The 72089-nt window shown below is 34.0% G+C and overlaps 2 pseudogenes; both read right to left on the bottom strand.

Annotated features, from left to right (window-relative positions):
• Window positions 1-19090: 19090 nt before the first annotated feature.
• On the bottom strand, window positions 19091-20891 carry LOC111188087 (phenylalanine--tRNA ligase alpha subunit pseudogene; annotated as a pseudogene).
• Window positions 20892-20999: 108 nt separating this feature from the next.
• Window positions 21000-21712, bottom strand: LOC111188100 (tubulin beta chain-like; annotated as a pseudogene).
• Window positions 21713-72089: the final 50377 nt, after the last annotated feature.

Here is a 72089-nt window from a genome sequence, read left to right as displayed (position 1 = left end):
TATAACAGAAGAATCTACTCTGTTTTTTCTCTCCAGTATCTCTCTCTTTTTTTTTTTTTTGCACTTTATTGAGGTAAAATTGACATACCAAAAGTTGTACGTATCTAATGTATACAACTTGATTACTTTGGAGATAAGTATATATCTGTGAAACTCTCAACCACAGGCTATGCCATAAACATATCCATCACATTTAAAGGTTTCCATCCACCTTCTTTATTATTATTAATTTGTGGTAAGAACACTTAACGTAAGAGCTATCCTCTTAGCAAATTTTTGAGTATACGACACAGTATTCTTAACTATAGGCAATAGATCTGTACAGTAGATCTCTAGGGTGTATTCATCTTGCATAACTGAAACTTTATCCCCATTGATTAATACCCCCTCATTTTCCTCTCCCCCCAGGCCCTGAAAACCACCATTACACCCTCTATTTCTATGAGTTTGACTAGTTTATATTCCTCATTTAAGTTGTATAGTCATGTAGTATTTGTCCTGTCTGGCTAATTTCATGTAGGATAATATCCTCCAGATCATCCATGTTGTCACAAGTGCCAGGATTTCCCACCTTGTTGCTGTTGTTTTTATTTAACATCTTTATTGGAGTATAATTGCTTAACAATGGTGTGTTAGTTTCTGCTTTATAACAAAGTGAATCAGTTATACATGTACATATGTCCCCATATCTCTTCATTCTTGCATCTCCTTCCCTCCCACCTTCCCTATCCCACCCCTCTAGGTGGTCACAAAGCACCGAGCTGATCTCCCTGTGCTATGTGGCTGCTTCCCAGAAGCTTGGTAGTTGGGTAGTGTATATATGTCCATGCCACTCTCTCACTTTGTCCCAGCTTACCCTTAATACATATATATGGAATCTAAAGAAAAAAAAATGGTCATGAAGAACCCACCTTGTTTTTTCCAGGCTGAACAAATATCCCACTGTATACATGTACCACATCTTCTTTATCCATTCATCCATTGGTGGATATTTAGCTTGCTTCCACGTATTGGCTACTGTGAAATATCCTGCAATGAACATGGGATTACAGAATATTTAAATTCTTGACTATATACCCAGAAGTGCGACTGATGGATCATAGGGCAGATCTATCTTTGATCTTTTTAGGAACCACCATGCTGCCCTCCACAGAAGATGCACCAATCCACACTCCCAAAAACGTGCACAAGGTTTCCCCTTCCTCCACATCCAGGTCAACAACTATCTTTTTTTTTTTTTTTGGATGACAGCCATCCTGAACAGGCACGAGGTGATAGCTCACTGCAGCCTTGATTTGCACTTCCTGGATGACCAGTGATGTTGAGCACCCCTTCATCTACCCGTTCCTCATTTACATGATTTTTGTTTTTATAGACCTTTACTGGAGTATAATTGCTTTGCAATACTGTGTTAGTTTCTGTTGTACAACAAAGTGAATCAGCCATGTGCATACATATATCACCATATCCCCTCCCTCTTGAGCCTCCCTCCCATTCTCCCTATCCCACTCTTCGAGGTTGTCACAAAGCACCGAGCTGGTCTCCCTGCGCTATGCGGCTGCTTCCCACTAGCTGTCTATTTTACATTTGGTAGTGTATATATGTCGATGACACTCTCACTTCACCCCAGCTTCCCCCTCCCCCTCCCCCTGGCCTCAAGTCCATTCTCTATGTCTATGTCTTTATTCCTACCCGCCACTAGGTTCATCCGTACCTTTTTTTTTTTTAAGATTCCATATATGTGCGTTAGCATACAATATTTGTTTTTCTCTTTCTGACTTACTTCATTATGTATAACAGACTCTAGGTCCATCCACCTCATACAAATAACTCAACTTCGTTTCCTTTTATGGCAGAGTAATGTTCCACTGTATATATGTGCCACATCTTCCTTATCCATTCATCTGTCGATGGACATTTAAGTTGTTTCCATGTCCTGGCTATTGTAAATAGCGCTTCAATGAACATTTTGGTACATGCGTCTTTTTGAATTATGGTTTTCTCAGGGTATATGCCCTGTAGTGGGATTGCTGGGTCATATGGTAGTTCTATTTTTAGTTTTTTAAGGGACCTCCATACTGTTCTCCATAATGGTTGTACCAATATATATTCCCACCAACAGTGAAGGAGGGTTCCCTTTTCACCACACCCTTTCCAACATTTATTGTTTCTAGATTATTTGATAATGGCCATTCTGACTGGTATGAGGTGATACCTCATTGTAGTTTTGATTTGCATTCCTCTAATAATTAGTGATGTTGAGCATGTTTTCTTGTGCCTCTTGGCCATCTATATGTCTTCTTTGGTGAAATGTCTAATTAGGTCTTCTGTCCATTTTTTAATTGGATTGTTTGATTTTTTGAAATTGAGCTGCATGAGCTGTTTGTATTTTTTGGAGTGTAATCCTTTGTCCGTTGTTTCATTTGCAGATATTTTCTCCCATTCTAAGCATTGTCTTTTCATGTTGTTTATGGTTTGCTTTGCTGTGCAAAAGCTTTTAAGTTTCATTAGGTCCCATTTGTTTAGTTTTGTTTTTGTTTTCATTATTCTAGGAGGTGGGTCAAAAAAGATCCTGCTGTGGTTTATGTCAGAGTGTTTTCCTATGTTTTCCTATAAGACTTTTATAGTGTCTGGCCTTGCATTTGGTCTTTAATCCATTTTGGGTTTATTTTTGTGTATGGTGTTAGGGAGTGTTGTAATTTCATTCTTTTACATATAGCGATCCTGTTTTCCCAGCACCACTTATTGAAGAGGTTGTCTTTTCTCCATTGTATATTCTTTCCTCCTTTGTCATAAATTAGGTGACCATATGCACGTGGGTTTATCTCTGGGTTTTCTATCCTGTACCATTGATCTATATTTCTGGTTTTGGGCCAGTACCATACTATCTTGATCACTGTAGCTTTGTAGTATAGTTTGAAGCCAGGGAGCCTGATTCCTCCAGCTGCGTTTTTCTTTCTCAAGATTGCTTTGGCTATTCGGGGTCTTTTGTGTTTCCATATGAATTGTAAAATTTTTTGTTCTAGTTCCGTAAAAAATGCCATTGGTAGTTTGATAAGGATTGCATTGAATCTGTAGATTGCTTTGGGGAGTATAATCATTTTCACAATATTGATTCTTCTAATCCAAGATCATGGTATGTTTCTCCATCTGTTTATGTCATCTTTGATTTCTTTCATCAGTTTTTTATAGTTTTCTGAGTACAAGTCTTTCACCTCCTTAGGTAGGTTTATTCCTAGGTATTTCATTCTTTTTGTTGCAATGGTAAATGGGATTGTTTTCTTAAGTTCTCTTTCTGATTTTTTGTTGTTAGTGTATAGTAATGCCAGAGATTTCTGTGCATTAATTTTGTATCCTGCAACCTTACCAAATTCATTGATTCATTCTAGTAGTTTTCTGGTGGCATCTTTAGGATTTTCTATGTATAGTATCATGTCATCTGCAAACAGTGACACTTTTACTTCATCTTTTCCAATTTGTATTCCTCTTATTTATTTTTCTTCTTTGATTTCTATGGCTAGGACTTCCAAAACTATGTTGAATAAGAGTGGCAAGAGTGGACATCCTTTTCTTGTTCCTGATCTTAGTGGAAATGCTTTCAGTTTTTCACCATTGAGTATGATGCTTGCTATGGGTTTCTCATATATGGCCTTTATTATGTTGAGGTAGTTTCCCTCTATGCCCATTTTCTGGAGAGTTTTTATCATAAATGGGTGTTGAATTTTGTCAGGAGCTTTTTCTGCATCTATTGAGATGATCATATGGTTTTTATTCCTTAATTTGTTAATATGGTGTATCACATTGATTGAATTGCATATATTGAATAATCCTTGCATCCCAGGGATAAATCACACTTGATCATGGTGTATGATCCTTTTAATATGTATCTCTTAACTATTACATAGAACATTTGTTACAATACTTTTTTCCATATTACATTGACACTTTTTGTTTGTTTTCCTCTTACTTGTATCCAAACATTGAGGTTATGAGTTGTTCATAAATAGCTGCATATTAACTGACCTAAAGCAATTAATAAAGTAGTTTGGAGAGACCATTTTGACTACCACTAACAAAATACGTCTAGTGTGGAACCATTTCAAAGTAAGAAACCAACTGAAGCCAAGTATTACTTCTATAGCATACGTGTAGAGAATTTGACATAATCATTACAGTATTGCTGCCAAATTTGGATTCATTGGATAATTATTACAAAACCATTTCTTTTCCATTAAGTACAAATGATTTCCCAAATGGAAAGAATCTGTTGAAAAGGCAACTGATATTCCAGAATGACATTCTATGACAATCAAAGTATTTTTACCTGCTTAAATAGTTTGCATTTGGAATGGGGAATGACAATTCCTTTAGTTTTTTTTCACTTAATACAGAGAGAAGAAGCTTGGAACAAAATAAAATAGCAAGTATAACAAAAAAGACAGTAATCTTACACCAGTTTATAATTTTTCTCAACATCTTATTTTATAGCTGCTTTGGCATTTTTCAGTATGCTGCATTTGCTGAGCAGTAAATTTAAGTCTCAAAAGGAATAAAAGTACTTTGCAAATTTAAATGCCTTTCTTCAGGGACTGCTCTAACCACCACAAAAATAGCTGTTGCGTTTCACCTCTAGGTAGTTACAAATGAAAATGCAAAATAATTTTAAAAGGTAGCTAAAAGATTGTGAAAAACACTAAAGGCAACAGTTGCTGCATAGAGAAGTTAAGTAGGCAAAATGTAGCCATCTGAGAATTAGGTAATTTGACCAGGACTCTAGGATGGAAATTCCTGTACTTCTTCATTAGTTGTAAAATATGTTACATTTTGTATGCTCAGTGGATTAGGCTTTTTGACTTCAGATGAAGCTTTCTTCTTGATTTAGCATCTTAGGCACAGATAACACAGAACAGCAAGTAAAAAGCAAACTGCTCACTACATTGTAGAGATGAAAATAATACATATTTCACAAAAAGATAAGTTACAATCTATGTTATGTTATGGAAGCCAGTTAGATGTTTTATTATTTACTTGTTCATCTATCAATCCATTCATTGTTTTGGCAAATAATATTAGGACCCCTTGTATATCCAAGTTAGGTGGTGTGAGAGGGGAATTCAGTGGTGGAAGTTGATATGGTCCCACTCTGTTTTTAAGGATCTTAGTTAGTTTATAAGGAAACTATAGGAAGCATTCTAGACTGTAGGAAATTTGATATAAGCATCTGAGGTTCTGGTCAGAGATGGTCAGTGATGGATGAGATGGCGTGAGACTATTAGATTTTATTTTGATCTGTGTTATGCCCCTAACATGGTTTCCCAGGAAAGGTTTGTTTCACCAGAAAGATACATATCTACCTATTTATTACTACTGTGAGGAAACAAACTTCTAACTCCATGAATAGTATTTTGTTTCACTAAATGTTTAGCATAAACACATGGAAAGTGAAAGACCTGGGAATAGCACCTGTTGTAAAGTAACACATCCTTAGGAGAACTTAGAGCAACATAGAATGTAGGCAGAAATAACAGACTAGTAACTCAAAGGTGGCATTAGAAAGCCTAGATTTCCCTCCCTGATAAATTCATTTTTAAGGAAAGTAACTATAGAAAATTAAAAATTGGGTAGTAACATTGTGCTCTTCTCTAAGTTTGCAGCTGAAAGAGAGGCATGAAGATAACAGCCCTGAAAACATTTGGCTCTGTTACTCTCTCATGAAAAATCATGCTTATAAATTTAGTGTATAAGTAGATTATTTTTTAAATTTAAGACCCCAAAGATGAGAATTTCTTGAGGATTCTTTATTCTTTCCAAATTGTTACCACCTTTGTATCTTATTGGACTCTAGCTTCTATGTTCAGATCTTTCAGGTTTTCATATATTGATAACATTTTTAAATCTCTTTTGGAATCTTATACATGCCACTTAGCTGAAAATCCTAGAAAGAAATAGTCATACATGCCCTTGACCATAGGATGCTGATGGAGCTGTAATTATGTTCACCTCTACTTTGTCATTCAATACTGTAGCCCCTCTGGTTCATCAGAGTTTATGGGGTCTCCAAGAGAAAGTTGCACTGAATCTTCTACAATTCAACATATATGAGCCGTTCTCATCCCACAGTACCAGCTGGGAAGAGAAAAGAATTAAGCATCTTCACTGACTTAAGATATAATCTGGTCTCCTCTCTCATTTCTTGAATGCTTTTCTATCTACTCTGTAAGTACTAATTGACTGGTTGTTTGATTAACAAATTGTATTTATTTCTTGATTATTCATACTGATGTACTTCCTCCTTCTCCTTCTTTTCCTTCTTCTCCTTTTCTGATCCTCGATATTCTCTACACTTCTGAGCAAGCTGGGAGTACATGTATAAAATTTGCATATATTGGTTTTCTCTCATAAAGGAAATAAGAGTTGCCAGGTTATAAGGAGAACTAATGAGTAATGCATAAGGTATTACAAAGGGAATTTTCTTCCTTTTATATAAATTTTAGTCACCCCCCCCAAAATTTCCTGTTGAAATTACTGGATCTTATAAAATAAAGGTGAAACCTTATTTAAAACAACAACACCAATGAAAACAACAATGAAAAAAAGATTTCTTAAAATGGTTGCCAAGTGAAGCCTAGGTGAGAAATATACTTTGTATTACACAACTTACTACTAAAACAAACAAAAGACATAATGGTTATCACATTATAAAATGGAAAATGGAAAAAAAAATACTGTTTAGTTTTGGATGTTCTTTAACTTCCTAAAACAATACAGATTGAAATACTAGACGCTTATTCTGTATTGCTATTTTTCAGCTTCCAATATCTGTAAAGGCAAAATTTGAAAACTGTAATGGTTTGCTTATTGTTGCTGTTGCTTCCACTGTTGTTATTCTGTTTACTGCCTTTATTTGACTAGGGTAACAGGCCTTATTAGACTCTCAGATTCTTAGCAGCTTTACTTGAAACTCTGTTTTACTCAGACTATACCCAGAGGGTGCTATTTATCCTTTCTGTACCTAAGTACCCTTACGGAGAAGATGAAAAGATCAGTTGCATATAAAATTCCATGGTGAAGTATAAGGTTCTATAAAGTGCATTTCAAGAGAATCATTGTAGAATGTTTAAAATAGAGGCTATTTTTTATTCTCTACATGGTATCTATATAATATTTTCTTATGACTGTCCTATATTTTTGAGCAAATTTATTTTATTCTTTAAAAAAACAATGTAATATAAATTACTTTATAAATTTAATTTACAAATTGGAACCAAAACTCAAAGTATTACAATATGTCAAAATTTTTCCTGTTAAAATGAATTTATTTCCTTTTTAATGGAGAAATAGCACCTTTAAAGGTTCAATAATTAATTTTAATTCAAGATAGTGGTCTGAAAATTTGTACTTAGAGTTGTTTCCTCCTGAAAATCCCACTGAAATTACAGTAAATATATACAAAATGGAATAAATCCAGAAAAGCATAGAGAAAATTGTAAAGCCACCTTGTCTTATTCTGTTCAGGCTCCTATAATAAAAATACCATAGACTGGTTGGTTTATAAACAATAAATATTTATTTCTCACAGTTCTGGAGGCTGGAAGTCCAAGATCCTGGCACTAGGAGTTTGGTGTCTAGTGAGGGCCCACTGCTTAGGATGGCTGACTTTTCACTGTAACCTCACAAAGTGAAGGGACAGGGCTCCCTCTAGATCTCTTTTATAAGGACACTAATCCCATTTATGAGGGCCCAGCCCTCATGACCTAATGACTCCCAAAGACCTCATCTTCTAATACTATAACTTGGGGGTTGGGTTTCAACATGAATTCTTAAGAGACACAAGCATTCAGACCACAGCATACCTGAACAAGTATTTTTTTGTCCCATAAATCTGTAGATACTTTAAAGCAGATGGAGTTGAGGAATAAACCAAACTGAAGAAAATCAGAGACCAAAATAGGCACAGAAAAATCTCCAATAGGTACAGAACACATTTTGCTCAATGAACCCAACTACATTTAGAATTAGCAGGTACAGAGGATTGTATCCTATAGAGTAGCTAGTGGAGTGTGATTTTTTCATTAAAATTAAAGTGGTATTCCTTCAAAAAAGTAAAGATCCACTAGGGAATAGAGGAGGGCTCTAAGTATATAGGTCAGTGCTTCAGAATAAATCTCATCTTAATTTGGCTATGGAGAAGGTGAAAGATTATTGCAACGACTCCATATTTGCACCAAAGTAAAACCTTTTCTGAAATATGTACAAAGGGGTCCTATGCAGATCTTATATTCCAAGGAAAAGACTGCTGGGGAAATAGACTAGAAGATGAGTCAATCAATTTCATTAATCATCCTAACCTCCATTCATAAAGAGATGGAAATTGAAAAATTAGCAGTAAAAAAAATAAAACAAAAAGATAGAAGGTGTAAAATGGATAAACTGAACAGATGACAGCAAAAAAAGAAGAAATAATTTTGGAAATATAGTATAATATTAAAATTCTCATAAATATTCTTAGATTAGAGAAGATAGCACATCCTTAAAGCATGATCAGGTTGTTATTTGAAGGCAGAAAAAAATAACCAAGAAAAAGGAAGGATTTCTGGAAATTAAAAGTATTTTAATATGACATTTGGCTTCCACTCTGGAAATTAAAAGTATTTTAATATGACATTTGGCTTCCACTCTGGAGTATAGAAGGTAAAAGGAGTGCCACTCTCATCCTTATAATGTAAAAGGCCCAGATTAGCTTTCAAATTAATGATTTCTTTTCAAACCCATTGGAGAGCTGAGGTCTCAGAGCAAAGAAGTGACCTCAAATCTAAGGAAAGGCAGGTATCTGCTGGGAGAGAGGAATATATATTCCTTGCCCAAGGAATGTAAACCAGATACCTGTAAAAGAATTCATCCAGAATAGTTGATGGGTTAATATAGGCCAAGTGTAGTGTGTTGGGCAGTGTGAAGCCCTTAGAGAATCACAGCTTGGGGAAATACCATTCTTTTGTAGGTTCTCAATGAACAAAACCTGTCAGATCTTCACAGAAAATATAAGGAAAATCACTAACAAAGTGTTCAGTATGGTATAGATCTGGGAGAGGAAAACAGCATCTATGCAGGCAGGACACGAGATTACACCCAGACCTTTCAACTCTACCTCTCTTGCATTTCTTCTATATAATTTGTGAAGAAAAGGGCAACAAACACTGTTACGCTCAGATTTAAAACTCATTGTAGCTGAGGAAGGGGAAGGGAACAGATAAAAATATTCCTGGATAAGTGGTGGGAATAGGCACTAGGCCCACAACTATAGCCAGGGCATCTAAGCAGCTGGCTAGTTGCCCTTTTGTTCTCTCTCTCAATTTTCTGTTTCCATGTAAAAGACAAATAAATGATTCCCCCTCCCCCCCCCAAAAAAAGAAAACAGTGAATGCCACACCCTGACACACAGGGATATGGAGCTTGTCTAAAAAGGAGGTTTAATCAGAACAACAAAGAATGTTCAATTCCCCACATTCCCTCCCACCACCAAGTTACCAAGCATTGAATGAGAAGTAACAGGAGAAAACTGTTGGAGAGGAATAAGAGAAGAACACAAAAAAACTCTCTGAGGCACAGGAGAAAGGGAAAACTTAAAACTCAGAGCCAAACAGGCAGTGCTCTGGAACACTAACCCAACCCTAAACACAGGTTATAACTACAGAAATTTAAAGAGTATGGTATACTGAGAATAATCATAACAGCAATAAATCTCAAACCCAGATGATCTCCCCAACCAGTAAGGCAATGATTGCAAGACTGAATGAAAATCTAAGAGCCAAAAGTATGCTGTCTATAAGAATCCCACTTCAAATATAAATACATAGATTAAAAGAAAAGGAGAAAGATGTACCAAGCAAACACTAACCAAAATAAAGATAATACTTTATTATAAAGCAACATATTTAAAGATGATTACTATACTAATATCAGACAAAGTAGCCTTCAGTTCAAAGAAAATTACACACGCAAAGAAAATCACAGGCGAAAGAGGACATAATATAATGATGAAGTGGTCAATTCTCCAAGAAATACAGTAATCTTAAATCTGAATGTACCTAAACAGGAAGCTTCAAAAAAAAAGGTAAAAGTGAAAAAAAGAAACAGAAAAATTTCAATAATAGTTAAAGAGTTCAATACTCCTTTCTAATTAATTCATAAGACAATTGCAGAGAAACTTCACTCGACAAAACCACAACAAGCTTTCTTTTCAAGTATATATGGAACATTCATCAATACCAACCTTATTCTGCATCATAAAACAGCTCAACAAATTGATAAGATTGGAAATCATATGAAGTATGTACTTGGAACACAAGAAAATTAAAAGTCAATAAAACCAAAATATATGGGAAATCCACAAAATTTTGAAATTAACTCGCTTCTAAATAACTTATGGTCAAAATACTCAACAGAAAAAATATTTTGAACTGAATGAAAAGTGTAACATACCAAAAAATTTGAGATGCATCAACAGCAGTACATAGAGTACAACTTATAGCATTAAATGCTTGTATCAGACAAGAAGAAACACCACAAATGAGTGATCTAAGTTTCAAACTTAAGAAACTTAAGAGGAGTAAACTAAACCAAACTGAGACATAAGGAAGGAGAGAATAGAGAAGATGATAATGATAATAAATACAGTAAAATAAGAGAAAAAAGCCAACAGTTTCAAAACTAGCTTTTGAATGTTTTAATAAAATTCATAAATGTTTACACCCTCTGACAAAAAACAAAACACAAACAAAAAAGCAAAAAGAGAGAAGACACAAATTACTGAAACAATGAAAGAAAAAAGATAATACTAGAGATCATACATGTGTTAAAACGACCATAATTAAATACTACTGATATGAACAACTTTATGCCCATAAATGTAACATTTTACATGAAATTGTCATAATTCTTATAAAAATACAAACTATCAAATCTCATTCAAGAAGAAATAGATAACCTAGATATCTTTTGAATATCTATGTCTTTTTAGGAAAGAATCTTATTTAAAAGCCTTTGAATAAGGAAAACCCCAACCCCAAATAATTTCACTGGTTACTTCTACCAAATATTAATCTTTTATATCCTCTTCTAGAAAATAGGAGAGGAGGAAATATTTCCCAATTATGAGGCCAGCACTGCCCTAATACCAATATTAGACAAAGATATTACAAGGAAAAAAATGTACAGATCAATAATCCTCATGAACATAACTCAAATGTCCTCCACAAAATGCATCTATTTATCAATCAAGGTTATTCATCATATTAACAGACTTAACAAGCTCAAGCTCCCATCAATAGCTACAGAGGAAGCATTTGAAACAACAACAACATCAATTTATGATAAACTTTCAGTAAATGTGGAATAAGAAGGGAATTCCTTCACGTGAGAAGGGTATCTAAAATAATCACTGTTAACATCATACTTTCTAGTGAAGGCCTGTATGACTTATCCCTAAAATCAGTAACAAGGGAAGAACAATCTCTCTCCTGATATATACTGAACATTATGCTGGATATGCTAGCCAATATAATAATAAAGTGAAATAAATACAAAGCACACACATTATTAAATTAGAGATAAACATTTTCTTTTGAATTTACTTATTTATTTTTAACATCTTTATTGGAGTATAATTGCTTTACAATGGTGGGTTAGTTTCTGCTGCATAACAAAGTGAATCAACTAAATATATACATATATCCCCATATCTCCTCCCTCTTGCATCTCCTTCCCACTCTCCCTATCCCACCCCGCTACGTGGACACAAAGAACCGAGCTGATCTCCTTGTGCTATGCGGCTGCTTCCCAAAAGCTATCTATTTTACAGTTGGTAGTGTATATATGTCCATGCCATTCTCTCACTTCATCCAGGCTTACCTTTTCCCCTCCCCGCATTCTCAAGTCCATTCCCTACATCAGTGTCTTTATTCTTGTTCTGCCCCTAGGTACTACAGAATCTTTTTTTTTTTTTTAGATTCCGTATATATGTGTTAGCATACGGTATTTGTTTTTCTATTTCTGACTTAACTTCACTCTGAATGACAGACTCTAGGTCCATCCACCTCACTACAAATAACTCAATTTCGTTTCTCTTTATGGCTGAGTAATATTCCATTGTATATATGTGCCACATCTTCTTTATCCATTCATCTGTCGATGGACACTTAGGTAGTTTCCATGTCCTGGCTATTGTAAAGAGAGCTGAAATGAACATTGTGGTACATGACTCTTTTTGAATTATGGTTTTCTCAGGGTATATGCCCAGTAGTGGGATTGTTGGGTCGTATGGTAGTTCTATTTTTCGTTTTTTAAGGAACCTCCATACTGTTCTTCATAGTGGCTGTATCAATTTACATTACCACCAGCAGTGCAAGAGGGTTCCTTTGCTCCACACCCTCTCCAGCATTTATTTTTTCTAGATTTTTTGTTGATGGCCATTCTGACAAGTGTGAGGTGATAGCTCATTGTAAATTTGACTTGCAGTTCTCTAATGATTAGTGATGTTGAGCATCCTTTCATGTGTTCATTGGCAATCTGTACATCTTCTTTGGAGAAATGTCTATTCAGGTATTCTGCCCATTTTTGGTTTGGGTTGTTTGTGTTTTTGATATTGAGCTCCATGAGCTGCTTGTATGTTTTGGAGATTAATCCTTTGTCAGCTGCTTCATTTGCAAATATTTTCTCCCATTTTGAGGATAGTCTTTTCATCTTGTTTATGGTTTCCTTTGCTGTGCCAAAGCTTTGAAGCTTCATTAGGTCCCATTTGTTTAGTTTTGTTTTTATTTCCATTTCTCTAGGAGGTGGGTCAAAAGGCATCTTGCTGTGATTTATGTGATAGAATGTTCTGCCTATGTTTTCCTCTAAGAGTTTTATAGTGTCTGGCCTTATATTTAGGGCTTTAATACATTTTGAGTTTATTTTTGTGTGTGGTGTTAGGGAGTGTTCTAATTTCATTCTTTTGCATGTAGCTGTCCAGTTTTCCAAGCACCACTTATTGAAGAGGCTGTCTTTTCTCCATTGTATATTCTTGCCTCCTTATCAAAGATAAGGTGACCACATGGGTGTGGGTTTAACTCTGGGCTTTCTATCTTGTTTCACTGTTATATATTTCTCTTTTTTTGTGCCAGTACCATACTGTCTTGATTACTGTAGCTTTGTAGTATATTCTGAAGTCAGGGAGCCTGATTCCTCTAGCTCCATTTTTTTTTCTCAAGGGTGTTTTGCTATTCTGGGTCCTTTGTGTTTCCATACAAACTGTGAAAATTTTTGTTCTAGTTCTGTGAAAAATGCCAGTGGTAGTTTGATAGGGATTGCATTGAATCTGTAGATTGCTTTGGGTAGTAGAGTCATGTTCATAATGTTGATTCTTCCAATCCACGAACATGGTATAGCTCTTCATCTGTTTGTATCATCTTTAATTTCTTTCATCAGTGTCTTATAGTTTTCTGCATACACGTCTGTTGTCTCCTTAGGTCATTTTTGTCCTAGGTATTTTATTCTTTTTGTTGCAATGGTAAATGGGAGTGTTTCCTTAATTTCTTTTTCAGATTTTTCATCATCAGTGTATAGGAATGCAAGATATTTCTGTGAATTAATTTTGTATTCTGCTACTTTCCCAAATTCATTGATTAGCTCTAGTAGTTTTCTGGTGGCATTTTTAGGATTCTCTATGTATAGTATCATGTCATCTACAAACAGTGAGAATTTTACTTCTTCTTTTCCAATTTGGATTCCTTTTATTTCTTTTTCTTCTCTGATAGCTGTGGCTAAAATTTCCAAACCTATGTTTAATAATAGTGGTGAGAGTGGGCAACCTTGTCTTTTTCCTGATCTTAGTGGAAATGATTTCAGTTTTTCACCCCTGACAACAATGTTGGCTGTGGGTTTGTCATATATAGCTCTTATTATATTGAGGTAAGTTCCCTCTTTGCCCACATTCTGAAGGGTTTTTATCATGAATGTGTATTGAATTTTGTGGAAAGCTTTTTCTGCATGTATTGGGATGATCATATAGTTTTTCTCCTTCAGTTTGTTAATATGTTGTATCACATTGATTGATTTGTGTATATTGAAGGATCCTTGCATTCCTGGGATAAACTCCACTTGATCATGGTGTATCATCCTTTTAATGTGCTGTTGGATTCTGTTTTCTAGTGTTTCATTGAGGATATTTGCATCTCCTTTCATCAGTAATATTGGTCTGTAGTTTTCTTTTTTGTGACATCTTTGTCTGGTCTTGGTATCATGGTGATGGTGGCCTCATAGAATGAGTTTGGGAGTGTTCCTCCCTCTGCTCTATTTTGGAAGAGTTTGAGAAGGATAGATGTTAGCTCTTCTCTAAATGTTGGATAGAATTTGCTAGTGAAGCCATGTGGTCCTGGGCTTTTGTTTGTTGGAAGATTTTCAATCACAGTGTCAATTTCAGTGCTTGTGACTGGTCAGTTTATGTTTTCTATTTCTTCCTGGTTCAGTCTCATAAGGTTTACTTTTCTTGAATTTTTCCGTTTCTTCCAGGTTGTTCATTTCATTGGCATATAGTTTCTTGTAGTAATCTCTCATGATCCTTTGCATTTCTCCAGTTTCAGTTATTACTTCTTTTTCATTTCTCATTCTGTTGATTTGAGTCTTCTCCTTTTTTTTCTTGATGAGTCTGGTTAGTGGTTTCTCAATTTTGTTTATCTTCTCAGAGAACCAGCTTTTAGTTTTATTGATATTTGCTATCGTTTCCTTTATTTCTTTTTCCTTTATTTCTGATCTGATCTTTATGATTTCTTTCCTTCTGCTAACTATTTTTTTTGTTGTTATTCTTCTTTCTCTAATTGCTTTCATTGTAAGGTTAGGCTGTTTTTTTTGAGATATTTCTTGTTTCTTGAGGTAAGATTGTATTGCTATAAACTTCCTTCTTAGAACAGTTTTGCTGCATCCCATAGGTTTTGGGTCATCGTGTTTCATTGTCATTTGTTTCTAGGTATTTTTTTTTCCTCTTTAATTTCTTCCATGATCTCTTGGTTATTTAGTAGTGTATTGTTTAGCTTCCATGTATTTGTATTTTTTACAGATTTTTTCCTGTAACTGATATCTAGTCTCATAGCATTGTGTTTGGAAAAGATGCTTGATACGATTTCAATTTTCTTAAATTTACCAAGGCTTGACTTGTGACCCAAGATAAGATCTATCTATCATAACATATTATAAGATATGTTCCATGTGCACTTGAGAAGAAAGTGTATTCTGTTGTTTTTGGATGAAATGTCCTATTAAATATCAGTTAAATCATTCTTCTTTAATGTATCACTTAACGCTTCTGTTTCCTTATTTATTTTCATTTTCGATGATCTGTCCATTGGTGAAAGGGGGTTGTTAAAGTCCCCTACTATGATTGTGTTACTGTCATTTATCCCTTTTCTGGCTGTTAACATTTGCCTTATGTATTGAGGTGCTCCTATGTTGAGTGCATAAATATTTAGAATTGTTATATCTTCTTGGATTGATCCCTTGATCATTATGAAGTGTCCTTCTTTGTCTCTTGTAATAGTCTTTATTTTAAAGTCTATTTTTTCTGATATGAGAATTGCTGCTCCAGCTTTCTTTTGATTTCCATTTGCATGGAATATCTTTTTCCATCTCCTTACTTTCACTCTGTATGTGTCCCTAGGTCTGAAGTTGGCCTCTTGTAGACAGCATATATATGGGTCTCATTTTTGTATCCATTCAGGCAGTCTATGTCTTTAGGTTGGAGCATTTAATCCATTCACATTTAGGGTAATTATCGATATGTATGTTCCAATTACCATTTTCTTAATTGTTTTGGGTTTGTTTTTCTAGGTCTGTTCCTTCTCTTGTGTTCCCTGCCTAGAGATGTTCCTTTAGCATTTGTTGTAAAGCTGGTTTGGTGGTGCTGAATTCTTTTAGCTTTTGCTTGTCTGTAAAGGTTTTAATTTCTCCATTGAATCTGAATGAGATCCTGGCTGGGTAGAGTTATCTTGGTTGTAGTTTCTTCCCATTCATCACTTTAAATATGTCCTGCCACTTCCTTCTGGCTTTCAGTGTTTCTGCTGACAGATTAGCTGTTAACCTTATGGGGATTCCCCTGTATGTTATTTGTCGTTTTTCCCTTGCTGTTTTTAATATTTTTTCTTTGTATTTAATTTTTGCTAGTTTGATTAATATGTGTCTTGGCGTGTTTCTCCTTGGATTTATCCTGTTTGGGACTCTCTGCACTTACTGGACTTGATTGACTATTTCCTTTCCATATTATGAAAGTTTTCAACTATAATCTCTTCAAATATTTTTTCAGTCCCTTTCTATTTCTCTTCTTCTTCTGGGACCCCTATAATTCAAATGTTGGTGCATTTAATGTTGTCCCAGAGTTCTCTGAGACTGTCCTCAGTTCTTTTCATTCTTTTTCTTTATTCTACTCTGTGGTAGTTATTTCCACTATTTTATCTTCCAGGTCACTTATCCATTCTTCTGCCTCAGTTGTTCTGCTATTGATTCCTTCTAGAGAATTTTTAATTTCATTTGTTGTGTTGTTCATCATTGTTTGTATGCTCTTTAGTGCTTCTAGGTTCTTGTTAATCATTTTTTTATATTTTTTCTATTCTATTTGCAAGATTTGGGATCATCTTTACTATCATTACTCTGAATTCTTTTCCAGGTAGACTACCTATTTCCTCTTCATTTGTTTGATCTGGTGTATTTTTACCTTGCTCCTTCATCTGCTGTGTATTTATCTGTCTTTCCATTTTGGTTAACTTACTGTGTTTGGGGTCTCCTTTTCTCAGGCCTGAAGTTTGTAGTTCTCATTCTTTTTGTGTCTGCCACCAGTAGGTAAGGTTGGTTCAGTGGCTTGTGTAGGTTTCCTCTTGGAGTGGACTGGTGCCTGTGTTCTCGTGGGTGGGGCTGGATCTTGTTTTTCTGGTGGGAAGGACCGCATCCATTTTGTTTTGGGGTGTCTGTGAACTTATTATGGCTTTAGGCAGCCTCTCTGCTAATGGGTGGTGGTGTGTTCCTGTCTTGTTAGTTGTTTGGCATGGGGTGTCCAGAAGTGTAGCTTGCTGGTTGTTGAGTGGATTGGGGTCTTAGCATTGAGATGGAGATTTCTGGGAGGGCTTTTCCCATTTGCTATCACTTGGAGCCGGGAGGTCTCTGGTGGACCAATGTCCTGAACTCAGCTGTCCCACCTAGGAAGCTCAGGCCTAAGTTCCGAGCAGAGCACCACAATCCTTTCACCCACATGGCTCAGAGAAAAGGGAGAAAATAAATAAATTAAATAAAATATAGTTACTAAAATAATAATTTAAAAATATTAAAAATAAAAAAAGAGAAAAGTAAAAAAAGAAAATGAAAGAAAGAAGAGAGTAACCATATCAATAAACAAATCCACCAATGATAATAAGTATTAAAAACTTTATTAAAAAAAATCAGACTGACAGAACTTTAGGATAAATGGTAAAAGGAAACCTATTCAGAGAAAATCACACAAAGAAGCATATACATACACACTCACAAAAAGAAAAAAAGGAAAAAAATATATAAATATAAAAAAGCAAGAGAGCAACCAAATCAATAAACAAATCTACCGATGATAATAAGCTCTAATACTAAAAGAAACATAAAACCAGAAACAAATTAGATGCAGAAAGCAAACCCCAAGTCTACAGTTGCTCCCAAAGTCCACCGCCTCAATTTTGGGATGATTTGTTGTCTATTCAGGTATTCCACAGATGCACGGTACATCAAGCTGATTGTGGAGATTTTATTCACTGCTCCTGAGGCTGCTGGGAGAAATTTCCCTTTCCCTCTTTGTTTGCACAGAATCTGGTGTTCAGCTTTGGATTTGGCCCCACCTCTGCATGTAGGTCACCTGAAGTCGTCTCTTCCCCACCCAGACAGGACAGGGTTAAAGTAACAGCTGATTAGGAGGCTCTGGCTCACTCAGGCCAGGGGGTAATGCAGGGTGAGCCTGTGGTGGCAGAGGCTGGTGTGATGTTGCAACAGCCTTAGGTGTGCTGTATATTCTCCTGGGGAAGTTGTCCCTGGATCACGGGACCCTGGAAGAGGCAGGGTGCACTGACTCCCAGGAAGGGAGGTGTGGATAGTGACCTGTGTTTGCACACAGGCTTCTTGGTGGCTGCAGCAGCAGCCTTAGTGTTTCATGCCTGTATCTGGTGTCTGTGCCGATAGCCACAGCTCATGCCCATCTATGAAGCTCATTTAGGTGGTGTTCTGAATCTCCTCTTCTTGCGCACCCCAAAACAATGGTCCCTTGCCTCTTAGGCAGGTCCAGACTTTTTCCCGGACTCCCTCCAGTTAGCTGTGGCAAACTAGCCCCCTTCAAGATGTGGTCACGCAGCCAACCCCAGTCCTCCCCCTGGGATCTGACTTCCAAAGTCAGAGCTTCAGCTCCCAGCCCCCAGACCCCCCTGGCGGGTGAGCAGACAAGCCTCTCAGCCTGCTGAGTGCTGGTCAGCACCAATCTTCTGTGCAGGAATCTCTGTGCTTTGCCCTGTGCACCCCTGTTGCTGTGCTCTCTTCTGTGGCTCCGAAGCTTCCCCCCAGCCCACCCCCTTCTCTGCCAGTGAAGATGCTTCCTAGTGTGTGGAAACTTTTCCTCCTTCACAACTCCCTCCCTGAGGTGCTGGTCCCATCCCTATTCTTTTGTCTCTGTTTTTTCTTTTGCCCTACCCAGGTAATTGGGGAGTTTCTTACCTTTTGGGAGGTCTGAGGTCTTCTGCCAGCGTTCAGTAGTTGTTCTGTAGGAGTTGTTCCACATGTAGATGTATTTTTGATGTATTTGTGGGGAGGAAGGTGATCTTCATGTCTTACTCCTCCGCCATATTGAAGGTCCCTCCAAGATAATCATTTTCTATTCACAGATGAAATAATTTTCTATGTGGAAAATCTGAAAAACTCAGATATTTTTCTAGAATTAATAGAGTTTATCAAGTTTTAGTAAATAAAGTCAGCCTAAAAATATAAATTTTATTCCTACCGACTGGCAAGAAACAATTGGAATTTTAAAAATTTAATTTACTGTACCACTAAATAAAATTGAAAGATTAGGTAGAAACCTAACAAAAATATATTCAGGTTCTCTGTGTTGAAAACTATAAAGCACAAATGAAAATAATTAAACAACAAATAAGAGATATACCATTTTCTTAGACAGGAAAACTCAATATTTTTAGGAAATAAATTATCCACAATTTGATCTGCAGATTCAGTGCAACCCTAATTAAAATTCCAGCATGATTTTTGTAGATATCTTATGGGTGAGTGTAAAATTTATATGGAAAGACAAAGAAACTTGAATTGACAAAAATGATTTTAAAACTGAAGAACAAATTTGGAAGATTCACACATTTCAATTTAAATATTTACTTGAAAGCTACACTAATCAAGACAGTATGGTATTGGAAAGAAGATATATCCACAGATTGATGGAACAGAATTAGACTAGAAAATAGATTTCCCCAAATTTATTCAATAGAATTTTTTTAAACAAAGTTAGAAAGCCATCCACTGGATGCCTTCTTCTCCCCTTTTTCCTCTTCCATTTTTCTTCTACCCCACCACCTGCCCCCACCCACCCCCCCAACAAATTATATTATCTATACCTGAATCCCAGTTTGGCCGCTCAGGTGGCACAAGGGACTACTACCACCATCTGCAGGTTCATCTTAGGCTCACCAGCTCCCAGACACTGCTAATGCCACATTTGATCATAGTCAGGTACTCCAGGGAGAGGTCCCTGACAGGCAACACCTGACAGGTTCTCAGGGAGCCCCATGGGCAGCAACATCTCAGGGCAGAAGAGTCCAGAGCTCCGGACCTCCACCCACTTCTTTAGGCCTTGGTGGTAACTGAACGCCTCCTCGCTGGGCTCTGTGTAGGGATTGTAGGCTGTCTCGAAATGAATGATACCAGCTTGGTGAAGAACTCCCTCATGATGTCCACAAAATGGTCTGGGATGAGGTGGTGGTCAGCCACAATGTCTAACATCTGGTGGAATTCAGCCAGGTGCGAGTCCTCCAGGTCTCGTTCCAGAACACACCGTTGGTGGTTAGGTTCTTGGCGGGGCACAATGGACTTGCCCAGGGCGGAAGCGGCAGAGCGCACTGAGCTGACGGTCGTGGTGTGTGTGCTCGTGCAGCAGGCTTTTCCCATCTCGTCCTGCTCCCTGCAGTCCCGGTTGTTCCCCCATGAGTGGCAGCTGACCTAGGGCCAGGCCTGCTTGACCTGCTGGACATAGTCCACTGGCAGCTGCAGGGCCTCTGCTGGGTATCCCAGGAAGAAGGTGTCATGCTAGTCGTGTGCTAAGTGCTTCTGGGGCTGGAAAAGGGCATCAAAAAAAAAATCCAGAAGGGTTGCTTGAGGAGATGGTCTGTTGGCAACCCTGTGAACCTCAACTCCAGAAAGATCAGCCGGAGAGCTGGGTGCAGACTTGAGTAGGGTGTGCAGGTGTCCACTGTTGTGGAGGATCCTGGGGGCTGAGAAGTTGTAGGGCTTAAAGGGCGGTCCCACTCAGAACTGCTGGAAATCATCTCTGGGGCCAGTTCCACCTCCTGCTTGGAGATGCTGGTGCTGAAGATGTTGCCTTTTCTTACCCAGCAGGTTACTTCAGGGTTACTTCAGTCAGCAGCTTCCTGTTTCTGAGCTCACTTCTCTCCTCCTTGCCTGCCCTCCCGGGACCAGGTGGAGCCACCACTGCATCTCATCCTCCACGCTGTCCACCACTCTGAACAACCGGGGCTTATTGGGCACACCTTTGTCCACTCAGAGTCACTTGTTGGACAAGGCTTTGCTGAAGCCTGTTTTGTCGCTGGGCAGTCACAGGAGTTGCCTCTGGCTAGGCCTTGGGGCAGAAGGGGCAAGACATGTTAAGAAACACCCAGGGTTCCTGGCTGCCCTCTCTGGGCGTCGTCCTTACCCTCGGCTGTAGGCTCCCGCCATCCGATTAGAATATTTTAAGAAATATTATGTATTGTGCTGTTGCCAGTGAAGGTGGCAGACATTTTTATGCCCCTGGGGCGGAATGTCACAGACCACTGTTTTCACAATGTTGGCCATCCACTGGACAGAATAGCTGCTCTTCTTGTTTTGGATGTTAAGCATCTGTTCGTCCACCACCTTCATGGACATGCAGCTTCTGAACACGATGGCCACAGTCAGATAGCAGCCATGGCAGAGGCCACAGGTGGCCATCATATTCTTGGTGTCTGACATCTGCTGGGTAAGCTCTGGCACTGTCAGGGCCCAGTGCTGCTGGTTTCCCTGGCTGCTTAACACAGCAAAGCCGACATGAAGAAGTGCAGGCGGGGGAAGGGGACCTTGTTCATGCCAGCTTGCGCAGGTCAGTATTGAGCTGGTTGGGGAAGGACAGGCAGGTAATGACCCCACTCGTGGTGGCCAACTCCAGGTGGTCCAGGTCATTGTAGGTGGGCGTGGTCAGCTTTATGGTTCTGAATCAGACGTAATGGAGAGCATCATTATCAATGCAGTAGGTCTCATCTGTGTTTTCTACCAGCTGGTGGACCGAGTAGGTGGTATTGTAGGGCTCCACCATCCTATCTGACACCTCAGGCAAGGGCGCCATGCTGAAAATGTTCATGTTCCTATCTAGATATGCCTCCTGGATCTTGGTGATGAGGAGAGTATGCATCCCAGATCCAGTCCCTCCACCCAGGGAGTGGGTCATCTGGAAGCCATGCAGGCAGTCACAGCTCTCAGCCTCCTTCTTCAGGACATCTTAATAATGAAAAATTACTTGTAGTTCTAAATGAAAAATATAAAACTCTAAAACATCTACAAAATGTTCTTTTTAGAAGAAATTACAGGAGAAAACTTACCTGACTGTGGTTTAGGCAGAGAGATATTAGATACAACACCAAAAGCATGATCTATTTAGGAAAAGAGAAGATAAATTGAACTTTTTATAAATATAAATTGAATTTTTTTAAAATAAAAATTACTATTCTGCAAATGATACTACTAAGTAAATAGGATGACAAGAGACACACTCATAGAAAATATTTACAAATCAAATTTCCATTTCAGGACTTGTTTCCAGAATATAAAAATAAATCTAAATCTCAAAACTCAGCAATAAAAATCAATAAACAATATGTGGGAAAGATCTGAAGATAGGTGTCACCAAAGAAGATGGAGATATGGCAAATAAGCCCATGAAAAGGTGCTCGACATTTTTAATCTTTAGGGAGTTGCAACTTAAAACTTCAGTGAGGTAACTATACACCTATCAAAATGCCAAAACAAGCAAAGTAACAATAACAACACTGGCAATACCAAGTGGTGCCAACGATGCAATCCCCTAGAAGTCTCATACATTTTTATTAGAAATGCAAAACTCTACAGCCACATTAGAAAACATTTTGGGAGTATTTTATAAAGTTGAATGTGCTTCTGTTTACCATAGGACCCAGCAGTATTACTCCAAGGCAAATGAAAACATATGTTCACGCACACACATACACACACACACACACACACACTAAATATTTATAACAGCTTTATTCACAGTCACCAAATATTGGAAACAAAACAAATGTTTCTCAACCAGTGAATGGATAAACAAACTTTTGTATATTCTAACAAATAGATGACTCCCAAATCTTCAATGTAACTGGCTAAGTGAATGAAGTTAGACACCAATACTATATATTGTATGATTCCATTAATATATGCTATTTTGGAAAAGGCAATACCATAAGTATAGAAAATTAGATCAGTTGGTGCCACACATTGGGTTTTGAGAGGGAGAGGATGAATATAAAGAGACTGTATTTGGGATGGAACTGTTCTTCGTGAAACTGTAGTGGTGAATATACAGTTCTACGAATTTGTCAAAACCTGTGGAACCATACATCAAAGAGTAATTTTTATATACAATTTTAAATTTAAAAAATCAGGATTGTGAGATAGAAGGAGTGTGACAAAATAACTGAACTACAATTGAGTCAAATAACCATACTGAAGGGGAGGGACTAAAAAGAATCTCATTTTAAATAATTTTGGAAAGTAGTGTTTTGACCAGATATTGTAAGGGTAAATGTATAAAGAAAGGTATCCAAACACTCTAGTTAGTAAATGTGTTTCTCCCTTGGATATGGCTGAACAAATCTAAAACTATTGTTATAAGAGGGTTGAACAAATAAGTAATTTTTTTTTACATGATGAGAGCCATGTTTCTGACTTTTTTTTTGGAGGGGGGAGTTATAAATACCTAAATGGGGAAAATTAGAATAAACCTTACAGTGCTGGATCGGAGTAATTATCAGTACAGACATATAGATGATAAGTGACAGATTACACACATACATGCATACATAATTATTGATGTGTATTTATGCAGGAATTGGTAAATATATATTCCTAGATCTTTTCACTAAGAAGAAATAGAAGCAATAACAATAAGTACACCGAATGTCCAGATCTCGGTTTCTAAATATAATTTTCCAATAAAAAGATTCAAGGGTCCTTGGTGAAACTATTGATTTCAGGGCTGGGAAGAAAACTACAAGATGAGCCTAGAGCATCTAGCAGTATCAGAGATGAATACATTTAATGAAACACAGATGGAGGCATGTTAAAAGGGCACAGGAGTCAACCTGAAAGAGCTCTCAATGGACAAAGCTGCTGGAACAACTTGAGCAACAAAATATCGAATGCCAGAATAGGATTATAACCCCCAAATAAAATAAATATGCATGAGTCCATATGTATAAATAACTAACTGAACAAATAAATGGGGAGAAAGCACATCTCTTCCTTATAGAAGAATAGATGTAGGAGGAGTGAGGGATAGAGAAAATCATCATTAGAACACTACAGTAATAACTGCTACGGGCAAGATCCTCAGTGAGTGATAAAATTAGTGAACATTTAAGCAGAAGTTGTTATATTTGTCAAAATATTTCCCCCCAATTATTTAGTAATTAAAAAAGGAATAATAGTGACTTTATAATGTAGAATCCTTAAATATACATACTTCACCAAAGTAAGGTAGTATCAGTAATATTTGTCAACATAATGTATACCCTAATATGGTGCACTGAGAGCCATCACTTCTGTGATAGCCTTCCCCAAAATGCATTATAGCATACAAAGAAAAGCAACAGCAAAAATAGGCAAAGCCAGACTTCTCTTTGAATTTATTCCATGGTATGCAACAAAGGAGAAATTTCCCCAGAATTTTGATGGAAATTAATTTTGAACTCAGAATTATATAACTAGCAAAAATTAAGATGGAAAGGACAAAAAAGATATTTGTAGACATGCAGTGTCTTGGAGTGTTCTGTGATGAGAAAATACTAGACAAACTCAAATTGAGGGACATTACAAAAATAAAGTGGCCATTGCTGTTCAGAATGTTCAAGGTCTTGAACTATATGAAAAGACCAGGGAACTTTCACAGATAAGTAATATAACAACTAAATGCAAGGTGAGATCCTGGATTGTATCCTGGAAGAGTAAAAGTCTATTAGTTGGGGGGGGGGAAAGGTAAACTGCACAAATTCTACTGTTTAATAGTACTGAACCAAAGTTAGTTTCTTAGTTTCATTAATAGTACTGTACCAAAGTTACTTTCTTAGTTTATTAATAGTACTGTACTAAAGTTACTTTCTTAGTTTTGATAATTGTCCTATATTATGTAAGATAAATATTCACAAAGGACAACTTAGAGGATACAATGGGACTGTCTGTAGTATTTTTGCAACTCTCTAAGTCTAAAATCATAAGATTGATCTTTTTTAAGTTTTAAAGTTTTGTAGGATAACATTGAGAAAATTTTCCTAAACCAAGAGCAAAAGTCAATGATGTGAAAAATATCACAGAAAATTCACGAATATAAAATATCAATCCAAGTAGGTCCAACAATCAGAAAGAAAATCATAAAGGAAATATTAGAAACATATTATCAGAATTTAGAAACAATATGAGCCATTCGATTAAATGTATCCACTAAATGACTCAAAAATAAATGTTAAAATCCCTTTTCCTAAAGGCACAACAGATTTTCAAATCCCATGGACAAAGAGAAGTTTGCATAAGTTTTGAGAAATAATAGCACACAAAGACAAGCAACAATAAAAATAGGCAATGCCAGACTTCTCTTTGAAGTTATTCCATGGTATGCAACAAAGGAGAAATTTCCCCAGAATTTTGATGGGAATTAATTTTGAACTTAGAATTATATATCTAGCAAAAATTAAGACAGAAAGGACAAAAAAAGATATTTGTAGACTTGCAGGGCCTTGGAGTGTCTGTTATCATATTTGTCATTTCCAGAAAAAGATATCCCTTGAACATATGCTCCAGCAAAATGTAAGGGGAGTCAAGAACATGGAAAATGAAGAACAGCAATTCCCACTGAAAAACATTCTAGGAACAAATGGGCAATCCCTTTAGAAAGCAGTCAGTGTTATGTAGAACAGTATCAAAGTACTATGATAAAGAATCTGGAAAATGTCTTGGGTGTTATGAGGATATTTTATGATTCTTTTGCCAACTCTAAAAAATCAAAAGTAATTAGACTCCAAGAAAAACAAAAGCTGCACAAAATTATAATCCAAATTGAAGCAAAATGAAAATGCAACTTGAGTTTTAGTAAAGAAAATTTAATACTTTTATTTTTATTTATTATTAATATAAATAAAGAGGGAGAGGAAACTTCGGGAGGTGATGGGTATGTTTATGGCATTGATTGTGGTGATGACTTGACAAGTATATAATTACCTGCAAACTCATCAAGATGTATACACTACATATGTACAACTTTTTTGTGTCAGTAGTATGTCAATAAACTGGTTAAAAGATGTGATAAATTTAATTTAAAGATAAATTGCTCTTTTTAAAAAAAATTTGCAGTTTTTGTACCATTTTGCTTATGTTTCTTTATACTTGTTCTTTCTTCTCGATGCGCTTTGTAACAAACAATATTTACATGAAAATGTAAATGCTCTTTATTTGTTTCAATGTTAGAATCAAATTGTAACAAAACAAGGGTATTTTAATTTTTATAAGAGGACAAACTGTAAATTTGATAAACCATATCAATGGAATTTTAATGGTCTGAGTATCTTAAGCTAGAATATAGAGTTAGGGAGAATTTGAGTAGGTAAATGTAAGGATACTAGCTTTTTTAAAAATCTTACATGGAGGTATCTGTCTTCATTTAGAGAGATAAGAAACAGATTTACATGTATTATATAAAATTAAATTATATATATATATGAAAAACTAATTTAGTAACAATAGGATAGAAAAGGTAAAAAAAAATGCCCTAAGGCAAAATCCATCCTATTTCAGTAGAGGAAATACATACAAATAGTTTAAAATTGATAAATCAAGAAGGAAAACTAAAATGATATCCTTTAGAATTTCATTAAAAATTACCAGACCTAAAATAGAAACTTCTAAATGCTGTTAAATCAAGGAGTGTTACAAGAAACGGGTCAGAATAATTTAAATTTTCAGTTAATATTCTAATGTAATGGTTTGAATTTTCTTTTTTTGCTTTTTTTTACCATACATATGAATTATTTTATTAATAATATTTTACTATATCACTTTATAAAATAAATTCAAATTTTCTTAAGATTAGTTTTTATTGGAAAAATATAATTTCTATTAAGTCTGCTATTTATTTTAAACTTGCTTGACCTATGGTTTTCTTTGGAAAAAAGCACAATTGAGAGGAATTGCTATAGAACATATGAAAATAGTGGTATAAAATAAAAGAAAATATATATAGAAAAACTAAATGGGACTTACCATACAATTTTATATATATTCTGTGGCAAAAATCTTGTAGTCTTCAGAGTGAGTTATTCTACAGCATTAAAAATATTTCCTCAATTATTTTGCTATTAACTTAGTTATTGTAACAAAAATAATTTAATTTATAATGCTAAGAGACAGTGATGTGAATTCTGATATTTCACAGTAACATAAATGAAATGTAACACATCAGATTTGGTGATCTTTTCATTAATTACTTAAAATTGAATATCTTTTCCAACTGAAGAAATTAAATAACTAAAATTCAGCACAGAGTAAAGAAAATCTATTGAGAAAAAATAAATCAGTTTAAAATGTTACAGATTTCTTTATCATACTTGTAAAACTCAATAAAACAAAGATTTTTGATCTAATTTTTATAAACTTGAGTAGACATATAAACATATGATTTTACAAACTTGTTTATGCTATTGGGAAATGTATTTCATTTTCATCTCTTCTCAGTTCTCTGCATGAGGCCTAAAGAGTGAACTAAGGCCAAGCAAACCATACTGAACAGAACAAGGACAAGACACAAACGAACGTTTAATGAGGGTATTTTGTTTCCAAATAATCCGTAGTGAGTAGTCCTATGAAAGTAGATGGCAAAGTGTACTCACAAAGAACTAGTGATTTTTTGAGTAAAGTATATTAAAAAGAGTCAAATTGTTATTCATCCTATAAATGAAAGAGATTAGTTCACATCTCTGATGAGTAATATAGAATACCATATAAAATTAGATTAACTTTTTTGTTTATTCAGTTAATGCTATTCAAAGCCTACTAGATGAGTAGCTTCATTTCTGAATGCTGAGTATATTATTAGTGAACAAACTCTGACAAGAGTCTATAACCTGGTATGAGTAACACAAAATAAACAGTTAAACAGATAAATCATTTAATTAGAGGTGAAGAGACAAAGGCATGATGCTATATTTCCTAAATATTATGAATAAACAGTAGTATGAAGAAATAGTGAATAATAAGGACAAGTGTCTATACTGGTGGTCAGGTAAGGCTTTTCTGAGGAGATGATATTTAATTTGAGGCATGAAAAATGGAGGCAAGCTAGTTTTATAAGAAATGAGGGGACTGAGGTGAGTAGGAAATGAATTTTAGAAGGAGGGACATCATATGCAAAAACTCAGCAGTGGGAGAAATACACTGACCTTTTCTGGTGTTAGTAAAGAAAGAAAAAGAAATTGAGAGTGAGAAAATAACAGTTCTGTAAATTTAAACAAAATATGTGAATAGTATAGACTGTGTGTATGCACATCTGTGTATGTGTCTGCATTGTAAACACTGAGACAAGTTATAATTAGTGTTTTTATTAAGATTTTTCTCAACTTTGAAATTCCTAGTTTATTTATCCTGACTTTGGATATACCCTATCACACCACCATTTCTCTTTCTTATCCTTTCTTCTTTTTTTTTTTAACATCTTTATTAGAGTATAATTTCTTTACAATGGTGTGTTAGTTTCTGCTTTATAACAAAGTGAATCATCTATACATATACATATATCCCCATATCTCTTCCCTCTTGCGACTCCCTCCCTCCCACCCTCCCTATCCCACCCCTCTAGGTGGTCACAAAGCACCGAGCTGATCTCCCTGTGCTACGCAACTGCTTCCCACTAGCTATCTATTTTACATTTGGTAGTGTATATATGTCCATGCCACTCTCTCACTTTGTCACAGCTTAACCTTCCCCCTCCCCATATCCTCAAGTCCATTGTCTAGTAGGTCTGTGTCTTTATTCCCATCTTGCCTCTAGGTTCTTCATGACCTTTTTCTTTTTTTTTCTTTTTCTTTCTTAAATTCCATATATATGTGTTAGCATACGGTATTTCTTTTTCTCTCTCTGACTTACTTCACTCTGTATGACACACTCTAGGTCCATCCACCTCACAACAAATAACTAAATTTCGTTTCTTTTTATAGCTGAGTAATATTCCATTGTATATATGTGCCACAACTTTTTATCCATTCATCTGTTGATGGACACTTAGGCTGCTTCCATGTCCTGGCTACTGTAAATAGAGCTGCAATGAACATTTTGTACATGACTCTTTTTGAATTATGGTTTTCTCAGGGTATATGCCCAGTAGTGGGTTTGCTGGGTTGTATGGTAGTTCTATTTGTAGTTTTTTAAGGAACCTCCATACTGTTCTCCATAGTGGCTGTATCAATTTACATTCCCGCCAACAGTACAAGAGTGTTCCCTTTTCTCCACATCCTCTCCAGCATTTATGGTTTCTAGATTTTTTGATGATGGCCATTCTGACCGGTGTGAGATGATATCTCATTGTAGTTTTGATTTGCATTTCTTTAATGATTAATGATGTTGAGCATTCTTTTATGTGTTTGTTGGCAATCTGTATATCTTCTTTGGACAAATGTCTATTTAGGTCTTCTGCCCTTTTTGGATTGGGTTTTTTGTTTTTTGATATTGAACTGCATGAGCTGCTTGTAAATTTTGGAGATTAATCCTTTGTCAGTTGCTTCATTTGTAAATATATTCTCCCATTCGGAGGGTTGTCTTTTGGTCTTGTTTATGGTTTCCTTTGCTGTGCAAAAGCTTTGAAGTTTCATTAGGTCCCATTTGTTTATTTTTGTTTTTATTTCCATTTCTCTAGGAGGTGGGTCAAAAAGGATCTTGCTGTGATTTATGTCATAGAGTGTTCTGCCTATGTTTTCCTCTAAGAGTTTGATAGTGTCTGGCCTTATATTTAGGTCTTTAATCCATTTTCAGTTTGTTTTTGTGTATGGTGTTAGGGAGTGTTCTAATTTCATACTGTTATATGTAGCTGTCCAGTTTTCCCAGCACCACTTATTGAAGAGGCTGTCTTTTCTCCACTGTATATTCTTGCCTCCTTTATCAAAGATAAGGTGACCATATGTGTGTGGGTTTTTCTCTGGGCCTTATCCTCTCTTATTCATGGAATATATCTGATTCTTGTAACTGCCATTTATTTTATAACAATGGAAATAAAAGGAAGATTGTGTTTTAATCAGACATTTTAAAGTTTGCTGTACATGACATTGTCAGCATATAGCTGCATTTCCAGAGCAATTACCTGGTGCTTTGTGAAATGTCATTGATGTAAGTGTAGTGCAGAAGTATGTTTAAGGGCTAGAGTGAATGGGAGAGCCAAATAACAAAAATGGTGGATTGACTACTGCTTTAGTTGTTATTATTTTGAAACTTGATAGAGGCCAGTCATTCATAATGGTATCAGGAGATCTTCCTTGTGCTTTGTTCAAAGGAGTTAGAGAATAAGGATGGAATATAAGAGGTAAAAATTAGTGAACACTTCTATGTCAAGCAATATGGCAGATTAGGTGTTTTGAAAATTTTAGCATTGAAAACAGAGATAAAGGATGAATAATTATAATTTTGTTTAACTTCTTAAGAAATTAAGCAAGAAGCAGAAAGACAAAAATCTAAGTTGACTCTGCAAACACATGTGATAAACTCTCCTTTAAAGCTTCATATACCTTGGGAGGGATCTGCTGGTGTCAATAACCACAAGCCACTTGAAGAGCAAATGGACAAGGCTTAAACTTATAAGAGGTCTCCAGATGGAACTGAGAACTTTATAAGAAATGAGAGGGATCAAAGATTATACCCTTAGTAGATGGGAAAGTTATTTGGGAGAAGCCTGGGCAGTGGATAGAAGATGGAAAAACCACTAAAAGGATGTCTGGTTTTGTAAAGAACTGTGGTCTTTCTGAATCTTAGAGCCTGGGAACTTTGTAAGTAGTGAAGGTCATAGTTTCTCCTGCTTAAGTAAAGGGAGATTGTTCCTTTGAATTCATATATTGTCCTACCTTTTATGACTAGGGGTCATTGCTATATACAAAAATAAATTAATTAAACACCAAACTGGAAAATGGTAGCCTTTATCTCTGGCTATGGTAATTTTAGTGATTTGGCCTAGCTAAGAAGCAGTAGTATCCTTTGCTGCCTTAACTGTTTATTTGCTGATATGAAGGAAGTTCATGCTCACTCAAAATGTTTCAAAGAGTAAAAATTTAATTTTACATAGTCTTGCAAAGCAAAATTTGGTGCTGGTACTGGAAAAAAAGATAGACTGAAGGCATGGAAATGAAATGACAAATTTGCATAATGTCCATAAAATAGGATAATTTATTTCACAGACATGGATTTTTGCAATACATATTTAGGCATTATTGACAGCATTCCCTGGGAACATGAACTATCACAAACGTCTAGACATGTATACATATGGGTCTAGAAGTATATGCAAGCAAAGAAAGTAATTAAAATATTTTTAAATCATATATTTCAGAAAGAAATGTTTTTTATTAAATAAAATATATAATCTAACTTTGTTAGCTTTTTCCATTTTGGTTTATCCTCATAACTTTTTTTTTTTTTTTTTTTTTTGTGGTATGCGGGCCTCTCACTGTTGTGGCCTCCCCCACTGTGGAGCACAGGCTCCGGACACACAGGCTCATGGGCCCAGCCACTCCACGGCATGTGAGATCCTCCTGGAGTGGGGCACGAACCCGTGTCCCCTGCATTGGCAGGCGGATTCTCAACCACTGTGCCACCAGGGAAGCCCCATATCCTCATAACTTTTGAATAAGATCCTAATAAAACAAATATGCCTATAGAGAAATAATCAAGAAAAATATTTTTGATGAATAACTTTTACATTTTTAATGTTTCAGTGTGTTAAAAATCGAAATTCAACTGAGTAAATTTTAAAGATCTTATTGGCTCTATTCAATGGTTCATGAATTGGGCATCATCCAGTCTATCAGGTAGAAAGTAGTTCTGAGGAGCTGTACAAAATTAGAGACTTTTATAGGCAGAAAGGAGCAGAAACAAGGAAGTTATACTTACAAAAAAGTGGGCTTGTTATTGCATGGTAACTTTCCTTTAGGGGAAGGCTATCAGACAGAATACCTAACTGGTGCTGATCGGGTGATTCCTGATTGGTTTAAGATTCCATTTTGGGGAGAACTGAAACTCTAAGTCAAGTCTCAGTTTGGTGACTGAAGTTTTGCATAAGTGACTATGTTTGGGGCCTTTTGTCTTGTTTTTAACAATTGTTTTACTACGAAAGATACTTTATTGAATTATTCCATTGTATTGATACCCCAAAACAGCAATATACCCTACAAATGAAATGAATTTGAAAGACCAAAGTTGAAAAGTGAGATGAGACGTCTGTGAATTATCACATGATCTATGTTTTGTTATTACTGTTTTGAAAGCCATTGAGTAATAACTGTGTTGAGTAATCTGTATTTGATATTGGTTACAATTTTGTATAGAGTCCACTTCCTCTCACGAATTGTAATGTGTGCTTTTCAGAAGGTCGAATATTATCCATTCTAGATTATACAGTTTTGAATGTAGCCTAAGAGGAGAATGTGGAGGGTCAAATTTTCGTTTTGATCCTCTAGGATCCGAAGTGCAGACAAAACTATGCTTTGTGTGAAAAATTAAAAAGTAATTTCTCTCTGAAATCTGTCATTGTTCTCTGTCATCTGAAAAATTACTAGTTTAACAGCTGGGAAAGTATTGACATGATAGAGGCTCAGAACAGGAACTATCTTAAACTCTATATTTTATAATTCATTCATTCTTCAATTAGAGAAATAGAACCAAAGAACTGAAGAGTTCTCTTAATGCTATAAATTGGTTACTTAAGGCAGATTCAATCCAGGGACTTTGCTACCTTGTTATAATTCTTTCCAGACTCCAATCCTTGCCCAGAACAAAGTTTGGTCATTTCTGACAGCTCATCAAGACTAGCCACATTGAAATGTGTGTGTATCAGCAAAGTAATTTTTTCATAAAATGGTTCCAAGAAACTTTAATAACCTAGCATAAAATAGTTTAATGGCAACTATAGCTAATATCCTTTTCTGTTACTTAAATGATATTTAGCCCTGTGGAAAAATGTTTTCAGGCTAGATAAAGATTTACTGCAGGGTGTCCAAGAAATCTAAACCTGCCCCAGTCATCAATTCTGACTTCTAAAGCACTTATGTGTGTCACAAGGAGCCTTGATTTGTACTGGCCTCAAAAAGAAACCTTGTTAATAAGGAACCAGCTAGCCCTCTAGAAAGCATATTTACTCAAGTGCACTTCACATCCTTGTGTATGTGTGGAAAATGGATTGTAACATTACACTTAAATATCTATTGGTTACTACAGAGTAAGCAGAGCAAGGACAGATTAGAAACTTGCTATGAAACACATTGAGGCACTATGGTACATAGTATAAAATATACTGGGAAATTATAACTGCAGATGAAACCATTTAGCCTACTGCAGTTGGATTCAGAGTGAAGTGTTTTTAGGGAAAAACAATACCTGTTAGCATGTAATGTAGAAGCAGAGATTCAGAGTATAAAAGGTTTTTGTGATGAAGTTATCAACATAAAATGGAAGAATATCCTTAAAGATCAGTAAAATGTGAGTACAGTGCCCAGGTGGAGGTGTTACCATCAAAGGAAAGGTGGCTCAAATCTTCCACTGAGTTTAGAAAAAAAGTTATTATAATAACATTCACATAAAGATCTGTTTTGATAAAGCCAGTGGCAGCCCAGGAATTTATCATATAAGATCTTATGGAAAAACCCAGATGAACTTTTTGGCCAGCCCAATACATGCTAACCTTGAATTGGTTACTGAAATAAAAGGAAGTAGACCCAGTGTTGTATCAAGTAGAAAGGGTCTGTGGTCAGTGCTGTCCCCTGAAAACCATGATAATTTTGCAAAAATTGTATAAAAAATTACATTACAGAAAGTAAAGAAGTGCTAGAGATATGTTAAAGAAAATTTGATAGCAATTGCTGACTAATGTACTATTAGAGAATGGAGAAACTCTTTAAAGCTCCCAGATATTTTTACTCATCAAGAAGTTGTTCTTTACTACTATGAGGCTATCAACATTTTTGCCCTTTTTTCCCCCAATGAATCGATCCACTCCTGATTTTAGGTCCTTCCCAGTACATCTATGATCACTCTTATCATTAATCAAGCCTATCTCCATACTCTATGCTTGCAATATTCCCAACTTCAAACCACCCGCCTGGATAAATTTAACTTTCTGCTTTCTCTGCCTCAACACTAAACCCCTGAACACTGCTGAAGGAAAACAACAATTGTTCAAATAAGCACCAGTACTTATTTGCAGTTTCAGTGGTCATTCACTACTACCTCCCAGTCATTCCTAGGAGTCTTGATCAGCAACCATTCTCATCCAGCCAACTTCTCATGCTCACATCAAGCTCACTTTCGGCAGGCCTCTTTAGTTTCTTCACACACACAAAAACACAAACACTAACAAACTGAGACCATCATTCAGGAATTCCCTCCATTTTTCTGATCAAACCAAATTTTCTGCGCTTAAACTCCTGCCTTTCTCTTCTTTTCTAGTGTAATTGTTTAAAACAGATAGCCACAACTGTGTAGGCCTTATAACTTTCTTCTTTCCATGGCTTGGGGTTGTCAGTAATCACTATGATTTCTACTAACCTTCACAATATGATTTTGCTCTCTGTCTCCTTAAATATGTATGTTATGCATATATTGCATGTAGATAATTTGTTTTCAATTATTCCTTAACTTTACTAGCTCAATTTTTATCTTTATGTATCAGAGAGGTTTTTTTTGTTTTGTTTTGTTTTTAATTAGACATCTTCTTTCTGGTCTCTGATTCTGTTTTTCTGTGACATCCAATTTTACATAACAAGCTCCCTATTAGACATTGATTTTATTTTCTGTATCCTATACTTGTCTGAACTCACAAACCATACCTCAGTTACTTTTTATTCTCAAAGTCTGGTATATTTATGGTATGTTATTTGCACCCAGTAAGGTTTAGTAAAATGAATGAATGACAGAAAAGATTTAGGGAAGTAACAGAAGGGTAGCACCATTGAAAAGACAGAAAGAAAAAACAAGTGGTTTGAAAGCAAGAAAAATGTAACTAAGAGAACAGCCTCCATATACCCTTAATTGCAAAATTTACAAGCAGAAAACTTAAAGAATAAAAAAGAAATTTTATGGTTACCAATCCTACTGGGTATTTTTAATGCAAATTTCCACTTGAGTGACAAAGCAGTGAAAACTAGTGGTTTTTATAAAGCATAACCTAATGGATCTTTTTTTTATGTGATAAATTCCTTTGGATATTTAAGAGATTGTCATTTAGTGAAACAAAGGTCTAAAATTATTATTTTCCTTTACTCCTTTTATATTAATTTATACAGCTCTTATAAATCTATTTTGTTGTTGGAAATGAGTAACGTCTGCTTTCTTAGTTCATTAAAAAAGTATTATTTCTGAAATTGCTCACATTCAAATTGCCTAATAAGAGAAAATTGAAAATGAAAGTAATTACTGTTAACTGGTTGAATCAATTCACCGAAGGCTAATTTGACTATTGTCTAGAGTTTAGCAATCCCTAGTGTATATTTTTCCAAAACTGAAAATAACTGAAATTAATCCTTGTTCATACAGAATCTTAGATATAAGCTTATTCATATAGTATTTTTTGGATTATTTGTTTCATGCTATAAAATATAACTGAGTAGAAAACCATAGGAGGTTTTATTTGGAAGACATTTTTAAGATCATCCATTTATTCTGTCAGCATAAATTGAATATATAATGCATAAGAACAGTGTAAGTTCCAAAAATAATTTAATTCAAACTACTTCCTGTCTCACTCACTCATTCATGTATTCTTTTAATCAATATTTATCAAGCTCTTGCTTTGTTTCAGATATTACTTTAGAGATGAGAGATTCAAGAGTAAGAAAAAGGGAAACAAAAAAACAAGTAAACAAAACCCAAAGTGGTTTCTTTTTTAATGGAGCTGTGCAATTTAGTATCTGTATAGATTAATTTCCTTACATAATGTTAACCACATAAATTCTAGAAAAAGGTATCTGTCTATGTGCAGATGACAGTGGAAAGTTCACTATTTAATTTTATTACTGTATGATTTTGATAAAAAGTTATAGAGAGCCATAACCTGATTCTCTACCGTTATAGTAAGTGCCTTTATTTTCAACCTTTAGAAGACATAAAACATGAACACATTCCTATTATGCATGACTGTCCTTTAAGTATTTGAATACAAAACCAATATTCCTCCATTTATATCTATAACCAGTGGTGGAGAATCAGGTTTTGTGTCACTTTAACTTTTTTTTTTTTTTTTGCGGTACGCGGGTCTCTCACTGTTGTGGCCTCTTCCGTTGCGGAGAACAGGCTCCGGACGCGCAGGCCCAGCGGCCATGGCTCACGGGCCCAGCCGCTCCGCGGCATGTGGGATCTTCCCGTACCGGGGCATGAACCCGTGTCCCCTGCATCGGCAGGCGGACTCTCAACCACTGCGCCACCAGGGAAGCCCTTAACTTTTTATTAAAGTAGTACAATAATAAAATTAAATAGTGAGTTTTCTATCAGCGCTACTGTAATTTAAATGTAAAGCTTAAATGTATTTCTCTATCATCCTATCATTCATCTTATGTTGTATGCCAACCTGCCAAAAGTATTTTGAATCATGGCTGTAAAGTTATCAAATTAGTTATTCTTTTCTTCTGTATTCCTATAAACTTGAATAACTGTCTTTTTTATGTTTTAAGATATTACTCTAGAGAACAAAAGGCATGATTATGGACTCTTTTCCCACCAAAAAAAATCCCTCCAGATAGCCATTTAGAATCCTTACACTGGTTGGGCATTACTGTTTCCCATAATCTGTCCTGAAAAGCCCTGCTGTCTCAGCTGTTGTTTGGAACCTTCTCCTGGATGGGAAGATGGGCATGGAATATATCCTACTTCTGCTACAGTAAAAGAAATCTTTTAGACATCTCTAATTGTAGCATATTTCAAAAAGAAGTACTATGAAAATAATCTTTCTAACTTATATTTAAAACCTAAACATTTGCATTATATTAGCTGATTTCAGAACCTATGTACTTTTTACAACATTACATTAATAGAAAATTTTACTCCAATTTCTAAACATCAGATTTGCAAACTCTTCCAGCACAATTCATTCATTAATTGAGAATATTTTGCAATGTAATTGATCAGCCTATATATAAAATTAAAATTTATGAAAAAATATGAATTTTAATATTGGGGTAATTAGCACAATGCTTCATGGAAGAATAAATATTCAGGTTTAAAACACTTTGAGAGTGGAAAATGATGTATGTAAAATGACCAGTTTATTTAAAATCATAAATATCATTCAGGCGTGTAATCCTATTTTTTGTAGAAAAATATAATGCTTTTCTCACGTCTATTCAAACTGAGTTGAGGTTTCAAGAATATCAGAATACAAGTTTTGGCTTGCTCAGTTATTTTATAATATATAAACTTTGAAGTATCTACTAAGATATAACTTCAGTTATTAATACTAAAAATTGAAAATCTTAACCTAACCTCTCTCTGATATGTCTGTAAGATATATTAGAAGTGAGATTAAAAGGCATGCATTTCCAAAAATATTTTGTAAAATGAAAAACAGAGAGTTACCTTTTAAAGCAGTGCTCATTTATTAGATTTTGTCTCATTAAAATGTGTTTTCTCATTTTATGTCTGTGTTATAGATTAGTCCAGTTTTCATGTGGATTTTAATTGCATACATTGTAAAAAAAAAAAAAAATTCACAGGACATGATTTTGTGATAGAACATTTTAGTTTCTCACTGCTGTCTCAATAGACATGCAAAACAATAGGGATTAGCATAGTTCCCTTTGACTGATGGATTCAAGGCTTTCAATTTCCCTGAAAAGCAGCTGTAACATTCAGATGAGCTGATCCAGGAAGCTTGTCATTTCAGTGATCCTCTGGAGACTGTCACAGACAGCAGAATCAATTTACAATTAATGAAGCAAATGTATGTTGTGAAGAAGAACCTGATGAGTTCCTTCAGCAACTGTCATGAACAAAGATTTCATATCAAACTGGTTAGCCTGGCCCTCATTCAGCTAGGTGAGGTCTATATAAGTGAGATTGTGAGAGAGTATTTGAAATGCTACTGTCTATAAACAACAGAAGAACTCTACAAGCTCCATTCATTTAAACTAGTCTCTACAGAGTGGGAAGTCACCTTAATGTCATATCTCATTACTTTGATTTAGTCCCCGATTTCATTAGAAAAAAATGATGATAGTATATCATTCAAGGCTTTTTTATTCACAGACTTATATTCTCTAGGCAATTTTTCTACCATTTAGCTATTTGAGAAAATATTTGAAAGAGAAAATTAACATACTCTTTCTGTCACTAACTCAAAGGGGTCTTGAATCAAACTGATCCAATGATAATATCAGTACTTGTTTTCTTTCACCACATGCAAAAGTATAAATAGTAAATCCGGAAGATCCCACATGCTGCAGAGCAGCTGCGCCCATGAGCCATGGCCGCTGAGCCTGCGCGTCTGGAGCCTGTGCTCCGCGACGGGAGAGGCCACAACAGTGAGAGGCCCGTGTACTGCAAAAAAAAAAAAAAAAATAGTAAATATAAACTGAAAATTCTTCCAGGATTAAAGTATCATGTATTAATTTATTTATCAAAATGAAGCAGCCAAAACGGGGAGATTCCTCGCTATTTGACATGAAAGGATGAATTCATATATTAGTGAATGAATGTTTTTGCCCTAATAGTATTTATTCTTCTAATGATGTAATTATGTGATAAATAATACTTTTTCTTTGGTCTTTACTCTCCAAAAGTACAGCCAAATTAGTTGTGGCTGAATTAATAGATGTGAAGCAAGTTCACACTGACAGACAAAAAATATATTTTATGTGTGCATATATATATATATATATATACACACATATATACATGCACACACACACATATATAGTGAAACTTCTACAGTGTCTGAGTTTAAAATCATATTTGTTTCTGAAAAGAAAATTGTTCTTACTCTTTTAGAAGTTGTAAAATCCTATATTTTCCTTTTCTTAAAAAAACGAATCCTCTTCTTTTTTCCCTCTCTGCAAAGTTGTTTGACATTTAGAGCATCATAGTTGTGAATTACAATTAATTTGAATTTCGGAAATGTCATTTTACTTCTTGAAATAAACGGAGGTACTTGATTTCTGGATTATTGCTGTGAACTTCTTTATAATTATAATGTGTCTTTTAAAAAATATTTATTTAGTTAGTTTGAGCTGGGTCTTAGTTGCGGCACACGGGATCTTCATTGAGGCGTGCAAGATCTTTTAGTTGTGGTGTGCGAACATCTTAGTTGCGACATATGGACTCAGTTGTGGCATGCGAACTTCTTCTTAGTTGCAGCATGCAGACTCTCAGTTGCTGCATGCTAAATCTTAGTTGTGGCATTCTTGCGAGATCTAGTTCCCTGACCAGGGATGGAACCTGGGCCCCCAGCATTGGGATCACGGAGTCTTACCCACTGGACCACCAGGGAAGTCCCTGTGTCCCTTTTTACTTGGAATATTCTGGCATTATGAAGTCTGATATTCAAGGAACAGAGTAGAGTGGTGAGAAAATCTTGAGGTTTTAAATCAGATAAAACTGAGCTTGAATTCTGGCTGTAGTTGTTTTTAGTTAAATTCTCCATTTGCAAATTGCCTAAACTCTCAGCCTCACTGTTCTTATCATCAATCTACCTTTAATTTCAAGGATTAAAACAGATGATTTTCAAATTACTTAGAATAGTTCCCGTCACATAGTAGCTTCCGTCTCAAGTATATATTACTCCATAAGAAATTAATCTTTAAAAGAAAAAGAAAAACTTTCAAAAGATGCCTCATTTTTCTTTTATGTCTAATATCTGGTTTCTATTATTCCCATGAGTATGTGTTTTTGAGTAAATTATGAATACAAATTTTATTTTTTTAATTTTTAATTTTATTATATTTTCATTTTATTTTTCAGTATTAATTCATGGTAATAATAAAAAATTACCAGGTCTAAATATTCTCTGTTCAAATCTATATGATAATCTCTCATGCAGTCTTCTTTTTCATCTTTTATCAATTTTTATCTCCTATGTGCTACTTATTGTCATTCATACATTATAGAGATAGGTTATTCTAAATGAGGTTTAAGACACTCAATATAACACATCATTTGATTTCTCCTCATTTTCTGAGTCAGAAATTTTTCTTGGCTTTCTAGTTATTCTAACTAGATGTTGAAACCAGTTAACAACTTTTTCTCAAACAAATGCAAATAGTAGGAACATAGCCTGAGTCCAACCAGACAAATAAGCAGATAGTCTCTCTACCTGGTGAATTTGGCAAAATAAACTCAATTCTATACAAGTAAATCCAAATGTCAAACACACCAATGTCACATTTAGCTAAGTGTGCTAGGCAACTGTAGAAAACATAACAGGGTTTTAATGAGAATGCAATGGAAAAAGCTAAGAGAACAAATGTTGCTTAAAGCAGACTTTATGTTCGCAAACAGAAATTTTCATTTCATATGCAGAACCATTTTAACAACCTCTGCAAGTGTCCACCATTGAGATTGTCTTCATAAAACAACATGCTTCTTGTTATCAAAAGGCCTTCAGTTTACTGAAACATTTAGCCCAGTGTTTATGGACATGGAGTCTGAACCAGACTGCCTAGTCACACACCCTGACTTCACTTACTACTGGGGACCTTGGGCTAATTACTCAACATCCCTCCAAGCATTAGTTTAAAAAAAATCATAGTATGAGCATCTGGAATAGAGTAAATGTTCAGCATATATTGTCTTTTATTATATTTTTCAGGAGTAATATATCATCTTGCTTATCATGTCAAATATTAAGCAGACTAATTTTTAAATTTCTTGTTTAATGTCCTGACAAATAAACATAAAATCAACTTGCTTTTAACTTTGGAATTAAATCTTGGTTTAACATTTCTTAATTTTTACTTGCCAAGTGTCAAATATAATTTTGCCCTTTAAAAACTATTCTCTGAATTTTTGTATTTATGTTAAGGACACCTGTTTCAGCTTTTGATGGAATAGTGATTAGTTTTTTAGCAAAAGTTTATATATAGTTGCAAAAACATAAATAACATATACATTAGAAAATTCAATTTTTCTTGAAAAACTGGACTTGCAGTTCTTTAATTATATTTTTCAATTGCATTTGTATTCAGAATAAAGTACAGAGACCTTAAAAATTCTGAAATAAGAGGAATATTGTATGCAATTTTTTTTTAGCAGATATGTATTTTGCATAGCACATTTTACTGTGAAAGAGACTTTGCCTCACATTTTTTATTCCTAATTGTAAATTGCTGATAGTGTTATGCCAACTTTGCAATGTGTGAATATTTCTACACCATGGCAGGAAATGTTTGTAATGTGTAGCTGTATTCCTGAAAATAATCCTCAGGATAAAGTGAGAGTCACAGACTTACACAGTAGGGTACATCACTAGAACCATGCAATCTAGTAATGCATGTCACACTGGCCATATGCTCTGATAAATTTTTCTTGTATTATTAAACATGAAACACACTTTTTCTTTCTTTCAGTGTTTTCCTCTCATGTCTTCTTTATAGTTTCTTTATCCCCCATCCTTCTGTTTTCATTCTCCCACCTTAGGTCTAGGATAGTGCTTCCTTTTTATAGGGAAGTGATTTCATTGGAAAGTAAAAAAGAAATAACATGGTGACTCCTAAAAGACTTTTCATATTATATAAATAGCCATATTGTCTATCCCTTGAGTAATCAAGGATTTCACCTTGAATAGTCTTAGAAGGGTAAGGGAACTCCAAAGTGAAACCCTGTATTTTGTCAAATAAGACACTCTGTCCCCTTAAATGTGATCAAGTATTTGGAATTTGCAGTTAATACTACCGAAAAAAGGTATAGTGGAAAATTGAATCTGTGAGTTATTTTTACTAGATATAAAATAATGAAAACATACCTTGGTACAGAATAATTATTTAGTCTCATAATGAAACCATTAAAATTAATAAACACTAAAATGTTATTTATTATGTAATTGTATGTAAATATAAAAGTATGTGGTGCACTTAGGTTGCCTTCAGCTAGTTGTATTTACATACTAAATGAAATATGGATTTTTAATAATTAAAATAAATACTCATTTATCTTTTAATTATTGCAGATTATCTCAGTTACCAGGCAAATTCACTATTACCTGATAAACAACTATCAGCTTCTTTAATTTTCTTCAATAAAAAAAGGATTTTTTCCCCATTACAACTGATTTAGATTGGTGAGAGTGAACCATACCCTTGAAAACTCTAACTTTTTTGTAGCGATACTTGGAAATATTTACAATTATCTTTAAAAATATTTTGCTATGTCCAAAGATTTGCATGAATTTAACTGTCAAGGTCAGAAATAGCTTCCATCCGAGTTAAAGATTCTATCCCCTGAGGACACCAACTAATATGTCAAAGGTCATCAGTTTTATACCTGATTATAATTAAGTACATGTTGACATAGATCTGATTTATTGCTCTACCAGGACTGTCAACTTCAGGGTAGACTATTTGTTTTAATGGGAATGTATTTTTGTTTCTTGCTTATCAGAGGAATTCTGTTAACTTTAAAAGGGTTAGCAGAAGATGATTGGAAAACAAAATACCAATTAACTCACAATTATATAATTTTATTTAAAATTTTTATTTTATTATGGTATGCTATTCTATATAAAAGTAATAGATGATAACAGTACTTTCTAGTTATTGATATATAAAGATATATTTAAATGCATTTCATGATAATTGAGGGGAAAAAACAGTTCTAATGTCACTTGAAAGTTTAAGATTTGTTTCCTCCTCATGGAGATTATATTGTATCAGTGCTGGGGACGTGGTCTGGAAAGCAGAGAGAAAAGAAATAAAAATAGGTTTTAACTGTAATATTCTTTGTGATATTGAATCAGAGTCTATATTTATTTGCAAAGTAACATAGGAAATTGAGTTAATTATAAGTAGATTTAGAAAGGAAACAAAATATATTTTCTGTTACAACTATCTAAATGTTTATTTTTGAATGTGTGTGTGGGGCGGTGCTAAAATCTGCCACTTAAATTTACAAAAGAAATGCATAAAATTGTTATGTGACCTATGTGATACAGTCAAATTGTTCTATTCACTTTATAAACATCATATATGTGAGCATATGTGTGTATTATTGCACTCAAGCATGGGAATAAAAAGAGATTGGAATTTTAACATCTACCATTTTATAGATTATGAATATATAGCATGCCTACTCACCCTATACTTGTAAATGTATTTTAATATTTTATAAAACACATTTGATCTTTTAAAAGCTTCTTTACTAATTTCTTTTATTCTTTCCATATTCTTTATGAAAACTTAACAGGAACACTTTATCCCCCTTGAAATATATTACTTGTTTGAAACAAATAGTGTTATCTGTTCTAATTTACTTTGTACGAATTGCCAGAGCTTCATATCTTGGAAGTTTCCATATTTATACTCTACCAATAACTTTACTAATGACTTCCAATCTTATGTTTGAGACAGATATTTTATGCTTGTTTTTGGAATAAGTATAAATATACAGGGCATACTATTCATAGTGTTTATGAGTACTTCATTTTGATAATACTTAAAGATACAGTGAGTAATATTCATAGTGTTTATGTTTATCAGTACTACAATCTGACAATATTTGATTAATTTCCTAGATTTTCAGACTCATTTAATAAAGTGATTACTAGAGGAATAAATATACTTCTAATAATTTCGTGAAGAAAGCATTAAGCTAACGATAAACAACCACTTAGCAACTTGAATTTTGAATAAAATGCATCAATCAAATATGTGTTTCCAGAATGAGATAGGAACTTGTACAAAGTATGTTAGTTGAAGCTCTCTGACACCAAAACCTTTTCTCAATGTGCTAGATAAAGTTTCTATTCATTGATGGGTATTGGAAAGTTATGGCTTCTTCATGAATATTCTAAATTATTCTTAATGTACATGTCCATATATAAATTCTATAGCATATTATAAAATATCTTGTATATTTGTTAGGTTTTATAAGCAGTATAAATAACATTGTTTCAAACACTGGAAATTGATATGTAACTATTTGCTTAGCAAGAATTTTAATTCTACCTAATAAACCTTTAGATAATATTTAAAATTCATTAAATAATTTGTAATACACCTGGTAATGAGAGAAAAATTTGAATCATAGTCCAGAACCACATTTAGTTATGATGTGGGCAAGGGAGAAAGAAAAGTTATTTATGTCTGTGTGGAAAGAAATAGTGATTAAATAGGTAAACCTGCTATACTACATAAAATTCAATATCATTCCCTATTACAACATTCTTTGAGCACTTATTTTGCAGAGGCAGTGTGCTAAATATTGCTGGTAAAACTGTTAATCAAATAGGGCCATCACATTTATTGTTTTTTTCTATAAAATCAGAGAAATAAACATCTGAACAAGTAGTAATTCATAATAATAAATTATTTAATGCATATGTACAATATGTATAAAGTGCTACAGAAACACAAAATGAGCAATGCATGATTTTTTCAGTGATAGGGCAATGGAGACTTTAAGGGAAGTTACAAATTGGAAGACATGTTTCTTTTAGACCTTAAATAATAAAGGTAATTTTTATGGTGATGAAAACAGTGATGCCAATAATACTGTCAAGGCTGGTGGATGGAATTACACAAGAAGAAATGATCATGAGATAAAAAGTGTGTTGTGGTGTAAAAAGTTTTCAAGTATGGGAAGGATAAGGTAAAAACTTTACAGAAGGAGAATCTTTTGACATTGGAAAGGATGTAAGGGAGTGGGAAGGCAGGGGGATAATCTAAGAGGCTATTATTGTAAGAACTACCCCCATAAATAAAATATAATGAAACATTTTTAGAAGGTAATCATAGTTCTATATCTACTAATAGGGCTGAGGAACATAGTCTAAAATTTTTTTTTTTTACAAAATATACTAATCTAAAATTAATCTGACATTGTTATTTGTGTTCTAACATAAAATTGTTAACTAATAACAATTTTTATAAGTATTCCTTCATTGATTATTTCTGGAAAAATTATCTATATAAATTAAGAGTATTTTAAAGTATACTCATAATTCACATGAATAATTTATATAGATAATTGATTTTTATATATAATGTGGTTATGTATTTAAGCACTAACGACTTTGCTGCTCAAAATATTAGAGCACATTAAGAAAACTCTTCCCCAGATCTTATGGTTCTGCACTGTGTTTGGGAATTACAGAATGAAAGATATGTTTTAAAAAATATCTAAATCCTAATAATTCAAATTCATTGATAAATGCATTTGGTACACAAAGACATTTTTTTCTTAAAGGTATTAGGTAATAATACCCTTCTACCTGAAGGAAAGGATTGAACTAATATTCATCTAAAAGAACATTTAAATATTTAAGTTTATTTTTCCAATGTTAACCTTTTATATTGTTTCCTGAGAGAGTTATATATAAAGTTATAGACATCACATTTGGATACATTTTATACACAATTACATATTATGGTCCATTAAGAATTTCACAAAATATTGTGTGACAGTTAATCGTGAAGTAAAGTCAAGAGAAAGGCTGTATGACCTGTTTTAAGTGTCAGAAAATGACTCAAAATGCCTGATTCATCCTTTTTCCATCCATAGAATAATTATGTGTGACATAATATAAAGATACAGTCATGGTTATGCTAGGGAACATAAAAAAGTAAAATTTTAGCCCATAAGAATAGCTGATGAGTTCCAGAAGTGAAGTCAAGAACCGATTTAACTCATTCTACTGGAAAGACAATTACTTTAAGAAAAATATCTAAAATACACCTGTGATTTCATTTAAGAGAATAACATTAAGCACCATCCCTGGAATTATGCTCCTTATATAAATTATTCTTGTTTACCACAATTTATAATCAATGTCAATTGATAACGCATGCTGTGGTAGAAGGTAATCTCAATATATAAGAAATGAGCCCTTATCTCTTGGTATTTGTCTTTGAAGAAAGCTACTCTGAGCAACCTCTTAAATTTCAGCTAAGGCCTTGTGTGTACACAAAGGAGTTGTGTTTTGTTTTTCTAAGAGGTGTTCATCTTTCTCATCAAGTTTATTTTATTTTATCATAGTCAATGCTAAGTTCTTTAAGTAATATCATGATTAATAACCCTTTCCCCAAATTCAGTCTACCATTTTGTTGTAATTTATAATACTGGAGTCAGATCAATAAGAACAGACTTATGAAATTTCTTGTGGGAAAATTTTGTTTCATTTCAATTCATCCCTCCTTTGTTAAGATCAGAATTGAAGAGCACAAGCCTATGTAATTGTTTATTACTTTATTCATTTTCTGGTCTGCTGCTATGTTCATTTTAGTGTAAGGTACTTATTCTCCCTTCCTGGTCTTGTATAGGCAGCTGTTAGTTTTTTGTTCTTTCGCCTTTACTTCTCTTCCTCAAGTAGTTTTGCACCAATGTACTTACTAGATCCACTTCAATATGTTTTAAGAAACTATACATTCCAACATAGTTAGTGCCTTATAAATCTTCCTAGAGTCACTTAAGGCTAGGTTAGGTAGGTTATAAAATATGCATCATCATAAAGAGAAACAGCAAAAAAGTCTCTAAAAATATTATTCTTAGAAAAAAAATAACCCACAGGAAAAGAAGAGATATTTGAGTTTGGCTCTTAGAATTGTTGGAAGGGAATTCGTGTCAAGAAAGACCAGAAATAACAGTCAGCTGTTTTATCGGCAGAGATAGTAAAACAACTGAGTTGTGAAGTCAGCAGTTCCCACAAGTGGCCACAGAAGGAGGATTCCGAGGAGTGCATGGTAAGGGTGCTCATAGCCTCAGAAGAATTAATTGTGCCTTTGTCTCCTGGGGATCTGGGATCATCACAAGAGAGACCTTCAGAGTAGGACAATAAGTAACATTAGTGCTGGTCCACTTCTATTGTCCTATTCCCTCCCCCCCTTAATAATTATTCATCTAAATTGTTTGCCATAGACGACTATTGCATTTTGTATCACAAATTTGTTACCGAAATGCTGTTTTTTTATCCTTACACCAAAGTCTCTGCATTGATTCTTCAAGGATGGCCTTCTTGGTGACCCTCCAAAACTCACTCTGAGCCAATTAGGTATTTTAACTCTTTATTCCTGTATCTCCAATAACTGAAGAAAGAATTCATCACAATATCTAGATTAGGGCTAAACTTCAGGGCTCCGTACACTAGGAAAGGGAATTAACAAGGACAAACAAATATGCTGAAGTACTATGTATAATATAGATAAAGCCTCTTGAGAGTTTGGAGCTCAATGATTGCCTCATGCAAAGTGTCAAGACATCACCCCACCAGAGTGGAATAAGGGTGAGTGGAGAGAATGAAATCTTTGGGAAACACTGTCACCTCCTTCATATAACCTTCAACATTTTAGGGAGGCAAGTATCAAAAGTAACTTACTTGTGATCTCAGGTTGTTCTTTTTTAAAAAGTTTCTTCCTCTCCTTCCAGCATGAGAAGCCAGGTAATTTATCATCAGTAACTGGCTTACATTGGGTTATGGCACATTTGCTGCTTTCTCTTTGTAAAAGGTGTGGACTCCACACCAGACTCATGGTGTTCTCTCAGAAAACACACTGTCCATCTCTTCTGTCCTATTTTACTTATCACTTCCCCCAATTCTTCAGTGGAAACCCTTTAGCCTCCAGACAAAAAAACAAATAAACTCCCTGGAATTTATTTTGAAGAGATATCATATGAGACTTAGGTGATTTCTTATAACTTATATTTCCAATGACTTTTGTTATTTACAAAATTACCTATGATACAGTAACATAATACAATTATAATTATTAATTGGGACAAGAAAAAATATTGGAATCATATATATATATAAATTGCTGTACTGTGACAATAAATTTATTTTGATTTTCTTAAAAGTCAAGTTTAGAAAAAAAATAACGGTGATATATGGTCATCCTTCTATATTCTAAACGTTTTTAATAAGTATTTATTATGGGTGAAGCCAATAATGGGTGTTGGAAATACAAACATAAGAGAGGAATTCATATTCTATTGGCAGAAAATAAAAGTAAGTAATAATATGGTGTGATATGTGTTGTAAAAAATTATGCTAACATTACTATGGAAGGGCAAAGGTCAGAGCAAACCTAGATTAGCATCACCAAGAGCATGATTGAGCCTTGGAAAATTAGAATTTCATAAGCTGGAGTATTGAGAAAAAGGGCATTCATGCTAGCATGAATATAATAACCACATTAAGGCATGAAAGACCATGGTGAGACTGGTAATGATGATTAAGTTGTAAGAGAAGCATGTTATTAAAAAAAATTAAAACTGAAAGTAGAAATGCAGTAATGCATTAAAACTAAATGCATTACAAATCTAATCTTTTTAAAAACACTGTATGGTCACACAAATATATATCCATAGGCAAGAATCTTCCCCATGACAAGTGGAAAATTCTACAGAAAAGACAGTGAAGGTGAAGGAAAGTGCTAAGATTTAGAAGATGTTTATGAAAAAGAAACAGCAGAACTTTGGGTGTGAAGGGCAGTGAGGAAGGGCAAGAGCTTCAAATTGTGTGGCTTTGTCTGGGTGTCATTGATTGAGTTAGAAAATACAAGATGAAAAATGAGTTTAGAGGGAAATCAACTTAAGATTACTGTACACATAACGCTTTGGGAATACTAAGTGATAATCAAAAATTTTTTAAATAATTACAATTTTTTTAAAAGCCAGACAAAAGATAAGTTAAAGAGTGGGATATTCAAAAAGAAAATATCAGCATCGTGTGTGCTATAATTGAGGTCTTGAGAAGAAAAATGTCTTGCTTTGGTACCATCTGAAACCAAAGCCTAAAAGGAAAGCTTGTGGGGAGGAAATCTATCTGGGAGGTGATTCTAGGAAACACCTGAGTGTAGGCAGGGAAACTGAGGTAGAGAAGAAGAAAAAGTAGGCATTCTTGAAGTCATTGCTGTGGACAGTAGGGTCTGATTCAACAGAGACCCCTTGCAGAATTGATTACCCTTCAGAAGGAAGGCTGAGCATTTCTTCGTAGGCAGCCATCTCCCACTAGATGAGGGTTGGCTCTGAGTATGTTAACCTCCACCCCCATACTTCCTGACTGCGGGCTTGGTAAGAGAATGCTGAGGTGGAAAAGCAGAGAGACACTTGGAAGAGCTTGAGAAAGGACTGACAGAGTGCATGAAATGAAATAGTACAGTTTTTAATAAACCTATGATTTTCAAGGAAACTATGATAAATATTTGAAAATATCTTACAGTGGATTATTAGAGTATCCCTCCTAGTAAGTATGACAAGATTTTCTTTTGAATTAGCACATTAATTTTTTTGTAAACTAACTCATTTTCTTTAACTTGTAAAATAATCAATTCTTTCTTCTTCAAATATGGCATCCCCTAAATTTATTTTTCTCTCCTTTTTTTTTCCCGCAGACTCTTATAATATAGAAATTGGCCTTTATCTGTCTAATAACTGTATATCTCATATTTTATTTTATAAATTTCTTGTATCTTTTTTGTTAAATCTGGGAGACTTCCTAACCATGTCTGCCTGATTATTAAATCTTTGCTGTATTCACTCTTCAATTCAATTCACTTATTTACTTCATTTTTAATTATTATAGTTTACAAAATCCATGTTTACAGATTACCTCTTCCTTATAACTGCCAGGTCTTGCTTTCTATATCAATAGTCTTCTCTTTTCTCTTTGAAAATATTTATGATGCTTAATTTAAATTCTTGTTCTGATGACTTTATTCATTCTCCTTCTGTTTTATTTATTTATTTTTTTCTGGCTCTTCTAATTTATGATGTCTTTCTGCATGATGATTGCACTCCTTGATATTTCATTATCTTTTGTGTGGGCTTATATTCCTTTGAAAGGATCATCTGCTTTGTTTAATAATTTTTATTTGGGTTGACAGATAAAAGCCCAGTGTTCCTCCTGATGAGTCAACGTCTATGTGTGTATTGAGGAGAGGGGGAGATATCCTCAAACAAAAAGCCTGGCATTTCATCTGGGCTGAAAAATCTCATTTGGCTCACATAATCAGGCCACTTTGGCCCTCAAGGAATCTCTCTGCATCACTGCTTAAAGCAATGCTATTTCTGTAAAGCTTACTCTCTATGGTTGTAATCACTTACCTCACAGAGTAAAAAGGAAAAGGATAAGTAATGACCAATCAGGGACATACTTATTTGATTTCATCTCTTATTTTATTTTTTCCATCCCAGCCTGACTTATTGTCTTATTTTTTTTTTAGCTGCAGTTGGGTTGATTCTGAGCTAGGGCTGCTGTGCTTTGTTTTGTTTTTGCAACCATGGTGTTCCTGGGCCTCCATGTGGTCTGCCTGGGAAAGTATAAGAAAAGGAAAAGGGTACAGTTAAAAAGCCCCCATGCCCATTCTCTGGCATCTGCCCCATTTTCACTTGAGACTGCCATTTCACCTACCCAAACATCTGATCTAACCACTATGTATCAGTCACCTGAAATATTTCTCACAGGAATTAAGTGGAATTCAGGGATAAATCAGCTTCCCTATTCCTACTCTTGGATCTTCTAGGCCCATACACCTATTTAGAATATATTATGAGAGAGGACAGTACATATGATGTTTTCTCCAATGATTATTGAATTATAGAAAAGTTATCCTCTGGGATCTGATTTATTTAATTTTAGATTTCCACAAAAAGTTGAAATCAATTGACCATAGATTCTAATAATGTCCTGATAGTTCACCAGCCCCCTGGTGAGAAGTACATTTACTTTTGATGACCTATTCCTGGAAACTTATACTTTGCTTATCACAAAATTGCTATGAAGTAAATAATTCCTTGGATGAAACCGATACTACATCCTTTATAGTTCTTATTGTTCAAGAATATGAATGTTGGACTAAATTATTCTAGATTATTTCATATGGAACATTTATCTTTATGCTGCATCTTAAATGTACTCTGATGCCAGTTATTTCCCCCCATAACTTCTTTATCAGCAATAAAAATGAGCTAAGATAGAAGCAGTCTACATTTCTCGTTGATGAGCTCAAGAAGCCAAATAGACCATCTTTTGGTTGTTCATCTCAAGTGCTTACTGTCCTTCAGAAGATCAGGCTCTTTGGGTTAAGGCAGACTGAAATTAAAGTGAAGGTGACTGTATTTGAGTTGTCATTTTTCTCTTTTGCTGAATATGTAACAATTATCCTGGAAAACTTCAGGAATAACAAAGGAAAAGGTAAAAGTAAGAAAGGTAAAGTGAGAGAGACACTTTCTTTTTATTTGTTTACCTCTCATCTCTAGTTAATTATTTAGATAAGGTAGGAAGAATTAGTAAAATTTCCTCTCCAGAGAAATACAGCTGAATCTTAGGATTTTAATCAAGTCAGAAGCCCTCCTTTAAATAACCAAGAGAGACACCCAAGAAATTATGCAGCCTCTTTAGTTCACATAATAACCTACTTACTCCTACTCCTCCCATTCTATGTGGATCAGTAAAGAAACAATTGTTACATTTACTATATTATATATAATGAAGCCAATACAGTTGAGGGAATATTTCCTTGCTCAATATGAGCTTTCTGTAATATTCCTGAAAATTATCTATTTTTGTGAGAGTGGCTTGCATTTAATGCAATAGGTTTAAAGAATCCACAATCCTATCATTCACAATGGCAGAAACTTCCCCCGGAAATTAGACCAGTGAGAATCTTTTTCCCATATTGACTCTGGGACCATGAACCCTTTTCTCCTTCTGCTAATTTCAAGATGAATTAGGTCCATCTGGTTATTTCAGGCTTATATATTTTTCCAAATATGCCATATTTTATATTAAATGAGGATATGCTAGTGATCCATGTATCTGTGCTCTGTGGTAATGCCTACTTATTTCTTCTCTGTTAAGAAGTCATAATGAGACAGCTGACCCAGCTCTTTGCTAAGATACCTAGAATTGGGAGGAAAGAACCCTCCACAGACATAAGATTTGTCTCTCATTGGTAGGACTAACTTCTCCATGCCTTCTCTTGTCCGAGGCTTATGAGCAGAAAAGCCTTGGTCTGTGTGCTGTATTGTCATTGAAAATTAGAGGGTGCTGCTCTCTGAAGGTGACGGAGTGATCACAGACATTTCAGTTACATCCATTCAGTTCAGGGAACAAAGAAACACCATGGAAAAACTTACATAATTATGTTTTTAAATGTCAAGAGTTGTATTAAATGCATGGGAAAAGATTCAATCTTCCTTTCTTTATTTAAAGGACTCTGTCAAAGCAACTGTATTGTTTAATGTGTTCTGAGATTGTATATCCTGAGGCTACTTGGGTTCCAGGAGGTTAATTTTATTTTTATAGATCCTTTTTCAGTTCACAGTGACTCAAAGTGACTCCCCAGTTGCATTCCTGAGACCTTTCCTTTGTCTTTATTTTCATGTATAAGTCTGCTTTGCATAAATAGTGTCACATCGTATCCAAAATAAATTATACTTTGCTTTAAATTTATTATACAGAAACACCCTTATCTTAAATCTAATAATGTAGACAAGGGCATGAAGGTATATATTCTTCCTACCATTGTCCTGGTAATTTAATTCCTTTCCAAATATAACAGTAGACTTACTTAAAATGCTTACATGAACTTTTTCTATAAAATAAAGATATTCAATACAATTTCTGTCAAAAGTTCTTATATCAAATAAATATATTTTTAGCAGGGAGATATTTAAACATTGGTAAGTCAATAATAGCAATGATATCATCTTGCATTATAATCTTGAAACAAACTTTCTAGTTATAATACTCAGTTACTCAATGAAATATAATACACATAAGCTAAATAAATCTGTGATCAAGGCACCTTGAATGTTTGGGCATTCTCTGGGCCTGTCAGTCAGTCTATGATGAGCTGTGAGGAAAAAAAGGGCTTAAGATTGACATTTACATTTCTACTCTCACTGGGTCAGAACCCCTTCCCCATGAAACCATTTAAAATGAAATAATATTTACTTTTCCTAAACTCAGTTGCACTCAGTTGAATGATTCTGTAGCACCTGAGTTAGAGGGAGGTCACAAATGTGTTCACTCAGTTGACAGTAAAAGTTATTAAACAATAAAATTGAACAGTAAAGGTGATAGTGTTCATTCATCTTTTCTCAAAGTAGTCTTTGAAGTAGTAATCCCTTGTTGATCACATCATTTGCAAATATTTTCTTCCATTCTGCAGGTTGTCTTTCTGTTTATGGTTTCCTTTGCTGTGAAAAGCTTTTAAGTTTAATTAGGTCCCATTTGTTTATTTTTGTTTTTATTTCCATTGCTCTAGGAGATGGATCCAAAAAAGATATTGCTGCGATTTATGTCAGAGTGTTCTGCCTATGTTTTCCTCTAGGAGTTTTATAGTATCTGGTCTTATATTTAAGCCTTTAATCCATTTTGAGTTTATTTTTGTGTACGGTGTTAGAGAATGTTCTAATTTCATTCTTTTACATGTAGCTGTCCAATTTTCCCAGAACCATTTACTTGGAGAGACTGTCTTTTCTCTATTGTATATTCTTGCCTTCTTTGTCATAGATTAATTGACCATATGTGTGTGCTTTTATTTCTGGGCTTTCTATCCTGTTCCACTGATCTATATGTCTGTTTTTGTGCCAGTACCATACTGTTTGATTACTGTAGCTTTGTACTATCACCTGAAGTCAGGGAGCTTGATTCTCCCAGCTTTGTTTTTCTTCATCAAGATTTCTTTGGCTATTCAGGATCTTTTGTGTTTCCATACAAATTTTCATAGTTTTTTGTTCTGGTTCTGTGAAAACTGCCATTGGTAATTTGATAGGGATTGCATTGAATCTGTAGATTTCCTTGTGTAGTATAATCGTTTTGACACTACTGATTCTTCCAATCCAAGAATATTTTTCCATCTGTTTGTGTCATCATTGATTTCTTTCATCTGCATCTTATAGTTTTCAGAGCACAGGTCTTTTGCCTTCTTAACATAACTAAAACACTATTGACTGTTAGGATAGACCTTAGTTTAAAGCTAGAAATTACTTATAGTTCATTGTAGTACACAAAAGTAACTAATTTTCTACTAGCTTAAAATTGTCTCATAAACTAGGTTTAAAAAAAGAAGACAGGGCTTCCCTGGTGGTGCAGTGGTTGAGAGTCCGCCTGCCGATGAAGGGGACACGGGTTCGTGCCGGGACACGGGTTCGTCCGGGAAGATCCCACATGCTGCGGAGCGGCTAGGCCCGTGAGCCATGGCTGCTGAGCCTGCGCGTCCGGAGCCTGTGCTCCACAACGGGAGAGGCCACAACAGTGAGAGGCCTGCATACCGCAAAAAAAAAAAAAGAAGACAATGTACAGCAGTATTTATATAAATGATAAAATTCTCATGAGCATCAGAATCATCGTTAAAGTCAAGTTTCCTACAAGCTAGGTATTTTGATTATTTTCATAACTCTTTTGACTTCATATTCTAAGAATATGAAGTTGGATATAAGTGCTGGGGAATTTTTAATTATATTAAATTCTTATGGAATAATTTTTTAAAATATTTTTCTTTTCCCCATCTGTCTCTCCTTCCCTTATTTTGTCTTCTCTTTCCCACTTTTATCATTAAATTTAAAATTTTTCTTCTCTTACCGTCTATTTTTGTCTGCACACTTTTCTGTATATAGTATACTGTATGTTTTGTATTGTGTAAGTTCCTAAGGAATTTATAAATCCTAGTCTATATCATCTATTCTGAAAACATATTTCTTATTTGGCTTTCTGGTAACTTCTGAAAATATTTTAGCTATGAAACATTCAGCAGTAAACCATTTAATCTGAGATGTGGTAAAATTCCAAGTTAAGCCCTAGATTTCCATTCAAATTGTTCCAGTCTGTGAATATTCTCCATTCACAGCTGTGACCTTCAGCTGCTGAATGATTTCAGTGAATCTGACACTTTCACAAGGAGATTTTTATCTAGCATACACATTATAGGTCAGATCTCACAGTAAAGGAAAGTATTTCCTTGTAAATTGATATCTGCATTATTTCTCTGTCAGTACCTACAGGTTATAGTTTATTTAGGTTGGGCTTTAAGAAGCTAAATATTAAGGTTTATTTTAAAGCATTTTCAAATCAGTTCTCTAAATACTTGTTATATGACAATAAATTACTTCATTTAAATCAGCTCTTTTAAAAGAAAAGTTTAGTTATAATACATAAGATTATCCACTTTTGTACTTACTAAACATGTATAATGCTCATAATATAAAAAGTGAACTGGCAATGATTTTTAAATGCTCATGGTGATAACAGTCTGAAATGCCTTCCAGATAAGCTAATGGTCTAGGCTGCCTTTTGGGAAAATGGCCAATGCTTATTTCTATGGTCTGAAGTGAACCCTCACATTTCATGTGGGACTTGGAACAAGGATTCCTGAAAAAACATTTGTGTATTGTTTGATCTCTCTCCATATGCAGGCCTCCAACTATCCATTTATTTATTTCGTGCTTTATATATTATTGTCTAATTTTAAATTTCTTGTCCAATTGCCCTAGCTATGAACTCCAGTACAATGTTGAGTAGTGGTAGCAAGAACAGAAAACCTAGTTATGTTCTTGATCTTAGGAGAAAAGCTATCAGCTTTTAACCATTAAGTATATAAAGTTAGTTGTGCTCATTTTATATATGTTCTTTATCAGGATGAGGATGTAGTCTTGTATTTCTAGTTTGTTGAGTATTTCCCCTATGAAGGGGTATGGGATTATGTCACATGCTTTTTATGTTATATTGTGATAACCATGTGACTTTGGAGTTTATATTATAAATACACTCAGGTTCAGTAACCATTGTCTGGATATTTCTAAAGATCCCTCAAATCATCTTCCCAAATCTAGAAATACAGACCCTGACATCTGAGCCCTTTGGGCTTACTGATGCCTTCTTTGTTCAGTTTCCACAATAACTCAGACCAAACTGGACAGGTTATTTTTGTATTTTCTCTTTCTGACCAGTGTGATGGTTAATTTATTTGCTAACTTAGCTGGACAGAACATGTCCAGATATTTGGTCGATTATTATTTTGGGTGTTTTTGTGAGAGAGTTTTTGTATAACATGAACATTTTAATCAGTAGAGTAAAGCAAATTGCCCTCCTTAATGTAAGTGTGCCTTATCCAATCATTTGAAACCTGAATTGAACAGAATGACCAATCCTTCCCCAAGTAGGAGGTAATTCTCCAGAAGACTACCTTTGGACTTCATCTGAAATATCAGATCTTCTTGTCTGCTTGGCCTTCTAACTAGAACGTTGGCTCTTTCTGGGTCTTCACCTTGCTGGCTGGTTGGACTTGTCAGCCTCCATAATTGTGTGAGCCAATTTCTTACAATAAATCTCTTTCTAGATGCATGTTTTATTGGTTCTGTTTCTCTGGAGAACCCTGACTAATACAACTAACAAGGACTCCCTTGAATTATACCTTCCTTCTTCCCATATAAGCCTCAAATGTTAATGGACAACAGAAGATAAGCTTCAGAAATTTCCAAATGATTATAACCATTACACAATGCCCCACACATTATAGAAGTTCAGTACAATAATGTCACCTTATTAGTTGAGATGAATGCAGTGTGCTGACAAATAAAACCTGTGTATCCATAAAATGTTTTGTACTCAGCAGAATTTTATTTTTCATCTTTTGATTCATTGACATCTAAAAGTCAATCATGTCAATACTAGAATTCATGAATGAGAAAAAGTGTGTTTGTAAGGGTAATTTTTATATGCAGATTTCTTACAAGTAGTCATCACTGCTTTATAAAGTCTTTCATGGAGATATTTAATACACAAACTTTCTCTTCAGCAATCTCTAGTAATCACATACAATATATTAAAAGTTACCTAGGCTGCTTACTTCATAATTATATACATTGTTTTACTTGGTAGATTTTCTTATAAGTGTGAGAAATAATTGCTTTATTTAGTAGATTTACTTCTGTGTCAGAAACTGTAAAATAATGTAAATATTGTTCTTTGGCGATTTGCTCTTTGAAGTCAAGACTACCTACATTTAGCTTTCCATTTGTTAATTCAATAAATCATTAATGAGCAACATGTATGAGGCCTATGATATGGCTTGGAGACTTGGTGATGAGAAAGACAGGCTCCATTCTGCCCATGTAAGGAGTAAACAGAAGAAATTTTGTTAATTGAAGAATAATTTGTGATTAAATGATGGGTAGAAATAACATATACAAGTAAGTGTAGATTCTTTAAAGTTTTGGAATGAAACTACTTAAAATCAAGATGAGTGAAATTTTAATCTTTTTTAATTGATACTTTAAATTTAATGCAAAAATGATTTTGAATTATACTTATTAAAAATAAATGAGTACAAACTTAAAAAAATTTACAGTATTAAAGTTTTCAGTTGAATATATAACACAGTCATCTTTTTATAAGTCAAACATACATATTTTTTAAAAGAGGATTTTATTCCTTATGTATCTATTCTTTCACCCTTTCTAATATAATTGGAAAATTATTTGTTATGTCTCCTCTATCATATGTATACAAATGTATCCAAACATATATGTCCATACAGATTTGATCACACACACACAGACACAAACATATATCGACTCAAAATTCTTTGAGTGAGGTCAACCTTCAGGATATTCATGAGTATTTGAAAGTTCCTAAAAGTTACATTTGTGATTACTGAATCTGCTGAAATGTAAGTGACAAAACAAATGTTTTAAAAAATTTTATAAATTTCTAAGGTTTACATTGATTTTTTTCTATTGGAGAAAAATATAGAATCAAATTCAACATGTGAATGTCAGATAATATGTTTGGGCTCAAAATACACCATGAATCAAAGATAGTTTGTATATAATGAACATGATACTTTATATGAGTAATATTATTTACTAGATTTGTCTTACTAAGAGACATAGTTTTTTGAAGCAGAAAAAATTAGACACTGCACAACTATAGGCATACCTCATATTATTGCACTTTGCTTTACTGTGCTTCACAGATACTGTGTTTTTTACAAATTGAAGGTTTGTGGTGACCCTGAATCAAGCAGTCTGTTGGTGCCATTTTTCGAACAGCACGTGCTCATTTCATGTCTTTGTGTCACATTTTGGTAATTCTCAAAATATTTCAAAGTTTTTCATTATTACTATATTTACTATGGCAATCTGTGATCAGTGATCTTTGATGTTACTATTGTAATTGTTTTGAGGTGGCATGAACCACACCCTTATAAGATGGTGAACTTAATAAGTGTGTGTGTTCTGACTGCTTCACTGACCAGCCATTCCTCTATCTCTCTCCATCTCCTGGGACCTCCCTGTTCCCTGAGACATAACAATATTAAATTAGGCCAATTAATGACTCTACAATGACCTCTAAGTGTTCAAGTGAAAGGAAGAGTCTCATGTATTGCACTTTTAATCAAAAGCTAGAAATGATTAAGCGTAGTGAGGAAGGTGTGTTGAAAAACCGAGATAAGCCGTAAGGTGGGCCTCTTGCTCTGGTTAGCCAAGTTGTGAATGCAAAGGAAAAGTTTCTTGAAGGAAATTAAAAGTGCTACTCCAGTGAACCCATGAATGATAAGAAAGTGAAACTTCCTCATTGTTGATATGGAGAAAGTTTTAGTGGTCTGGATAGAAGATCAAACCAGCCACAACATTCCCTTAAATCAAAACCTAATCCAGAGAGGTGAAGAAGCTGTAGAAGAAAAGTTTGAACTAGCAGAGGTTTGTTCATGACATTGAAGGAAAGAAGGCATCTCCATAACTTAAAAGTGCAAGGTGAAGCAACAAGTGCCGATGTAGAAGCTGCAGTAAGTTATCCAGAAGCTCTAGGTAAGATAATGAATGAAGGTGACTACACTAAACAACAGATTTTTTTTTTTCTGTCTCGCCGCGTGGCATGCGGGATCTTAGTTCCCCGACCAGAGATCGAACCCAGTCCCCCTGCAGTGGAAGAGTGGAGTTCTAACCACTGGACCACCCCAGGGAATTCCCAACAGATTTTTAATATAGGCATAACAGCCTTCTATTGGAAGAAGATGGCATCTAGATCTTTCTTAGCTAGAGAGAAGTCAGTGCCTGGTTTCAACAGTTCAAAGGACAGGCTGACTCTCTTGTTAGGGGCTAATGCAGCTGGTGACTTGAAGTTGAATCCAGTGCCCATTTACCATTCTCAAAATCCTAGGGCCCCTAAGAATTATGCCTGTGTTCTATATATGGAACAACAAAGCTTGGATGACAGCACATCTGTTTATAACACAGTTTACTGAATATTATAAGCCCACTATTGAGACCTATTGCTCAGAAAAAAAGATTCTTTTCAAAATATCACCACTCATTGACAATGTACCCAGTCACCCAAGAGGCCTAATGGAGATGTAAAATAAGATAAATGTGGTTTTCATGTTCACTAAAACATCATCCATTCTGCAGCCCATGGATTAAGGAGTAATTTTGAGTTTCCACACTTATTATTTAAGAAAAATATTTCACAAGGCTAGCTATCATAGATAGTGATTCCTCTGATGGTCCTGGGCAACATAAATTGAAAACCTTATGGAAAGGATTCACCATTTTAGATGCCATTAAGAACATTTGTGATTCAGGAAAGAGGTTAAAATATCAACATTAACAAAATTTTGGAAGAAGTTAATTTTAACCCTCATGGATGACATCGAGGGGTTTAAGACTTCAGTGGAGAAAGTACCTGCAGATGTGGTAGAAGTAGCAAGGGAACTAGAATTAGAAGATGTGACTGAATTGCTGTAATCTCATGATCAAATTTTAACAGATGAGAAGTTGCTTATTATGGGCGAGCAAAGAAAGAAGTTTCTTGAGATGCAGTCTACTCCTGTGAGGATGCTATGAAGATTGTTGAAATGACAACAAAGAATTTATAATATTACATAAATGTCATTGAAAAGTAAGTAAACCTGTAAGTAAAATGCTATCAAACAGCATTGCATTCTACAGAGAAATAATTCGTAAAAGGAAGTGTCAATCAATGCAGCAAATTTCACTGTTGTCTTATTTTTCAGAAATCGCCACAGCCACCCCAACCTTCAGCAACCACCACCCTGTTGAGTCAGCAGTCATCAACACTGAAGCAAGACCCTCCACTAGCAAAAAGATTAAGTTTGCTGAAAGCTCAGATGATGGTTAGCATTTTTGGCAGTAAAGTATTTTTAATTAAGGTATGCACATTTTTTAGATGTAATGCTATTGGACACTCAATAGACAACAGTACTGTAAACATAAATTGTATATACACTGGGAAATTAAAAAATTTGTGTGAATTAGCTGTATTGCAATATTTGCTTTATTGTAGTGGTCTGGAAGTGAACCTACAATGTCTCCAAGGTATACCTGCCTTCCATAGCCTCAGATTTAGAAATTTATAGAGAGAAGGAGGAGGAGGGAATGGAGGGTATAAAGGAGGGAGGGAAGGAGAGGAAAAAGAAAGGGAAGGATGGAAGGAAGGCAGGGAGGGAAGGAAGGAGGGAGGAAGGAAGGAGACAAGGAGATAAACTGACAATCTTTGGATTCTATGTCCCTGATAAGATTCTAGTAGCTCACTATGGTCTTTTTCAATAAAAATAAATCCCTTCAATTACCTATGTGAAACAGCCATTCTATATAATTTTTGTACAAATTTTCACACAGATTCCTTTCTCTTCTATATGCTGTTGTCTTTTTATCCCTCATATAGTATATATCCCAGTTTCATCAAATGTAATTTAAAATAAATCCTCGACAGAAGACTCATATTGGCTTTCAAAACATCTTGATTTTTTCCTATATTTAGTGGCCTTTAGAATGAAGCCAGCTTAAATTTTGTAATCCTAGGTAACTTTATTTTTATTTCTGTAACTGATGTAATTTAATATGGTATTTAATATCCATCTTGTTTTTAAATGAAAATTATTCAGCACATAGAATTAACCATGCATCAATTCATTTTAGCAACGTGTATTTTAGTGATATTATTGTGTTAGAAAATGAAGAAGTACTGATAGGAAAAATAAGCCTAGCCAAGTATGTTTCCAAACTTTTGAGGTGATACTTAGTTTTAAATTTATCTAATTGAAAAACAATATTGATGCACTAAAATTTAAATTTTAAAAATTTATTGTGGTAAGAACACTTAGCATGAGATCTTCCTTCTCAACAGATTTGTAAGCATTCAATACAGTGTTTTGATCTATGGGCACAATGTTGTATAGCAGATCTCAAGAACCTTTTCATCTTGCATAACTGAAATTTCATACCCACATATTAGCAATCCCCCATTTCCCTCTCCCTCAGCCCTGGCAACTATGCTTCTATTCTTTGCTTCTTTGAGTTTGACTGCTTTAGATACCTCATATAAATTTGAGTTATGTAGCATTTTTTCTTCTGTGATTGATTTATTTCATTTAGCATAATGTACTCAAGGCTTATCTATGTTGTTGCCTATTGCAGGATTTCTTTTTTAAGGCTGCATAATATTCTGTCACATTATATACCATAGTTTTAAAATCCGTACATCTGTCAATGGATATTTAGGTTGCTCCCAAATTTTGGTTATATTGAATAATACTAAAATGCACAAATTTTACATGTCAGTTCAATGAATATTTACATTTGCAAACATTTGAGTAACCACCAAACAGATCAAGATTTAGAACAGTTCCAGCATTCAAAAGCTTATTTTTGCTTCTTCCCAGTAAATTCTTTCTTCCACAAATAGTAACCACTGTTCTGACTTATGTTAATATAAATTAGTTTTGCCAGTTTATGATCTTCCTGTAAATGGAATCATAAATATATACTCTCATATTTATTACATCTTTTTCTTACAGTCATTCTATTCATCCATATTTTTTGCATGTTGTTATAGACTGACTCCTATTTCTTCTTTATTAAACAAGGTTGTGATAAATATTTTGTTTGTACATTTTTGCTACAAATCTGATTTTGAATAGTTTCATATTGGTATAATTTATAGGTCATATGATATAAAAGGGTTCAAGTATCATGACAAGTATTTTCAGAATGATTTATATCAATTTATAGCCCATGAACAACATATTCTGTGACAAGATATGTATATTTTTATTTAGAGTCCTGAAGGTACTTCCATGGCTTTAGGTTGTACATTACTCATAAGATATAAACTCACTGAAGTTTGTAACTATGTCTTTCTTTCTTTTTTATTCTCCTATCTCACCTTCTGAAATATTCAGTACTAAGCACACATTGATTATGTGTTTTTGAATGTCTGAAGAAATCAATAATGGAATATAGTATGATTTTTAAGGTTGAGTGCCCCTTTGAAAGTGAAATCTGAAATAAGAGTGGATATAACTAAGCTAGACTAAGAAGGATGACTGAACCACAATCATTTAATGGATTCATATTATGTTTTTATCATTTGTGACTCCAGGTTTTACTCTACAGGCAATATTATCTTGTGTTCAAATTGTTTTGTTATTATGAGGAAGTGATTAAAAATTCTGCTGAGCTGTGAAGCAGTTATCTGGGGATAGAAAAAACAAGAGATTAGAAAATTACTGAGGGATTATAAATATCTAATAATACTAAACTTGTCTGTAATTATCTCTATAGGAGTTATAGAATAAAATTACAACATTTGAATAAACAAAAGACCACACACTACACCAACATGTTCCTTTGAAATATAAGCATTTCCTAAGGACAAATTCAAAGTCACCTTTTTCTCATAAGACGTTTCTGTTTGTAATACATTGTTTTCCTCACTGATTTTCTAGTTTAACTATGGTTGAATTACCTTGCTCTTAGAACCTAATGAATTATAAGGCCATTTGCTATATTGATAAATTTGATTTAACCTCTTTATGTTGATGTTCTTTGGTTTCATTTTTCCTATATTTACAATTATATATTAGGAAGCTAATGTAATATTGTATGATTTTTGATAATGTAATTTTTAAGTGATCAAAAAATAAATAATTGAATATATTATTAGAACACTGCTCATTGACAATAACTCTTATGGATTGGATAGCTCTAATTTATAGAACACAAGGGATAATAATAGATGAAAATTTAGAATCAATAATTTACTACATGTCAGTTTGAGCTGATAACTTTATATCAACAGTAATTTTCAAGCTATATGTTGATCATAGTTAACTTTTTACCTTATATTTCATTTGGATGGATTACTTAAATAAATTATGTATTTACTAGATAGAAATATATCTTGTATGTGACATTAAAATTGGTAATAATTAATTTGGTTTGTACTATTACCATTTAATTTTTTTGTGTTCTGTAATTTTGTATCAACTGATTAAATTTAGATACTAGCTTAGAGAGCATTTAATCCAATATCGTGCCTCATATTTATTTACTATATTCCTTTTCACATATTAATTCTCCATCAAATGAATAACTCCTTTCACTATTTATTGGTGATCTTTAGCAACACATGGCATTACAAATCTATAGCACAGAGAGTTAAAGTATAAATATTTAGCGTTTTGGGTATTTGAAAAGCAATGTCTAGATATAGGTCAAATGTAGGATGCTCCCAGTATAATAAACGGACAAAAAGTATATTCCAAATTACTCCAAATTCAAAATTTAACCTTAAGGTTGTCCCAAATATTCAAACATGGTGAATTAAATTAAACAAATGAAATGTTTTACCTTTATACCTAGAGCCAAACAGTTAATAAAGTGAAAGTCTATAGCTAATTAACTTCTTGTATTTTACAAATATTTTTGCTTTGGAGCTTCTGTTCAGGAGCGGAAAAAAAAGTCTAGATAGATGAGAATGTATTTTAAATATATTTTTCTATTTAACTACAAGCAGAAGCACATTTTAAAATTAAATTAAGATAGTACCCAGAAGCATATTCAATCAAGGTTCCACTCTCAACTTATAAGGTCTATATGGGTTTGTGTCATTGTATAGAAATTGCTGTTTTCCTTTTTACTTCACACTACAAAACAAAAAATTTGATTATTAAGTTGATAGAAATTTATTTCTTAACTTAAGAAGATAAATATATGCAAAGATAACTTATCTGTGACCAATAGGGCATTTCTTCCAAATCTGGTAAAACAGATCCTGAATTTTACTTAAATATGTATTATTATTATATAATGTAGCTGGATATTATATAATTCAGTGCATTCCCTTCTATCACCTAATAATGATGATCAGTGATCATATTCATTGTAAGATGACCGAAAACAATTTCATTGAACAAAGCCATTAGATTTTTCTGGTTGATAAGATCGACACAAATATTTAGATGAAGGTAAAGATTACTGCTTTCCACAATCTTGCTTCCAGATTTACAAGGGCAATTTTCTAATTAAATTTTGCAACATATACAGACTGTGTGTGTGTGCACGCATGTGTGTGTGCGTGTGTGCAGGTGCAGTCATAAACTTGCTGCTTGGTAGAACTTCATGAAGTCCCAGGTCTCTGTTATTTCAGGTTTCCTGATGAAAATTTGCATTAAATATCCAAACATTCAATTAAAAAAAAAATAAAACAAGTTGCTTGCCCATTAGATCGTATTCTGTCATGCAAAGATAAAGGGCATATTAATTTTCTATAGAATTCATGTATTTTGAATATCATTAATGTCAACCATAACAACCTTGATGCTGAGTAACAAGCTATTCAGCTCACCAGTGATATTTATTTAGCATTTCCACATTTATAAAACAAAAACCCAGGACATCCAATTAATTTTGACTTTCAAATATATAATTTTAAAAAATACAAATATGTCCTGTGCAATAATTGGGACATACTTATACTAAAAATGTATTATCTGCTTTAGCTGAAATTTGAACTTAACTGGTTGTCCTGTATTTTATCTGGCAACTCTATACCCATTCCTAACTTTCATTATGACATTTAGCAAAATCCACATTGTGGATCATTTATTCAGGCAGTAAATATTAAGTAAGCATTTATTATGCATCAGTCTCTGTTACAGGCATTAGAAATACAGTTATCAGTAAAACAGAAAAAAATGATTTATTCATAGAAATTACATTCTACTAAGGAAGACTAATAATTTAAAAAATACTAAATGCATATGTGAAATAGATTAAAGGTGATTCTTCTATGAAGAACAAAAAGCAATAAAATAATTGGAAGCTATGTTGAATTTATTAAAGTAGCACATATTGTTATGGTAGACTCTTCATGGGAATGACAGAAAACAACATATAAAAGATATCTGGATCTTGAGAGATGGTTATGAAGTCAATAGATAAATATGGCAGGGAGGTGGAGGATGAGGGGGAAGGAACATTGAAAAAAGAAGTAAAGCATGAAATATAGAAAATATAATGAACATTCACAAAACAGTGACAGTTTTATTTTCATGGCTAAATTATTTTACAATTTTAAGTATACCACTTGATAAGTATTTTCATTTATAGAGATCCATGTAAAACAGTAAATGAATATGTAAAACATTTCTATTACCACAGACAATTCCCTTGTGCCCATTTCCAATCTTACTACCAAAGTTTTTTACTTTTTTTGCCATAGACCTTTCACAATAGATCTTTCACCATAGATGCATTCTATCTATTCTTGAATTTGTATATATTTATACATATACATACATACATACACAGTGTGTTCTCTTTTATGTCTGACTTCTTTTGAAGAACACACTGTAGTTAAGATTTATCTATGTTGCTCAGTGCATCAGTGGTTTGGTCATTTTTATTGCTAAGTGATGTTCCATTTTATACACTCCACTGTTAATGGACATTTGCATTTGGGTTATATCTAAATCGTGATTCAAGATGAACATTCTTGTGTTCATTTTTGTTCACTTGTTTTGTAAATCCATGCATTTATTTCTCTTGGTTATATAACAAGCAATAAATTTCTTATGTCATACTGTATGTGTAAGTTTAAAATTATTAGAGCATATCACACAGTTCTCTAAATTTATTGTACAACTTTATAAATTGAAAAGCAATGTGTAAACATTCCATGTCAGTACAGAACATGGTACTGTATCCATGTCAGCATTTGATTTTATAATTCTTTTTATTTTTAGCCATTCTGATATATAAAAAGTTTATCATTTCTAATTATTTTATTAAAGTATTTCTTTTGTGAAGTACTTGTTCAGGTCTTATGCATATTTTTAATTGTTTTTTCTTTGTCTTGTTCTATGCCATGGTTTTAAAAATATCTTACTAATATAGTTGTGCTTAGGTCCACCATCCCATAATTGGTTTTCTATTTGCCTCACATTTTCTCCCTTTATTGGTTTTTGTTTGTTTCTCCTTTCATTCTTCTTTTGAGTTAATCAAGTAACCTCTTTTGGCTTTTTAAATTTACTTTTGACTCTAAATTATGAACTCTACAATATGGTGTTATTTGGTGTTTTTAACAGTCAATAGCTTTACAGTTGATCCTTCATGTCTGTGGATTCTGCATTCCAGAATTCAACTGACCTCAAATGGAAAATATTCAAAAAAATTGTCAGAAAGTTCCATAAAGCAAAACTTGAATATTCTGGGAGAAGGCAACTATTTACATAGCATTTACATTGCATTAAAAACTATTCACATTGTATTAGGTAAGTAATCTAAAGATTATTTAAAACATACCAGAGTAAGTGCCTAGGTTATATGCAAATATTATACCATTTTATATAAGGAATTTAAGCTCCATCAGATTTTTGTATCCATGGGGGATCCTGGAACAAATCCCTTGTGGATATCAAGGGACTGTACAATATATTTTCAAATACACTTTAATTTAGTCCACACTTTTACCCTCTTTGTTATTCTTTTTTTAAATAGAGGTGTAAATTTATTCTTCACCTGGCATTATTTTTCTTTAACCTGAAGAACTTCATTTAAAATTTCTTGTGGTACAAGTCTGAAACTTTTAAACAAACAGACAAAAACTCTCCATATCATTATTCAGTCTTTCAGAGTTTTCCTTTACTCTAGGTGGAGAATCTAGGTTATTATTTTATAGCGTTGTATATCAATTATACTTCAAAAGCAAACAAATGAACAGACTCAGGAAAATAGGGATCAGATTTGTGGTTGCAAGAAGCAAGAGGCAGGGGGAGGGGGAAAATGGAAGGAGGCAGTCAGAGGGTACAAACTTCCAGTTATAAGATGAATAAGTACTGGGAAGGTAATGTGCAGTATGGTCAATATAGTTAACACTGCTGTATGTATGTATGTTGTATGTATGTTGTATGGAAGTTGTTGAGAGAGTAAATCCTAAGAGTTTTCATCACAAGGAAAAATAAATTTTTCTATTTTTAAATTTTGTGTCTATATGAGATAGTGCATGCTCACTAAACTTATTGTGATAATCATTTCATGATGTATATAAGTCAAATCCTTAGCAGTACACTTTATCTTACATAGTGCTGCATGTAAGTTATATCTCAATAAAACTGGAAGAAAGAAAAAATATGTCCTTCCATTATCTTATCATTTCCAGTGTTTCTTATAAAAAGCTGATCATCATATTTATTATTATATCTGATTGTAATGTGTCTCTTTTTGTTTCTAGCTGTTTTTAAGATATTCTTATTATCTTTGGTTCAAAACAGATTTACTCTGTGGTTATGTTTTTGCTTAGGTTTTGCTGCTCTTAGAACTGTGGGTAAATATCATTCATTAATTTCAGAAGGTCCTCAGACATTATGGCTTTAAATACTTTTTTTCTCTATTCTCTTTTCTTTTCCTGGAAATCCAATCCATGTATATTGGATATTTTCACATCTTCCCATATATCTTTGATTCTCCATTCTTTTTTTTTTTAATATTTGTTCTTCAAAATTTAGTCAATTTCTATTAATCTGCACACAAGTAACTGGTCTTTTCTTTTTTGCCTTATATACTAATATGCCAAAATGAATTTTACTATGACATATTACAGATTTTTAATTCTAGAATTTTCAGTTGGTTCATTAATTCCCTACATACTTCAATCACTGTGTTGTTTTTCCTTTAACTTCCACCATTCCCTGGGTAATGTGTGTGTCATATTTTACTGTCTTTTTTTTTTCTTGAATAGTGTCCATATTTTCCTTCTAATTCATAATTCTGAACTAGGTCAGAGCTGTGATGGGACTTTAGTTTCAGTCCTGTACTGAGTTCTTATGTCTCAGGGTGAAATTAGGACACTTACTCCAGCAGGGCATGAGCTCTAAGCACCTTAATAGTATGAGATCCCTTTTAATTTTTCTGCTCTGAACCTACGCACAATTAGAAAAATCCCATGATGGAATTTGAGAGCTAGCTTCTTATTAATTGCCAAGGACACAAGCTCTAATAGAAGTTCATTTTTTCCTTGCCCATACAAAATTCCATCTTATCTTGCTTCCCCTCTCCTTCCTGTGGTAAGTTTGCTACTATGTTCATTAGTTCCTCAGGAATGAAAGAGGCTCTGCTCTGCTCACCTAAAAGGAGCTCAGTCTACACTTTTAGAATTCACATTTTGTCTTCAGCTCTTTGATGTTTTCTTTTTTTAATGGAAGTGTAGTTGTTTACAATATTGTATTAATTCCAGGTGTACAACATAGTGACTAAATATTTTTATAACTTATACTCCACTTAAAGTTATTATAAAATAATCTCTATATTTCCCTGTACTGTACAATATATTCTTGTTGCTTCTTTATTTTATAAATAGTAATTTGTATCTCTTAATCCCCTATCTTGCCCCCTTCCCTCTTCCCACTGGTAATCACTTGTTTGTTCTCTCTATATATGGCTGTTCCTGTTTTGTTACATACATTTGTTTTATTTTTTAGATTCCACATATAAATGATAACAAAGAGTATTTATCTTTCTCTGTCCACATTATTTCACTAACCATAATACCCTCCAGGTCCATCCGTGTTGTGGCAAATGTCAAAATTATAGTCCTTTTTATGGGTGAGTACTATTTCATTATAAAGATATAAAAATACATATAGATGTAGATATAGATATAGACATACATATATATCATCTTTATCCATTCTACTGTTAATGGACATGTACGTTGCTTCCATACCTTGGCTGTTGCAAATAATGCTGCTGTGAACATTACGGTGCATGTATCTTTTCAAATTAGTGCTTTTGTTTGGTTGAATATATACCTAGCAGTGCAAACCCTGGCTCATATGGTAGTTCTATTTTTAGTTTCTTGAGAAACCTCTATACAGTTTTCCAGAGTGGCTGCACCAATTTATGATCAGTCCAACAGTGTACTAGGGTTCTCTTTTCTTCAAATCCTCCCCAACATTTGATATGTGTAGACATTTTGGTGTTAGCCATTCTAACAGGTGTGAGGTGTTATCTCATTCTAGTTTGAGTTTGCATTAGTGATGTTAATCAATGATTAACAATTCTGAGCATCATTTCATGTGCCTGTTGGTCATCTGTATGTCTGCTTTGGAAAAATGCCTATTCAGGTCTCCAGCCCATTTTTTCATCAGGTTGTTTGTTTTTTTCTGATATTGAGTTATGAGCTGTTTATATATTTGAATGTTAACCCCTTCTTGGTCATTTCATTTGCAAATGTTTTTTTTCCATTCAGTAGGTTGTCTTTTTGTTTTGTCGATGGTGCCCTTTGTTTTCTTAAACTTAAAAGCTTTTAAGTTTAATTAGGTCTCATTGTTTATACGGATCTCTCAGGAGACAGATCCAAAAAAAATATTGCTACAATATATGTCAAAGAGTGTTTTGCCTATGTACTCTTCTAGGAATTTTGTGATTTCAGGTCTTACATTTAGGTCCATAATCAATTTTGAGTTTATTTTTGTATATGGTGTGAGGAAATGTTCTAATTTCATTCTTTTACATGTAGCTGTCCAGTCTTCCCAGCACCACTTGTTGAAGAGAATTTCTTTTCTCCATTGTATACTCTTAACTCCTTTATCATAGACTGACCATGGTGCATGGGTTTATTTTGGGGGTCTCTATTTTGTTCCATTGGTATATGTGTCTGTTTTTGTGTCAGTATCATACTGTTTTGATTCCTGTAGCTGTAGCTTTGTAGTATAATCTGAAGTAGGGAGTGTGATACCTCCAGATTCATTCTTCTCAAAATTCCTTTGGCAATCCAGGATTTTTCATGGTTCCAGATAAATTTTAGGATTATCTGCTCTAGTTCTGTGAAAAATGTCATGAGTATTTTGGTGAGGATTGCATTAAATCTGTAGATGCTTTGGGTATTATGGATATTTTAACAGTATGAATTCTGCCAATCCAGAAACACAGGATATCTTTCCATTTATTTATATCATCTTTAATTTCTTTCATTAATGTTTCATAGGTTTCGGAGTGTAGGTCTTTCACTGTTTTCATTAAGTTTTTTCCTAGGTTTTTATTTTTCACACAATTTTAAACAGAATTATTTTCCTGCTTTCTATTTCTGATAGTTCATTATTAGTGTATAGAAAAGCAACAGGTTTCAGTATATTAATCTTACATCCTGCAACTTTACTAAATTCATTTATTAGTGCTAATAATTTTTTGGTGAAGACTTTAGGGTTTTCTGTATATAGTACCATGTCATCTGGAAACAGTGACAGTTTTACTTCTTCCCTTCCAATTTGGATGCCTTTTATTTCCTGTTCTTGCCTGATTGATGTGGCTAAGACTTCCAATACTATGTTAAATAGAAGTGGCGAGAGTTGGCACCCATGTCTTTTTACTGATTTTAGAGGAAAGGCTTTCAGCTTTTTACCATTGAATATAATGTAACCCATGGGTTTGTCATAAATGGCATTTATTATATTGAGATATATTCCCTTATACCAACTTTGTTGAGAATTTTTGACATGAATGGATGTTGAATATTGTCAGATTCTTTTTCTGTGTCTATTGAGATGATCAAGTGATTTTTATATTTCCTTATGTTAATGTGGTGTATCACACTGATTGATTTGTGAACAATAAATGATACTTGTATCCTTGGTGTAAACTTCACTTTATCATGATGAACGATCCTTCTTATATACTGTTGAATTCATTTTGCTAATATTTTGTAGAGGATTCTTACAATTCTATTCATCAGAGGTAGTGGACCATAATTTTCCTCTTTTGTAGTGTGCTTTTGTGGTTGTATCAAGGTAATGGTGGCCTCATAGAATAAATTTGAGAGTGTTCTACCCTCTTCAGTTTGGGGAAGTACTTTGAGAAGGGTTGTTATTAGCTCTTTTTTGTATGTTTGGTAGAATTCTCTTGTGAAGCCTTCAGTACTGGACTTTTGCTTTCTGGGAGTTTTTTGTTTTTGTTTGTGGTTTTTTTTTATTACAAATTCAATTTCACCATTAGTGATCCATCTGTTCAGATTGTCTTTTTCTTCCTGATTCAGTCTGAAAGGTTGTATGATTCTAGAAATTTGTCCATTTCTTCTGGGTTGTCCAATCTTTCTGGCTTATAACTGTTTGTAGTTATTCTCTTAGGTTTGTATATCTCTGTGATATTGGTACTTATTTCTTCTCTTGCATTTCTTATTTTTTTCGTTTGAATCCTCTTTCTTTTCTTCTTGATGAGCTGGCTACAGGTTTATAAATTTTGTTTATCTTTTCAAAACTAACTCTCTGTTTCATTGATCTTTAATATATATTTTTGTGTCTATTTTATTCATTTCCTCTGTAATCTTATTTCCTTCCTTCTGCTGACATTAGGCTTCATTTGTCCTTCTTTTTCTAATTGTGTATTTGAGATTTTTCACACAATTTGAGATTATCTATTTGAGATTTTTCTTTCTCTTGAGGTAAGCCTATATCACTATAAACTTCCCCCTTAGAACTGCTTTTGCTATACCGCTTAGATTTTGAAAAGTTTTTTTTCCATTTTCATTTATCTTGAGGTATTCTCTGATATCCTCTCTGATTTCTTCACTGACCCATTGGTTTTCTAGTGGTGTATTGTTTAGTCTCAACATGTTTGTGCTTTACCCATTTTAATTCCTGTCATTGATTTCTAGTTTCATACTGTTGTGGTCAGAGAAAATGTTTAATATAATTTCTATAATGTTAAATTTGTTGAGTCTTGTTTTATGGCCTAATATGTGATCTATCCTGGAGAAAGTTCCATGTGAGAAATTTAAAAGAATGTGTATTCTGCTCTTTTTGGATGCAGTGTCCTGTAGGTATCTATTAAGTCCAACAGGTCTA

Source organism: Delphinapterus leucas, chromosome 3 (assembly GCF_059928025.1).
Source record: "Delphinapterus leucas isolate spDelLeu-1000000601 "Yukka" chromosome 3, BTC_Dleu_Yukka2, whole genome shotgun sequence".
NCBI lineage: Eukaryota > Metazoa > Chordata > Mammalia > Artiodactyla > Monodontidae > Delphinapterus > Delphinapterus leucas.
This window is presented reverse-complemented; position numbering and strand designations above follow the sequence as displayed.